At 39.6% G+C, this 63921-nt stretch overlaps 3 pseudogenes and 4 gene segments (V, D, J or C); all 7 read left to right on the forward strand.

Annotated features, from left to right (window-relative positions):
* Positions 1-74, forward strand: part of LOC133066936 (T cell receptor alpha variable 17-like) — a 916-nt gene extending 842 nt beyond the window's left edge. Inside the window, 1 exon segment of the V gene segment in view lies at positions 1-74. This exon segment is cut by the window's left edge and continues 381 nt beyond it. Coding sequence covers positions 1-74 — 74 coding nt within the window.
* Positions 75-13444: 13370 nt separating this feature from the next.
* On the forward strand, positions 13445-14237 carry LOC133066938 (T cell receptor alpha variable 18-like; annotated as a pseudogene).
* A 12317-nt stretch (positions 14238-26554) lies between these two features.
* On the forward strand, positions 26555-27118 carry LOC133066939 (T cell receptor alpha variable 20-like). The segment is given in 2 exon segments: positions 26555-26606; positions 26772-27118. Coding segments are annotated over 2 exon segments (399 nt in total).
* A 5383-nt stretch (positions 27119-32501) lies between these two features.
* On the forward strand, positions 32502-33273 carry LOC133067349 (T cell receptor alpha variable 21-like; annotated as a pseudogene).
* Positions 33274-37718: 4445 nt separating this feature from the next.
* LOC133066940 (T cell receptor alpha variable 8-3-like) lies at positions 37719-38338 on the forward strand (annotated as a pseudogene).
* A 2332-nt stretch (positions 38339-40670) lies between these two features.
* On the forward strand, positions 40671-41479 carry LOC133066941 (T cell receptor alpha variable 22-like). The segment is given in 3 exon segments: positions 40671-40770; positions 40960-41315; positions 41459-41479. Coding segments are annotated over 3 exon segments (429 nt in total).
* Positions 41480-55594: 14115 nt separating this feature from the next.
* Positions 55595-56387, forward strand: LOC133066942 (T cell receptor delta variable 1-like). The segment is given in 2 exon segments: positions 55595-55643; positions 55858-56387. Coding segments are annotated over 2 exon segments (579 nt in total).
* The last annotated feature ends 7534 nt before the right edge of the window (positions 56388-63921 follow it).

Consider the following 63921-nt stretch of genomic DNA (forward strand, 5'->3'; position numbering starts at 1 on the left):
TTCCCACAAAGGAGAGTCTGCAAACGGCTAGCAACAAGAAAAGGAGCTCCTTTCAAATTCGATATTTTCGGTAGCGTGTCAGACTGTTGCTAAGGGCATGAGGTTTAGAACGGGAAACTGAAATGCCAGATTCAGCTCTGCCCATCCTGGCTGTGTCTTTAGCCATATCATCGATGTAGCAGCCTTCAGTTTCCTCAGTTTAAACAAAGGATTTAGACTGGATGAGCCTAAAGACCCTTCAAGTTCTAATTTTACCAGGTCACCTCTGGAGGATGAAGAAGGACTTCTCACTATAGAAGGGCTCATCTGTTATATGTGCAGCCCCCTCAAGACCTAGGGAGGGCTTTAAGATGCCTGAGATGATTTTAGTATTTCTCTAATTCCTGTATGGAAACAGTAGATTCATCAGGCATTAGAAATAAAAAGGATTTAGGACTGTTTCAATGAAACTTTTCACTTTAAACCTGAGGAGTGAAAATGTTATGTAATAATAGACACAAAGATCTCAGTCTTTGGAGTAAAAGAGACAAAGATGTGCATCTGATTCTGCCATTTATGATTTGTATGATTTCTAAGCTTCAATTTCTCCATTAAAGAGATGGGAATTTATCCAAAAGTCAGAATTTTTCCTCTTACAAGTGACAGATGTATGTTTTCTGCTATCAGCCCCTAAAGTATTGTTTTTTGAAAGTGGATACTTCTGTTTATTATCACATATATAACAGTTTTCCATCCATTGTATTCTTGTTCCTGGTAAGAGTAGTTTTCTTGATACAGTTTTGATGCTACTGAAAATGTGTTTGTGGACAAAGGGCATTTGTATTTATGTGACACTTGGTGGAAAATGTAGGAGGGCAGGGGAAAGGTTGGTAGGACTGTGGTTCCCACATTCCAGACCTTAAACCACCACCATCACCTATATCAGAATCACCTAGAACACTTTTGAAGAGCTGGGTTATTAGGAGCTTACTCAATCAGACTGATGCAGTGATGTATTTTTAATGAACATCATTTATATCAGATGTTGGTTCAGCTTCACATCACAAAAAACTCAGGTAACATTTTTAACAAGCTGGAATTTACTTCCCTCTCATATAAAGAAGCTCTATCGCATGTACCATGTGCAGTCCAGGACTGGTATACTAGCTTCATAATTTTGTGAGGAATCAAGGGTCTTCTTCCTGGCTGTTTCTTGTCCTTAAATTGTCACTTTTGTTTATATACTTTGCCAAAACAGCAAGAAGTCTATCCATTTTTTCCACCTTCCAAGAAGAACGTCAAGAGGCAACTGAGCACATGCTGGCCACGTCAACCATTTTCAGAAGCTTCACCCCGCAGCTCCTACTTACATTTCATTCACGAGTGTTAGTCCGTGTCTCCACATTTCTTACATCTGCAAAGGAGCCCGGGGTATCAGGATTTTTTCAGTCTCTGCATGTTGTTGCTCACAACAAAATTGTTGTTCTCAGTTCAGTTCAGTTTAGTCGCTCAGTTGTGTCCGACTCTTTGCGATCCCATGGACTGCAGCATGCCAGGCTTCCTTGTCCATCACCAGTTCCCAAAATTTGCTCAAATTGATGTCCATTGAGTCTGTGATGCCATCTAACCATCTCATCCTCTGTCATCCCCCTCTCCTTCTGCCTTCAATCTTTCCCAGCATCAGGGTCTTTTCCAGTGAATGAGTTCTTCACATCAGGTGGCCAAAGTATTGGAGCTTCAATTTCAGCATCAACCTTCTAATGAATATTCAGGACTGATTTCCTTCAGGATTGACTGGTTTGATCTCCTTGCTGTCCAAGAGACTCTCAAGAGTCTTTTCCAACACCACAGTTCAAAAGCATCAATTCTTTGGTGCTCAGCTTTCTTCATGGTCCAACTCTCACATCATACCTGACTACTGGAAAAATCATAGGTTTGACTATATGGACCTTTGTTGGCAAGGTAATGTGTCTGCTTTTTAATATGCTGTCTAGGTTGAGATATCAGGATCTTTTCAATTTCAGCATGTTGTCACTCACAACAAAATTTTGCTTCTACCATAATTGAAAAAGACACGTATACCCCAGTTTATTGAAGCACTATTTACAATGGCTAGGACAAGAAGCAACCTAGACACCCATTGACAGGTGAATGGATAAGGAAGTTGTGGTACATATGTACAGTGGAGTATCACTCAGCTATAAAAAGGAACGCATTTGAGTCAGTTCTAATGAGGTGGATGAACTTAAAGCCTATTGCACAGGGTGAAGTAAGCCAGAAAGAGAAAAACAAATATTATGTATTAATGCATATATATGGAATCTAGAAAGATGGTGATGATGACCTATTTGCAGGGCAGCAAAGGAGACACAGACATGAAGAACAGATTTAATTAAGGCAGAAATAAATGCAAAAGAAACAAAAAAGACCATAGCAAAAATCAACAAAGCTGAAAGCTGGTTTTAAGAAAAGATAAACAAAATTGACAAACTGTTATCAAGACTCATTAAGAAACAAAGGGAGAAGAACCAAATCAACAAAATTAGAAATGAAAATGGAGAGATCACAACAGACAACACTGAAATACAAAGGATCATAAGAGATTACTACCAGCAGCTCTATGCCAATAAAATGGACAACTTGGAAGAAATGGACAAATTCCTAGAAAAGTATAACTTTCCAAAACTGAACCAGGAAGAAATAGAACATCTTAACAGACCCATCACAAGCATGGAAATTGAAACTGTAATCAGAAATCTTCCAGCAAATAAAAGCCCAGGACCAGATGGCTTCACAGCTGAATTCTACCAAAAATTTAGAGAAGAGGTAACACCTATCTTACTCAAACTCTTCCAGAAAATTGCAGAAGAAGGTAAACTTCCAAACTCACTCTATGAGGCCACCATCACCCTAATTCCAAAACCAGACAAAGATGCCACAAAAAAAGAAAACTACAGGCCAATATCACTGATGAACATAGATGCAAAAATCCTTAACAAAATTCTAGCAAACAGAATCCAACAACATATTAAAAAGATCATACATCATGACCAAGTGGGCTTTATCCCAGGAATGCAATATCAATCATTATGCAATATCCGCAAATCAATGAATGTAATACACCACATTAACAAATTGAAAGATAAAAACCATATGATTATCTCAATAGATGCAGAAAAATCCTTTGACAAAATTCAACATCGATTTATGATAAAAACTCTCCAGAAAGCAGGGATAGAAGGAACATACCTCAACAAAATAAAAGCTATATATGACAAACCCACAGCAAACATTATCCTCAATGGTGAAAAATTGAAAGCATTTCCCCTAAAATCAGGAACAAGATAAGGGTGCCCACTCTCACCACTACTATTCAACATGATTTTGGAAGTTCTGGCCACAGCAATCAGAGCAGAAAAAGAAATAAAAGGAATCCAGATAGGAAAAGAAGAAGTGAAACTCTCGCTATTTGCAGATGACATGACCCTCTACATAGAAAACCAATGCCTCAAGACTTCTCTCTCCATTGGATTTCCAGGTGAGAATACTGGAGTGGGTTGCCATTTCCTCCTCCAGGGGATCTTCCTGACCCAGGGATTGAATCCACATCTCCTACATAGGCAGGTGGATTCTTTACCACTGAGCCACCCGGGAAGTATCTTTGGTATTAGCATCATTCAATTTCCTTCTTCTTTTCTATCCATTAATGTGTTCTTTATTTTAAACCTCCTCAAAAAGCTGATAATATTTAGTGAAAAAAGTAATCTTTAGAGGTTTATGGATAAATTCTTGGAGTATAGTGGGGATTGGCAAAGGATAGCCAGAGGGCAAAGTAGCTTGATATTTATGTTTATAAATAAAGTTTTGTTGAAAGACAGCCATGCTCATTTATTTATGCATTGACCATGGATGCTTTGTGCTATACCAGCATGGTTGTAGCAGAGCCTGTACGACTTCAAAACCTAAACTATTTACTATTTGACCCTTTATGAACAAAAATGCCTGCCAACCTACAGGGTGTAGGAATTATATTAGAACTTTTCGATCTGGATTTTTTTGTTTGATGACAACAAATTAAATAATAAAGGCATATTTCTAATCATCTGTTGGGCCAATTTAGAATACTCCCCGTCTTTCTGAAGATTTTGTGTTATGTCATTTTTTAATCTAATTAAAGACAAATGGAATAATGACACTTTACAAATAAAAGCATCATAGGTCTTTAAATAGATAAAAGTTTTAAGAATATTTTTAAACATTTAAAAAGTTTGAATGTATCAACATGCAATTCAGTAGAAAAAAGAGTAGCAGTAAATGCATTCTATTTTTTCAGTGCTGATTTTTTGATGCTTTGTTCAATAATAGAGTTATATAATGCTGACTTAAATGGATATTTTTGAATAGAAGTAAAAATACTGGAAATCAGTAATCACAGGAATTCAGACAACAGTGTGGAGAAGGCAATGGCAACCCTCTCCAGTACTCTTGCCTGGACAATCCCATGGAAGGAGGAGCCTGGTAGGCTGCAGTCCATGGGGTCGCTAAGTGTCAGAAAGGACTGAGCGTCTTCACTTTCACTTTTCACTTTCATACATTAGAGAAGAAAATGGCAACCCACTCCAGTGTTCTTGCCTGGAGAATCCCAGGGACAGAGGAGCCTGGTGGGCTGCCGTCTATGGGGTCGCACAGAGTCAGACACGACTGAAGCGACATAGCAGCAGCAGCAGCAAATAGTGCATTAAGCTCCAAATCATCTCAATCAGGTGAATTGTTGAATGACACAATCTATAGCTTTCTTCTAATGAGATTTCACCACCTCTTTAGTTTCAGCAAAATATCACTCCTCACATTGATGTTTTAATATGAATTTTATTAACTTTGTATTTTGTATGCATGGGCTTCCTTGATAGCTCAGTTGGTAAAGAATCCGCCTGCAATGCAGGAGACCCTGGTTCGATTTCTACATCAGGAAGATCCGTTGGAGAAGGGATAGGTTACCTCTCCATATTCTAGAGCTTTGCTTGTGGCTCAACTGGCAAAGAATCCGTCTGCAATGCAGGATCTGGGTTTGATCCCTGGGTTGGGAAGATCCCTGGAGAAGAGAAAGGCTACCCACTCCAGTACTCTGGCCTGGAGAGCCCCATGTAGTTCACGGGGTCGCAAAGAGTTAGACTCGACTAAGCGACTTTCACTTTGGTGATTAAGAACTGTGAACCGAAGACATTTATATTTAACCTGAGTTTTGTATGTATAAAACTGCTATATCATGTTTTAAATAGTCAGTATGAGAGTGGTCTCTTACATGAAGAACTGTGCCTTAGTTTGAGAAGTGCCTAATGCCCCTGTGTTCAGACCCTAGACATGCCGCTGGAAGAAGCTTATCATACCGCGGGCCTGAGAACTATTTCTCGTAGAGACTATACTTCATAAACAGATCATTGTACACCTGGACATGTCCACTCATTCACTTATTCATTCATTTTTCAAATATTTTTAAACCATTTGCTCTGAACTAGTGTTTTGTGTATTTTGAGAAGTTGGCCACTGAGATTAATAAGATTAAGTTCCTGATCTCAGGTGCATCAAGCCTAGTTTGAAAAACAACACACAAATGTTACTGGATTGATAGCACTGCCCTGAAAACCCATATAAGGCAACCTCACACCTGACTGCAGCCACAAAGTCTTCATGCCTTAAAATGGTTTATGTTAGCAAAGAACAATGTTTTGACTTCTTACCATAATACAACCATACTTTCCATGAAATAAATCCTAGAAAAAAGAAGCAGCTGTGAAATGACTTTGTTATATCTTCTGCTGGGTTCACTTCACTTGCACAAATAATTGCACAGGAACCTAGACAAACAGGCTGATAGACACTGAGCAGACAGTTCTTCCCAGTGAGATCCCTGAATCTCTAATAAAATAAATACACAGGAGCCTGATAAACACCACACACATGCCTTTGAAATGAAGCAAGCCTGGTTAATATATTAAGCATCTGAACTCGATTTTCTAAAGACTCTACCAGAAAATTACTAGAGCTAATCAATGAATATAGTAAAGTTGCAGGACATAAAATTAACACAGAGAAATCCCTTGCATTCCTATACACTAACAATGAGAAAACAGAAAGAGAAATTAAGGAAACAATACCATTCACCACTGCAACAAAAAGAATGAAATACTTAGAAGTGTATCTACCTAAAGAAACAAAAGATCTATACATAAAAACTATAAAACACTGATGAAAGAAATCAAAGAGGACACAAATAGATGGGAGAAATATACCATGTTCATGGATTGGAAGAATCAATATTGTGAAAATGAGTACACTACCCAAAGCAATCTATAGATTCAACTCAATCCCTATCAAGCTACCAATGGTATTCTTCACAGAACCAGAACAAATAATTTCACAATTTGTATGGAAGTACAAAAAACCTTGAATAGCCAAAGCAATCTTGAGAAAGAAGAATGGAACTGGAGGAATCAACCTGCCTGACTTCAGGCTCTACTACAAAGCCACAGTCATCAAGACAGTATGGTACTGGCACAAAGACAGAAATATAGATCAATGGAACAAAATAGAAAGCCCAGAGATAAATCCACATACCTATGGACACCTTATCTTCAACAAAGGAGGCAAGAATATACAGTGGAAAAAAGACAACCTCTTTAACAAGTGGTGCTGGGAAAACTGGTCAACCACTTGTAAAAGAATGACTTTCTAAAAAAAAAAAAAAATACTTAGTTGAATTAAAACAAGAATGTGACAAGTGCTATCATCTAAGTATGGTCCAGGGGCCCCAAAGGAGGCCTTTTCAGGGAGGTTTACCAAACTCCCTGAGGTTTCTCTCTTTTATTGAAGATTATTATTCAGCCCAAGATTCACCTTGGATCTTTGCCCTCCGCATGCTACCCCCTTGCCCCTATCTCTCTCCCTTTCCCTCTTTTTGCCCACATCTCTCCTTTCTTGTCCAGTGGTCCACACATTTCTAGGTTCCATCTCAATCCCACAGTGAGACAGTTTTGGTAAACCCCGCCAGTACTGGTGCCTGGAAGCTGCTTCCATGAAGTAAGCTGGGCAGTGTTAGCACTCATCTCATCTGTCTTCCTTATCTCTGTGCTACCTGATGTCCAAGGTCCAAAATTTGTTTCATGTATTTTGTCCAGTTTTCTAGTTGTAAGGTCAACTCTACCTTTAACTCTGAAAAAGAAGTAAGGGTAATTTTTTTTTTTTTTTTGGTATTTTTACAAATGTGTCATTTGACGATGGTAGGGTATGTAATAATAACCTTATCATTCAACCATACATTATTTGAGACCTGCTGTAGATAAGGTTTCTTCCATGGCATGTTGACTGAGTCTTGGGGATGAACAGAGCTAATTCAGGTAAAGAACTTGAGGAGAGCAGGGAGCACTTTCCATTCAGGAGGAACCTTCTCTGATTCATGGGTATCTTGGAGACACATTGAAGGAAGAAATCTCTGACTATTCCATCTAGAAATTGTAACTGGGGTTTCTTGAGAAGCTAGAGATACCTGTGCCATGCAAAAAATTATGGAAATAATAATAGTTTGCCTAAGCACTGTTATGTTTAGGACTCTCTTCTTAGGGTCCTGTCCCATTCTCCTGTATGTACCCCACAAGCTATTGTCAGGAGAAACAGGTCAGAACGGGCTGTGGTGCAATTTTCACGATCACCACCAGAGGGCGGGGCTTCCTTCAGATGCCGTTCCTCTTGTGTTCAGGAGCCGGTTTGACTTGCCTACTCTGTAGCCACAAGACGGAATACTGCTATTGTGCAGAAAGGGGCTCTCCGTTTCTGAGTGAGGAGCTTCTGTAACATCCAGATGGAGACTAGATTCGTTAGACTGGTGTATTCCAGGGAACAAGGACCGTTTTCTTTTGCCAGCATGCATTCTGCCACTCACTCAGTTCTTCTGATCATCTTAATATTCAGTAAGTAACATTTTATTCCAAAGCTTAATGATTTTTCACTTTCCTATAACTGTAGGTAAGTTTTGTTTTTCTTCTCTGACTGAAAACTCCTCTCCTGTGCATTTCTATCATAACAAAGTGATTTTCTTGTAGGAGGGACCAATGGTGACTCAGTGAACCAGACAGAAGGCCCAGTGACTGTCTCAGAGGGGGCTCTCATGACCCTGAACTGCACTTACCAGACTGCTGGTTCGGCTCTCTATCTGTTCTGGTACGTTAAGCATCTCAACAAAGCTCCCCAACTCCTCCTGAAGGGCTCGATGACAAACCAGAGGCCCGAGCATGAAGGTTTTCAGGCCACTCTTGTTAAGAGGGACAGCTCCTTCCACCTGCAGAAACAGGCAGTGCAAACATGAGACTCAGCTGTGTACTACTGTGCTCTGAGTGGCACAGTGATGGAGGGCTGCAGGGGGAGCTGAGCACAAACCCAGATGCAGATGGGGCTCCGACTGTGGGCAGACCCGGAAGGGGGTGTTGTTTCTCTTTCAGAGGTACTGTCAAAGCACTCCCAGCTCTGATACTCTGAGCCAAGGACCTTGGAATTCTTGGATTGCCCGACAGAGGAATCTGGGCAGGACAGTGTAAGAGGAACCTAAGCGTTTTTCTCCAGAAATGCCTGTTTTCAGCCCATCCACATGCCCCCAGATGGCATAGAATCCCTTGAAGTGACATTATCTCTTCAACAGCAATTCAGATTATATATGCTGAAATATTTCACAATGTGTTAATGAAAATTCCAGGGCTCATTGTTGATGGACAACTGTGTGATCTGGAAGCTAGTCTCTGGTTTTGAAAATTCAGGCCAAGATTGTGTATCCTGATGAGTTTCACCTGCAGACACTCCATCTTCAGTGACTGGAGCTTTATTCTCTCTTTCCTTGACTTTTCCATCCCTTCTGGTGGCTCCAGAAATGCTGCTACCTAAGTAAATTCCAAGAGGATAGTTTCTGACAAGGTATTCCTTCTGTCAAGGGCCCTGTGGATCAGAGCAGCCCACTCTGTAAATATTACAGGTGTTGTGTGTATTGTTTGTATTCATACTGGGTACAGGATATTCTCTTTGCTAATAACCTCATCTCAGGGAAATGGATGCCAAAGAATGTTCAAATTACCATACAGTTGCACTCATTTCACATGTTAGCAAGATTATGCTAAAAATCCTTCAAGCTATGCTTCAGCAGTACATGAACCAAGAATTTCAGATGTACAAGCTGAGTTTAGAAAAGGCTGAGGTACCAGAGCAGATCCAATATCTGCTGGATCACAGCAAAAGCAAGGGAATTAAAAAAAAAAAATCTACTTCTGCTTCACTGACTACGCTAAAGCCTTTGACTGTGTGGATCAAAACAAACTGTGGAAAATTCTTAAAGAGATGGGGATACCCAAGAAAGCTGTATGCAGGACAAGAAGCAACAGTTAGTACTGCACAGGGAACAATGGACTGGTTCAAAATTGGGAAAGGAGTACATCAAGGTTATATATTGTCACCCTGCTTATTTAACTCATATGCAGAGTACATCAGGTGAAATGCAGGGCTGGATGACTCAAAAGCTGGAATCAAGCTTGCCAGGAGAAATATCAACAACCTCAGATATGCAGATGACACCACTCTGATGGCAGAAAGTGAAAAGAAACTAAAGAACATCTTGATGCAGGTGAAAGAGGAGAGTGAAAAAGCTGGATTAAAACTCAACATTAAAAAAAAAACTAAGATTATGGTATTCAGTCCCATCATTTTATAGCAAATAGATGGGGAAAATGTGGAAACAGTGACAGATTTAATTTTCTTGGGCTTCAAAATCACTGCAAATGGTGACTGCAGCCATGAAATTAAAAGATGCTTGCTCCTTGGAAGAAAAGCTATGACCAACCTAGACAGCATGTAAAAAAGCAGAGACATTACTTTACCAGCAAAGGTCCATATAGTAACAGCTATGGTTTTCCCAGTAATCATGAATGGACGTGAGAGTTGGACTCTAAAGAAAGCTGAGTGCGAAAGAATTGATGCTTTCTAGCTGTGGTGTTGGAGAAGACTCTCAAGAGTCCCTTGTCAGCAAGGAGATCAAACCAGTCCTTCCTAAAGGATATCAACCGTGAATATTCATTGGAAGGACTGATGTGAAGCTGAAGTTCCAATATTTTGGCCACCTGATGTGAAGAACCAATTCACTAGAGAAGACCCTGATGCTGGGAAAGATTGAGGGCAAGAGGATAAGGAGGTGACAGAGGATAAGATGGTTGGATGGCATCACTGACTCAATGGATGTGAGTTTAGCAAACTCTGGGAGATAGTGAAGGACAGGGAAGGACACATACCTGCAACATTTACAGACTGAGCTGCTCTGATCCACAGGGCCCTTCAGAAGGAATATCTTGTCCAGAAGCTCTCCTCTTGGAACTTACTTAGGCAGCAGCATTTCTGGAGCAACCAGAAGGGATGGAAAAGTCAAGGAAAGAAAGAATAAAGCTCCTGGCATGCTGCAGTTCATGGGGTGGTAAAGAGTCAGACATGACCTAGGGACTCAACGACAACAAAAACAGGGAAAATTAATTCATCAATCAGTCATATTTCAGACACATGGAAAGAGTGTTTATGCACTCTTACAATAAGCTATCTTGGCAGCAGAGTGAGCTTTTTCACCTGCTCAAGAAACTGGGAGAAAGTATCACCCACTCCCAAAGCAGGAACGTCTCCACACTCCTCTGCTCATGAGCGGGATGCGGAGCCACTGTGCTCCCTGCTCTGCGTCTCTGATACAATCAGGCCATCTGCAACTTTGAGGACCAGACTTTCTGGCAGGACAGTGGTGGGCACACAGGTGGGAAGAGATGGATGTTTTACTGCTGGGCAGTCTGTGCGATATGGCCAGAATACTGAATCATTGTCATTTCATAATTTACAGGCATGCGTTATTTGCTAAGTTTTGTCTGATTCTTTGCGACCCCGTGGACTGTAGCCCACCAGGCTCCTCTGTCCATGGAATTTTCCAGGCAAGAAACTGGAGTGGGTTGCTATTCCCTTCTACTGGGGACCTTTCTCACCCAGGGATCGAACCCTCATCTCCTCAATTGGCAGGCAGATTCTTTATCACTTAGCACCTGGGAAGCTCAATTTATAGACACAACTACTTAAATGCAGTTTAATAGTTACAGTAGTTTTATGGTCTTGGCAGATGTAGTCACCATCATCACTTAGGGTGGGTCTGGACACCCACCTGAAGGTGAGCACTGCCTTCCTCCCTAACATCCTAGAGTCCTGCACACTGGGTGCTGGCCACCTGTGCCCTGGGTGTTCAGCATCTTAATAAACAGGCCTAGAAATGGAAAGGGAGATGAAAGAGCAAAAATAAATCTTAACGGTGGGAAAATAAAAGTATTCTAGCTGGTTTTATTTCCCTGGTAGTAACTACTTCAGTTCTCTGCTTTCAGTCTGATCCCTCATTTCACGTACTGGGGGCCAGGCTGGTGGGAGTACAGACAGGGCATAGGATTTTTTTTTTTTTTTTTTTTGCCCACCTGCTCCTCAATCAACTGAACGCCATTTGTGGTAGGAAATGTTTTCCACATTGTAGACAACCCTGCAAATTTCCAGAATGAATGCTGGAGGGATTCCTGAAAATGCACAAGAGTTTAAGACAATCTAGGTGATCTGCTGAGCCAGAGAGGCCTGCCAGCATGATAACTTCAACTCAAGATTCTAATTTTAGGGAGAGTGTTGGTTCAGTGACTGGGGCTCTGCACTCACATTGCTGGAGGCCCAGGTTCAATCCCTGGTCAGGGAACTAGATCCCACAAGCCTAAACTAAGACCTGGTGCAGACAAAAGAACAAAACAAGCAAAAAGAACAGCTCAGCATCAGATGTGCATTAAAAATGATCCCAGTTTTGGTAAGAACTAACAAAGTTCATTTTAACTTGGGAGAAAATCTCAGTAGTGAAAAAAGGCACATTTGAAGAAGACTGTTCTTGAGTTCAGCTGACTTAGTCACAGCCGTTGTTACTGGACTGACAACACTGAGAGCCCTGTAAGGCACCCTCACAGCTGTCTGCAGCCACAATGTCCCCAAGCCTTAAAATGGTTTATGTCACCAAAGAACAATGTTCTGACTTCTTACCATATTATAGTTAGACTTTGCATAAAGTAAACCCTATCCTAGAGGAAATAACAAGCTATGAAATGACCCCATTAAATCTTCTGGTGGGTTCACTTCACTAGCACAAATAATTTCACAGGGAACTAGACAAACAGGCTGACAGACACTGAGCAAACAGTTCTTTCCACTGAGATTCCTGAATCCCTAATAAATAAACAGAAGACAGATAAATACCACACACATGCCTCTGGAATGAAGAGTGTCTGGCTAGTATATTCAGCATCTAAACTTGACATTCTAAAGAAAATACTTAGCTGAATTAAAGCAAGAATGTGACAAGAGGTAAAAAGATGTTTCAAGAACCAGATTACCTAAGTAAGGTCACCTGTGCCTCATGAGGCTAAAGGTGTAAGGTTGCTGTCACCCAGGATGGTCCAACTCCCCACCACTCTCCCCCCCAAACCCTGCCTTGCACTTATTTATCTTCTTCTTTCATATTTGTCAACATTCCTCCCCTTTGGTACAGAGGTCCACAAGTTTTAGGTATTTCAGGATCTCCGTTCTCCTATTCTGTCTCAATCCCACAGAGAGACAGCTGCACTATTTTTGGTAAATCCCTCATGCACTGGTGCCTAGAAACTGCCTCCATGAAGTAAGATGGGCAATGTTAGTACTCATCTCACCTGTTTTCCTTCTCTCTGTGCTACCTGATGTTCAAGGTCCAAAAATAGTTTTCTAGTTGGAAGATCAACTCTACCGTTATCAATGAAAAAGAAGTCACATATTTTATTTTTATTGTGTTTTACAAATCTGTCATTCCATGATAAATCAGGATAATAACCTTATCATTTAACTACACATTATTTGACACCTGCCTTAGATAAAATTTTCTTCACGGCATGTTGACAGAGTCAACATGAATATAACTACTTCAGAGAAATGACTTGGGGAGAGGAGGAAGCACTTTCCATACACAGGGATCCTTCTCTGACCCATGGGAATCAGAGATACACACGAGGAAGAAACCTCTGACTATTCCATCTAGAAATTGTAACTGGGGTTTCTTGTGAAGCTAGAGATACCTGTGCCATGCAAAAAATTATGGAAGTAATAATAGAATATTTCCCTAAGCACGGTTATATTTAGGACTCTCTTCCTAGGGTCCTGTCCCATTCTCCTGCATGTAATCCCACAAGCTGTTATCAGGAGGAATAGGTTAGACTCCACTGTGGTGCAATTCTCACGACCACCACCAGAGGGCGGGGCTTCCTTCAGATGCGGTTCCTCGTGTTCAGGAGCTGGTTTCACTTGCCTACTTTGCACCCACAAGACAGATGACTGCTGCTGTGCAGAAAGGGGCTCTCCTTTTCTGAGTGAGGAGCTTTTGTAACATCCAGATGGAGACTAGATTCGTTAGACTGGTGTATTCCAGGGAACAAGGACCGTTTTCTTTTGCATACATGCATTCAGTCACTCACTCAGTTCTTCTGATCATCTTACTATTCAGTAAGTAACATTTTATTCTAAAGCTTAATGATTTTTCACTTTCCTATAACTGTCGATAAGTTTTGTTTTTCTTCTCTGACTGAAAACGCCTCTGCTGTGCATTTCTATCATAACAAAGTGATTTTTCTTGTAGGAGGGACCAGTGGTGACTCAGTGAACCAGACAGAAGGCCCAGTGACTGTCTCAGAGGGGGCGCTCATGACCCTGAACTGCACATACCAGACTGCTGGTTCAGCTCCCTATCTTTTCTGGTATGTCCAGCATCTCAACAAAGCTCCCCAACTCTTCCTGAAGGGCTTAACAGCAGACAAGAAGGTAGAGCATGAAGGCTTTCAGGCCACTCTTGTTAAGAGGGACAGATCCTTCCACCTGCAGAAGCGGGCAGTGCAAACATCAGACTCGGCTGTGTACTACTGTGCTCTGAGTGACACAGTGATGGAGGGCTGCAGGGGGAGCTGAGCACAAACCCAGATGCAGATGGGGCTCCGGCTGTGGGCAGACCCAGAAGGGCGTGTTGCTTCTCTCTCCAGTGTGCTATGCTAGAGGTCTTGTCAAAGTTCTTCCAGGTCTGCTCCTCAGAGCCAATTGGACCTAGGAATTCTTGGGTTGCCCTACAGAGAGGAATCTGGGACAGGACAGTTCATAAAGGAACCTAACCATTTTTCTCCAGAAATGCCTGTTTTCAGCCCATCCACATGCACCCAGATGGCATAGAATCCCTTGAAGTGATATTAACTCTTCAACAGCAATTCAGATTATATATGCTGAAATATTTCACAATGTGTTAATGAAAGTTCCAAGGCACATTGTTAATGGATGACTGTGTGACCTGGAAGCTAGTCTCTGGTTTTTAAAATTCAGGCCAGGATTGTGTACCCTGCTGAGTTTCACCTGCAGACACTCCATCTTCAGTGACTGGAGCTTTATTCTCTCTTTCCTTGACTTTTCCATCCCTTCTGGTTGCTCCACCGATGCTGCTGCCTAAGTAAGTTCCAGGAGGAGAACTTCCTGAAAAGATATTCCTTCTGTCAAGGGCCCTGTGGATCAAAGCAGCCCACTCTGTAAATATTGCAGGTGTTGTGTGTATTGTTTGTATTCAAACTGGGTACAGGATATTCTCTTTGCTAATAACCTCATCTCAGGGAAATGAATGCCAAAGAATGTTCAAATTACCATACAACTGCACTCATTTCACATGTTAGCAAGATTATGCTCAAAATCCTTCAAGCTATGCTTCAGCAGTACGTGAACCAAGAATTTCAGATGTACAAGCTAAGTTTAGAAAAGGCAGAGGAACCAGCGATCAAATTACCAACAACCACTGGATCACAGGAAAAAGCAAGGGAATTAAAAAAAGTCTACTTCTGCTTCATTGACTATGCTAAATCCTTTGACTGTGTGGATCACAACAAGCTGTGGAAATTTCTAAAGAGATGGGAATACCGAAGAAACCTGTATTCAGGACAAGAAGCAACAGTTAGTACTGCACATGGAACAATGGACTGGTTCAAATTTGGAAAAAGAGTACTTTAAGGCTATATATTGTCACCCTGCTTATTTAACTTATATATGGAGTACATTAGGTGAAATGCAGGGCTGGATAACTTACAAGCTGGAATCAAGATTGCCAGGAGAAATATCAACAACCTCAGATATGGAGATGATACCACTCTAATGGCAGAAAGCAGAGAGAAGCTAAAGAGCCTCTTGATGAGGGTGAAAGAGGAGAGTGAAAAAACTGGAGTAAAACTCAACATTCAAAAATGTGAGATTATGGCATCTGGTCCCATCACTTCATGGCCAATAGATGGGGAAAAAGTGGAAACAATGACAGATTTTACTTTCTTGGGCTCCAAAGTCACTGCAGATGGTGACTGCATTCATAAAATTAAAAGACTCTTGATCCTTGGAAGAAAAGATATGACAAACCTAGACAGTGTATTAAAAAGCAGAGACATTACTTTGCTGACAAAGGTCCCTATAGTCAGAGCTATGGTTTACCCAGTAATCATGTATGAATGTGAATGTTGGACCATAAAGAAAGCTGAGCGCTGAAGAATTGATGCTTTTGAACTGTGGTTTTGGAGAAGATTCTTGAGAGTCTCTTGGACTGCAAGGTGATCAAAGCAGTCAATCCTAAAGGATATTGACCCTGAACTCATTGGAAGGATTGATGCTGAAGCTAAAGTTCCAATATTTTGGCCACCTGATGTGAAGAACCGACTCACTGGAGAAGACCTTGATGCTGGGAAAGTTTGAGGGCAAGAGGATAAGGAGGTGACAGAGGATAAGTTGGTTGGATGGCAACACCGACTCAATGGACATGGGTCTGAGCAAGCTCCAGGAGCTGGTGTTGGACAGCGAAGCCTGGCCTGCTGCTGTTCATGGGGTCGCAAAGAGTTGGACACGACTGAGCTACCGAACTGAACTGAGGTCAGATATGACTGTAATCTTTAAGATCACCACCAGAGGGCGGGGCTTCCTTCAAATGTGATTCCTTTTTGTATTCAGGAGCTGGTTTGACATGCCTCCTCTGTAGCCGCAAAACAGAAGACTGCTGCTGTGCAGAAAGGGGTCCCCATTTTCTGAGTGAGGAGCTTCTGTAACATCGAGCTGAAGACTAACTTTGTTAGATTTGATGTTTCTAGGGAACAAGAACTGTCGCCAGAATGTTTTCTGCCACTCACTCAGTTCTGGTCATCTTCTTAATACTTGGTAAGTAGCATTTTATCCTAAAATGATTTCTCATTTTCCTATGATAACAGATACGTTTTATTTTTCTTCTCTGGCTGAAAACTCTTCTCCTGTACATTTCTAGTATAACGAAGTGATTCTCTTGTAGGAGGGACCAGTGGTGACTCAGTGAACCAGACAGAAGGCCCAGTGACTGTCTTAGAGGGGGCTCTCATGACCCTGAACTGCACTTACCAGACCACGTATACAACTTCCTATCCTTTCTGGTATGTCCAGCATCTCAACAAAGCTCCTCAACTCCTCCTGAAGGGAGGCTTTCAGGCCATTCTTGTGAAGAGGGACAGCTCCTTCCACCTGCAGAAACGGGCTGTGCAAGCAACAGACTCGGCTGTGTACTACTGTGCTCTGAGTGACACAGTGATGGAGGGCTGCAGGGGGAGCTGAGTGCAAACCCAAGGGGAGAAGGAGGCTGAAGTCAGGAAGAGGTATATTCGCTCCTTGATCAGAGTTTAGTGTACATTTAGAGTTTTTCAGGAAAACCAATCAAACTCAGGTCAAATCCTAGAAACTCAGGGGGTTGGGAGTTGCTCTACAAGATAATAGGGTGGATGTCAGTCTTAAAGAAGACCCAAGCTCCAATCCCCAGAAGCACCCCTGTTCAGCCAGAAAGATTCCTCTTCTCTAGACTGACTTTCAAAAAAAATCTATTTTTCTCATAATGTAAGATAGATATTAGATGTCACAAAATTAGTAGTTCATTTAGAGAAAAGGAATAGATGATTAAAAGCACACCACCTGAATCATAATCATAAACCAACACAGAAGTACCAGGCAAATCACATAGCAGTCTGCATGTGGCTGAGACGTAACGCTATTGAGGTGCTGCTTGCAGTGAAAGCCTTTGAACCGGAACTGCTGCAGCCATGAGATGAAAAAGCGTTTGTGACTTTTGAGTGGCCATGTGTCTTTTATTACTTATTTGTTTGTTTTATTTTTGGTCCGGCTGGATCTTTGTTACTGACCTTGGGCTCTCTCCAGTTGCAGCGGGTGGAGGTTGCTCGTCATTGCGGTGCGCGGGCTTCTTACCTCGGCGGCTCCTCTTGGTGCGGAGTGCCGGCCCCCGCTGCACCGGCTTCAGCAGCGGCGGCGCGCAGCCTCTAGGGCTGCATTTCTGATGTAAGGAAATAAGGATGCTTGGTCTGGTGAGCTTGTACTCATTTTGGCTATAGGGTGGATATTTAAAAGCAAGATTATTTTAGCACACATTATTGATTCCTGTTAGACACATACAGCTGGACAAATTTTGTCCACCAGGAAGCTTGCTGTGATTGCATTAAACAGACAAGGAACTTTATCCAGTGTAAATTTCCACAGAAACCCATGCCTTGGAGTGTAGGAAGAAAAGTTACGACGATTGAGAGTAAACAGTTTTATCTTCCTGTATGAAAGAAAAACTTGCGAGCTTATTTCACTGTAGATTTGGGCTGCAGATCTCTCCTCCCCCAAAAAGAGCTATACAAAAATGGAGGACTATTTGTTCTCAGAGGTCACTATAATCATAATAAATTGTTTTTGTCACAAAACGTATGTCTATCCTAGATGCATTGACTGAATATGCATGCAGCCCTGATGTGATTGTTGTTAATTTAATTACAGCATGGCAACCTGCTCCAATATTCTTGCCTGGAGAATCCCATGGACAGAGGCGCCTGGTGGGCTACAGTCCATGGAGTCACAAAGAGTCAGATATGACCAAGTGACTTTCCAGTCTAAATAGGCAGCTTACAATCACCAACCACATCAACAAGCCATGACATGACGCAGGCAAACTGGTATTAGCCAGTTACATCTCCTGTTCTGATGCAGAAGCGTCTCACAGTTCAGTCACTGTGCGTGTGCCCTCAGGCACGGCTCAGGCATCTGCTCAGAGGAAGAACTTCCCACATGGGGCTCCCTGGCCTGCTCAGAGCTCTCATAGCCTCTGTCTGCCTTGGTAAGGCTGGTAAGGATGACCGCCCGCAGACTCAGCTCTGCTCAGCTCCCATGTGTAGAGGTAGGGCAGGTGATTATTGTCTGTTGGGGTTTAGGAGAGTTGGTTAACTGGCAGAGGAATTAGGACTCTTAATCCTCTGTTTGTTCCTTGAAGCCCTCTGAGTTCCACTGGGAGAATCAGCCTCTTCCTCTCTGTCTCCCTCTCTCTCCATATATATATATATATATATATATATATATGCACACATTTTTTTTTTTCTTCTCTCTAGGATCCATCATGGCCCAGAAAGTAACTCAAAACCAGTCAGAAATTCCTGTGCTGGAGAAGGAGGATGTAACCTTGAACTGTGCATATGAAGCTGTTAGTTATTCTTATTATTTATTCTGGTACAAGCAACCACCAAGTGGGGAAATGATTTTCCTTATTCATCAGGAGTCTTACAATGAACTGAATACAACAAAAGGTCAGTATGTTTTGAACTTCAAGAGAGCAACGAGTTCCATCAGCCTCACCATCACAGACTTACAGCTCGAGGACTCAGCGGTGTATTTCTGTGCTCTGAGAGACCACAGTGATGCCGGTGCCTGAGGGAGCCCCACAGAAACCTCAGATGTCAACATGTGGAGTCCCCCAGCTATGAACACCTTCGTGAGATTCTCAGTAAGGACAGGAACAGGTAGAGGGGTTAGAAGTGAAAACCTCACTGTAAGGAAAATGCTATCTCTTTGGCTCAGAGAACATATCTCAAAGTGTCATTCATCAAAAATACCTTCATCTTCAATTCTTTATCTTGCAGAAGATTGTGTGCCAAGTTAAAAAAAAAAAAAAAAAAAAACTTAAATGGTGATTTTATTGAAGCATGAAATTTGGCTTTAAAAAAATTCAATAGTATTTGAGTAAATCTGCTTCTGAGTTGTTAGAGTTGTAGGTTCACTCCACAAATATGTATGCATTACTAAGTCTGGCCATCATTGTGGATCTGAAATATCTCTGAAAGGACACTTCTTGGAGCCTCCCTGTGCCCTGCCTCACCTGTGCCGTGAATGACTTGGAAGTATGTGCATAGAGTAACTGCTACCACAAATCTTCACCCCAAGGGGAAATGAAACCCTGCAGTTTGCTCAGAACTAACCTCATCACCTGATCACATTCTCTATATGTGATTACAGAGTTATGTAAGTTTAAGGTAGAAAATAGAATATGCAAAGAAGGAATGCTAAAAACAAAATAACTCACCTATTTTACTAGTCAAAAAAAATCTATATTAGAGATTCATACCTTATAGGATATTTCTATTCTGAGTTTTTACCTGACAGTATATTGTGAAATAATTATTTCACAACAATATTTACAGGTCAACATCCCACATTCTAATGGTGATATTCCAATGTGTGATTTTATCATACTTTTGGACTAATTCCATTTTACTAGCTTTTTAGATTGTTTTACTGACTGTAGTAAACAATACTGGAATAAACACAAAGGTATTTGGTGATTTTCTTGATGACTCCTAGGAGTTTAATAGGAGTTTACCATTAAATCTTTCTGATGTGGCTCCCTGCTTGTTTCTGTGACCCTGGAGTATAGAGCATTTTCACTCTGCAATTACTAAACAGTCATATTTTCCTTGTTTCACAAAATTCTTTTATACGAAGGCTTTGCTTTATACTTTAGTCCCAATTAATTCCAGATGGCTTCAATTTTGGATGATTCCACACCACGTATGTGCAGAGTAGCTGTCATATAACATCTAAAAGAGTTAAGTCTCTGCACTATTCTTGGTGACATTAGGTGGGAATTAACCTAGTGAGTTTGCTTTCATCTGGAATTCCAAAAAGGAAGATACTACTCTTCCTTGTGTAAGGATGTTCTATCCCTATTGTACAAATAACAAGGATCCCAATAAAGAGCAGCTTTCCAGAAAAGAAAGTATAAGTGTGTGTGTGCTTGACACACAAGTGTGTGAAGGACAGAGATGAGAGAGACAATAGACTTACATAGCCAAGTCATCAAGTAATTAGTTAAAAGAGTTGAATTTTATAAAACATATTGGAAAGAAGGAAGTAAAGTCACCTAGAGAACAACTTTTAATGAAGAAAATAGATGTAAGCAGTTTTAATGAATAAATCAAACATGTGAAAGAAGAAAAATGTATCCTAGAATTGACTCTTTGCAATCCCATTTTTTTGCAGGCTCCTCTGTCCATGGGATTTCCCAGTAAGAATGCTGGAGTGGGTTGCCATTTCCTTCTCCAGGGAATCGTTCCGACCCAGGGATTGAACTCGCGTCTCCTGCATCAGCAGTCAGATTCTTTACCACAGTAAAGTGAGAGAAGTTGTCATTGCAACCTACTGTGAGCCTCAAAATCCTCCAGACTCCAGGGGAATATTTCAAACTCTCTGAGTCAGTCCTTTGACTCTCCTCTAACTTGAGAAAGATTGAAAAAAACACACACCACCACAGCTTCACTTTTTTCTCTTTTGTTTTTAATATTTTTTAAACTGATTTGGCTGTGCCAGCTCTTAGTTGCAGCACATGGGATCTAATTCTCTGTCTGGGGTCAAACCAAGTCCCTAGCATTGGGAGCTCAGCGTCTTAGCCACTGCACCACTTGTGAAGTCCCTATTTTTTCTAACTCTTTAGTGAATTATCAGCTTTCTCTTGTATCATTATTGTGCAGAATAGGCTAAGGAAAGCTAAAAAGTGGGCTTTATATATACGTTTTGCAAGTGTCTTCAAGCATGTATTGTGGTCTCTCTCTATGAGTTCTCATGTACTGCAGACTGTCTTCAAAGCCCAAGACAAAAGGGATGTTGCAATTAATATACTTTTATGTATCTACATCTATATCTATAATTATGTATTGTATTTTTCAGTAGCTCAGTCATGTCCCACTCTTTGTGACCCAATGGACTGCAGAACATCAGGCTTCCCTGTCTTTCGCCATCTCTCAGAGCTTGCTCAAACTCATGTCCATTGAGTCAGTGATGCCATCCAACTATCATCCTCTGTCATCCCCTTCTCCTCCTTCAATCTTTCCCAGCATCAGGGTCTTTTCCAATGAGTCGATTCCTTGCATCAGGTGGCCAAAGGATTGGAGCTTCAGTTTCAGCATCAATCCTTCCAATGAATATCCAGGACTGATTTCCTTCAGGATTGACTGGTTTCATCTCCTTGTAGTCCAAGGTACTCTCAAGAGTCTTCTCCAACACCACACTTCAAAAGCATCAGTCCTTCGGCACTCAGTCTTCTTTATGGTCCAACTCTCACATCCACACATGACTACTGGAAAAAATCATAGCTTTGACTATATGGACTGTTGTTGGCAAAGTAATGTCTCTGGTATGACTATAACTGTGAGCTCCGTAGGGTCAGGAAATGTGAATGCATTGTACATTACACAGTACACAGCACATAGTGGTTGTGTATTAAATATTGGTTGACTGAAGAATAATTAATTCATAAAATCAACAGATATAGAGCTTCTACCCTTTGGATGCTGTTAGGTAATTGTGGATCTATTTTTTCTTGTAGTTCATTTTTCATCACCATAAGAATACTTCTGTTTATATGTGTCATAAATTCCCTTTCTGTTTCAACAGATTTTATTCATATGGTACTATTTTCAGGCTTGCAATTAAATTAAATGGTCTCCCTCCTGTTGGCATAGACAGAGCCATCTTAATCCCCTGAGTGAGTCTATAGTGAGGTATATAGACTTGTTCTCTTGTAAACTTGGAAGTCCCTCTTATCAGTGATTCTTCCAGGTTTCAGCCAATGTTAACGTACCTCTGTATTCTTTCTTTCTTGCTTTCATTTCTAGACTTTTTAATCTTTGAATTTTAGCCTCAAATATTTACTTGCTGTGGCTAAAGATATGAATCCTATTAAGCTAAGGATGGTAGTGGGCAAGGAGGGAGCAGTGGTCCAGACTGAAAGCAAGTAACAGTTACCTTAGTTCTCTGTGAGTCCCAATACTCTTCCTTTCCATCCTAATTTCTAGGGTTCAAAGGAAGTGACCTTGTATAACAGGTAGTCTCCATACACTAGGTTTTGCCCATGAGTACAACTGATGGTGTCAAACTATCTGTTTCTATTTATCTTTACCATTGCCATGACTTGAGCTGCTTCTTTGTATGTTTTTTCTTTCAAATCTAAAGACCTAGTTTAGGGATAAATACTCCTACCATTGGGAGTCCTAGCCCAAGACAAGAAAAGCGCCTTGTCTGTATTTCTAGTTTCTGTTTTCAAGGGCTGACTTATTTTGATCAATAACAATTTTAAACTCCTGGATTCACAACCCTTAAGAAAATTTTTAGAAACTGTTATCCTCAATTATAATATTTGTATTTAAAAAATTGGTATTTAAAAGACTCTACTCCTGGGACAGTAGAAAGAAGAATGACTACATCCTTGGAGAAATGAGCTGTTTGACCTTGGAATGCTGACTGTGAAAAAAGGTCAATGGAAGCCTGTAATTTTAGCAAAAAGTAATAACAGAAAGAGGGAATTTTCATTCTTGGGACAATTTGTAAAGAATATTCTCTTCTTCAAGAAACACAAGCTCAATTATAAGAAAGAAATTACAGACAAGGAAGGAGATTCTGACTTTTAGCTCAGTTTGATGACTTAAAGATTGATAGGCATTTTTCTCAGAGAACTTTAAAGTTTAAAGAAATGTGAATGTTAGAAGAGATTACAGTTATCTTAAAACATAAGACAGATGTAACCATTTTCTGAATCTATACTAGAAAGCATTGCCCTGTAATACATGATAGATGATTTCAGAGGCAATGAATTGAGAAGGGCTTGGCTTTTTACTACAATTTTAACTTTACTCTTTAGGTAGAGAAATCACACTAAGTATAAAAAAGGAAAGTCACAGGCTCAAAGAACAAATTTTTTTTCACTCCCCTATGAGAAGTCTTCAATCCACACTTTGGTTATGTTGCTTTGAACTAGTTACTTGATAACAGCAAATAGGTAAAACCTGAAACAAAGATGATGACACGGCCTTTTCAAAAATATTAAAAATATATATACATTATAAAAGTTAGCTCAAAATGGATCATGGACTTAAACGTAAAACATAAAACTATGCAACTCTAAAAAAAACATAAGAGAAAAACTTCAGGCTTGCAGCTAAGTAAATCTTAGATTTGACACTGAAAGCATGATACACTCACACACACATGCACACACCAAACTGAATCAAAATTAAAAACCTTTCCTCTGTAAAAAACCCTGCTAAAATATGAAATGATAAGCTACAGAACTGGAGGTGAAAGTGAAAGTTTCTCAATTGTGTCCGACTCTGTGTGACCCCTTGGACTATATACAGTCCATGAATTCTCCAGGCCAGAATACTGGAATGGGTAGCCTTTCCCTTCTCCAGTGGATCTTCCCAACCCAGGGATCGAACCTAGGTCTCCTGCATTGCAGGTGGATTCTTTACCAACTGAGCTATGAGGGAAGAAAATGGGCAACGGATTCAAACAGGTGTTTCACCAAAGAGGGGATATACAGATTGCAAATTAGCACCTGAAAAGATGTTCAACAATATTAGCCATCAGAGAAGTGCAAATTAAAACCAAAATGAAATATCACTACACAAACTCAGTGGGGCTAAAATAAAAAATAGTGATAACACTAAATTCTGGCAAACATGTGGGAAAAACTCAATCACTCACAAATTGCTGATGAAGATCTAAAATGATACGGGCATTCTGGAAAATATCTTGGCACTTTCTCATGAAACTAAACATGCAATCACACATTTGGACACTTATTCTAAATAAATAAAAGATTTTATTCACATAAAAACTTGTACCTGAATATTCATAACAGCTTTATTCACAGCAGCTGAAATATGGAAACAACTGTGTCCCTCCATGGGTTACTGGTTAAGCAAACTGTGGAACATCTACACCATGGAATACTCTTCAGAAATAAAAAAGACCAACAAGTTGGATACATACAGTAACTTGGATAGATCTCATGATTTTACTATTTATGCTAGGTGAAAAAAATCTCATTGGTTACTTCTATATAATTCCATTCCTAGGACATTGTTGTTGTTTAGTTGATAAGTCAGTCCTGACTCTGCAATCCTATGGACTCCCACCAGGCTTCTCTCTCCATGAGATTTCCCAGACAAGAATACTGGAGTGGGTTGCCATTTCCTTCTCCAGAGGCTCTTCCTGACCCAAGGACTAAACCTGCATTTCCCGCAGGCAGATTATTTTACCATTGAGCCACCAGGGAAGCCCCTCTATGACATTCCTAAACAACAAAATTGTATGGATGAAGAACAGATGAGTGATTGTCTGGGGTTAATGATTAGGGAAGGGGGTCAGTGTGGCTACAAAGGTGTGTATGGCCTAGGGAAACCTTGTTATGATGAAACAGTTGTGAATCTTGATTGTGGTGATGAACCTATACATGTGATATACATGCATACATGAATCTGTACGTGTGTAAAATTGAATAGCTACACATACACACACACACACACATGTATCTGCATGCAAAACTGAGGAAATCTAAAAACTGAAACCTGTGGATTTTACTAATGTTAATTTGCTGGTTTAGATGCCATGGAGGAGACCGGGTAAAGAGTACACAGAGCCTCCTTGTACATTTTCGGAAACTTTCATGACTCTATAGTGATTTAAAATTAAAAATATTTTTAAAATGACATGCAATTTTCATAAAGTTCACAACTGTAAATCATCTCTTGAGCTTCATTACACATCACTCATCCAGCTCCCAGATTCATTTAGTGTCTGTTCTACAAAGAGCTCCTGCATTTATCTTGCAGTTATCTTTCCCATCTTCTTTCTGAGATAACACATTCAGAAACAAAGAACAGCTGCCTTCTAACTATGATTGTAAGAGAGCTTGCTAAGTCTGGGTAAAATGAATTATATGAAAGGATGCTAAAATTGATATGTTAGTTCAATGACTTTTAAATCACTGAGAAATTACCAAATATTCAAATAAAAAGTCCAAGAACAAGAAACTCCAAACACTGTTAGTGTAAGAACTTCTGTGCTGCTTATTCTTTCTTGTCACTGAGTGGGTAAATGATAAAGTGACATCAAAACAGTGCAGCTGAGAGCTGATGTTCTTTTTCCGCATTGAAGCTAATGGGGTTGGGGCAGAGTGTGCTGTTCAGACAAGTCTTAAGAGAGCTTCTATAAATGGTGGTCAACTCCACAACATAGACACACGTTCAATGACAAAATCCAATGGGGTGTCATAGAAGCGAGCAAATTAAGCAAGGCTAGTTTTGCTATAATTATCTTCTGCTACCCACTCTGCCCTGTGACTTTCTGACCTGTCTCATGTCTACATTGGAGAGCTCTTCTTTCGCTCTGCCATGATCGCCTGTTCTGCCCTCCCAAGAGCTATCAAGTTCTTGACCCTGAGTTTTAGTTATGCTTGGTCCCTGAAGCCAGGCATAAAATTATTTGAAGAAATGGATTTCTTAACTTATATTCCCAATTCTCTGTCAAAGAGGTTTCCAGACAGATGCACAACTATTCTATCCCTCTGCTTCTCTCAGCACTCTGGTCTTTTTAAGGTCTCCCCTGCTGAGACTCTTGTGTACCGTAGAGGGAAACACAGTTCATTACACCAATACCACAGCTACTAAGCCCCTTCATTCACATCCGACTCTGTGCGACCCCATGGACTGTAGCCTGCCAAGCTCCTCTGTCCAGGGGATTCTCCAGGCAAGAATACTGGAGTGAATGGCCATGTCCTCCTCCAGGGGCTCTTCCCCACCCAGGGATTGAACCCACGTCTCTTACATCTCTTGCACTGGGAGATGGGCTCTTTACCAGTAGTGCCACCTAAGAAGCCCCATTACACTGATGCTTGGGCTCAATTCCCATAACCCTTGGTAGCAGTTTAGCTTTAAAGTACATCCAAGGAACAAAGACATGATTAAAATCGCAGGCAGAGAAGGCTTTTCTGATTACTGCTTTAGACCTCCTGTGTACTGTGCCCACCAACATCAAGGATGTCCTTCCCTCAATATTTGTCTTTGTAGGTGGCATAGTTGTCCAGTGAGATGTTTGTGACCACCAGGGGGCAGTGATTCCATTCCTTTCATTTTCCCAGTGTCTTAAAAGCATGAAGCTACTAGAGGATTTGCTTGTGATTGGCTGAGCCCAGCAGAAAGGCTCTCCTGTGCATTAGAGAAGAACTAAGACTCAGAAGCAGCCCCTCAGGGGAGAAGATTTGGAATCATTAAAATTGCATCAAGAGTGAGGTGGCAGGATGGAGAACATGCTGGAATGTGCATTCATAGCCTTGTGGCTTCAGGTTGGATGTAAGTTGCCGGTTAAGAGGTGAGAACTTACGGGCACATTTTTCCAAAGACGGGGAGGAGAGAGAGAGGAGTCTAGACACTGCTTATCCCAGGCTTTGTGTTGGGATTTTAAGCACTGCTGAACTGAAAGCTTTGCGCTGTTTCTGACTTTGTTCTCCTGAACAGGGCTGCATGGAGAAGACCGAGTGGAGCAGAGTCCTCAGACCCTGAGAACCCAGGAGGGGGGCAGTCTCAGCCTCAACTGCAGCCACACCGTCAGCAGCTTCATAGGGCTACAGTGGTATAGACAAGACCCTGGGAAGGGCCCTGAACTCCTCTTCCTTCTTTACTTAGCTGGGGATGAAAAGCAGAAAGAAAGACTGAGAGCCACCTTGTTAAAGAAGGGAAGTTCTCTGCACATCGAAGCCCCCAAACCCGAAGACTCAGCCACTTACCTCTGCGCTGTGCAGACACAGTGCTCCCCAGGCACCTGCAGACTGTACCCAAGCCCTGAGGCTGCGGCTCTAGAATAAGGGCGTCTTTGCTGTTTTCCTGCCTCCTGAGCACCCAGGGCCTCTTCCCAAGTGGTCCTATGGAGAACGAACTCTTGTGACGCAGCCAGACAGCAGAGATTACTGGGCATTCTGTCCAGGATCCTAGACAGTCCCCGCCGTGTGTCCATGGATCAGGCTGCTCTTTTAAACAGTCCAGAGCTTCGCCCGTGTAGATTCGAAAGGGATAGTGGTGGTATGGAGTCTTGGTTTCCAGTCTTGGGCCCCTTGAAAAGACGCCACAGGAATGTACCTTCTTCCCTAAAATAAATTTTTTGGCATTCTCTTATAATAATCTGGCCACACATCTGTAAGAGAATCTTTCCCATTTTAATATACTCTCAAAGGTCATATCTCCACCAGCCCTATTACTACATTTCTCTTCTCCTTAATAATGAAATTAGTTGACTGTCTAGACTTACTGTCCCCTCCTTGAACCTGACTTCTGTGAGCATTACTCCGTGAGAAGCTCTCACTTAAACCAGTGGCTTTGGTGGTAATAAAGCCAATGATTATTTCTCAACCTCATCTCATCTGAGATTCTCACTTTTTCATCCTTTTTAAAAATAAAATTTTTTAATCAAAATAATGCTCTCATTTATTTACAAAATCAAATAGTACTCTCTTTTTCTTCTCACTCTTCCACATCGTCTATTTTTGCCTCCCCAGAGGAACCACTTTTTATTCTCAGGTGATGACACTGACATTTATCTCCATATTCAAAATGCTTCTTGGCTTTCTCTTCTCTCTCTCTCTGTAACTGAGGTACAACACATATAATAAAGTGTACAAAACGGAAGCTTAGAACTCAATGAAATTTCACACTTGTTAATATCTACATGCATAGTGTATATTATCTCTGGCTTTCTTCACTCAGAATAATATCTTTGCAATTCACTGGTGTCACTTTGTGTATGTCTTGTTGGTTCTTTTTTTAACTGATGTGTAGAGTTCCTCTATATGAATATCTAAGAATTTAATTATCCATCCTCCCAGAAGTAGATATTTGGGTTGTTTGGATTGATTACAGTTTTGTGCTATTGTGAAAAAAAGCTGTGTGTGAGGGGAAAAAAACAGATTTTTTCCCTTCTTGTGTAGGGAAAAACCCACTTCTGCCCTATTATGTCCTTCTTTCCTATGAGTCTCCTTTACTACTTGCACAAAACATTTCTGGTCAACAAATGTGTTTTTTCCCATACCAAGCAATTCTCTGCAATCCCACCTGAGTATCCTATCATTCTAGTCAGTTCTGACATTTTCTACCTGAAAAAGGCATGCCAGTCACAAGCCCAAGTGATCAACTGTGCTTCTGAACAAAAGACTGTAGATAGAAGATTCCCAAAACAAGATAAAACAAAACAAAATCCTGGGCTCAATTAATTCTCTAGAGTGACTCACAGAACTAGGAGAAATATTTCACTTACTTTTACCTGTTTATTATAAAAGGCTATGATAAAGGATGCAGATGAATATCCAGATGGAAGAGACGTGAAGGGTCAGGTCTGTGAGAGAAACTGTGGAGCTTCCCTGTCCTCTCCAGGGACCACTCGCCCAGCACCTCTGTGTGTTCTCACCGACGGAAAGCTCCTCAGTAGGTCTGGGGTCTGGGCAGTGGTCCTACGAGGTGACTCCCCAGCCCACTTGTCGTTCTGCATTTTCATTTTAACTGCACCCCACAAATGATGTAGCAACTCCTATTTAACTGGCTAAGATCACCTATAAAATGTTGAATAGAATTCTTCTTATTTATTCCCAAACTCAGAGGTAAAGAATTCAATATTTCACTGTGATTATTAATTATAGTGTTTTTGATAAATATTCTTTATTTAAATTGATTTTTAAATGTGTAACCAACTTTCATATCTAGAGTTAAGTGCCCTTAGGAATGTTGTTTTGTCCTTTTTACATAATGAAACATTGATTACTATTATGTTATTGAGCACTTTCCCCCCATTTTCCTGAATGATACTAGTATTCAACTTTTTCTTTTCCATGTTAATGTCAGATTTTGGTATCAAGATTGTAATGGTTCATTAGGTAACTTGCAATTTATGGCTTCTTTTCTACCTGTAGAAGAATTTGTGTAGGGTTTTTAATGATTTAGAAAAAATTTTCAGAAAGTTCACTATAGTGAGGCCATGTAAGCATAGCCTTATGGGAGAAACTTAATAATCCTGAAATTATGGATTCAGTTAGTTTAACAGATAAAGGGTTCTTTATATATTTAGTTTTCTCTTATGATGGTTGACAAATTGTGTTTTTTTCTGCTACCTTTTATTATTTGCTTTATTATTTGCTACCTTTACTTTCTTTTATTTTAACTTGCTACTTTTTCCAGTTCTTTGAGTTGCAACTTTGCCTATTAATTCTCAACATTTCTTTTTTCCTGACAAATATAATTTAAATTCATAAATTTGTCTCTAATTACAAATATTCCTTGACTTACAATGATATTATGTGCCAAAAAACTTATCATAAGCTGATAATACTTTTAGTCAAAAGTTCATTTAATATACCTAAACTCTGAACATCATAGCTCATCCTAGCCTACCTTAAACATGTTTAGAACACTTATATTAGCCAACAGTTGGGCAAAATTATCTAATACAAAGCCTATCTTATAATTTGATGCTGACTACCACATATAATTTATTTGGCACTGTACTGAAAATGAAAAACTGAGTGGTTGTCTAGGTTCAGAAGGGTTGTGTGTTGGTTGTTTACCTTTGCGATTGAGTAACTGACTGGGAGCTGCAACTTGTTGCTGATGTTCAGCATTAAAAGACAGCATCATACTAGCCCGTGAACAAAACTCAAAATTAGAAGTGCAGTTTCTACTGAATCCATATTATTTTTGTACCATCGTAAAGTTGGAAAACAATAAGTCAGGAACTTTCTGTACTGCTTTTGCTGCATCTTACATGTTTTGATATGTCATATATTCATTATTATTCAACTAAAATATTTCCATTTGAAGTGGGACCTAAGAGTGGCCAAATCCTGCCCTGCTCACCACAGGGAAGATTCCTGAAGATGCTATATATATTAGCTTAAGACAAACAGAAAGTGAAGAAGGACTTTTAGCTGACCCTGGACCTAATTGCCTCCAGGACCTAATATCACTGGTCCTCTGATTACCTCTAGGAAAGGTGAGCTTAAGGTTCATGCCTAAGTAGAGTTTCCTACTTCCTTCTGAATCCAGAATAGCAAGCTCAGAATTCCTACAAGGATGAGGTGGAAAGATAGGACACACCTCAAACTGGCCAAGAGTTGATTTACTTTTCAGGCATCTGGGCTGAAATAGAAAGAAGAGGCAGCCCATCCCAGGGCACTAAATTAGCCCTCTATAGAAATGCATTTATCACAGGTAGGCAAAGACTTCAAAATGCAGGAGCTAGAAGCAGAATAAGTGGACTCTGGAGCCCTGTGTTTAAGTTAGACTGAGAACTGATCTCCTGGGCTTCTCTGGGGGCTCAAATGGTAAAGAATCCACCTGCAGTGCAGGAGACACGGGCTCAACCCCTGGGCCAAGAAGATCCCCTGGAGAAGGGATTGGCTACTCACTCTAGTATGCTTGCTTGGAGAATTCCATGGACAGAGTAACCTGGCAGGATACCGTCCATGGGATCACAAAGAGTTGGACATGAATGTGCAACTAGCATTTTCGCTTTTTTTTTCAATTTCTTACTCATAAATGGACTCTGAATGACAGAATCAGCCCTCCTCACTCCTCCTTTGTGGGTAGAAGAAGAGGTGGGGGGGTTTACAAAGAAGAGAAGAAGTGGAAGTTTCCTGATTGAAGGAGAGAGACACAGGTATTATTATCCATACTTCCTGGTTTTGTTCAGTTTTGATCTTTTGGGTTTTTAGCTTTATAGTCTGCCCAATGTCTTCAGTGGAATAGATCCGAGAATTATCATGAGATTCTTGTTTCTACCTGCTGTCTTTTTGTCATTCTCATCTTCAACATCAGAGTCTTTATTTTCATTTATTGAACCACTACCATACGCCAGGTCCATTGCTCAGCACTTTAGATACTCCTGTAATCTAAAACCCACAAAGTAATATTAATCTATCCTCAGGTAAGGAAACTGAGCCTTAAACATGTTTAAAAATGAAGGGATATCTGAGATAAATGCTGCAGGCAACATAAAATGAGAATTAAAAAATAAAAACTCCAGTATTAAACAGTTCAAAATTTTTTCTGCTATACAGCAGAAAGTAACATAACATTGTAAATCAGCTATAGTCCAACAAGAATTAATCTAAAATGTAAATAACCAGTTTGAATAAGTCCAAAAAATCTTTGCAAGTCAGAAATAAGTCTACTTACTCTTTTGACAACTGTATAGTATTATACTGATCTATCATAACATATTGAGTATTTGTATTGAAGGATATTTAAATATCCTTGCTGCATACAATATGCAATTTTATAATGTATTTATAAGGTTATTTCTTAAAAAATCCTCAGACAAGTGGAATATCTGGCCAATGATATGAAAATAGCACCTATGAATCTTATTTAGCTTATACTTCAGGTATAGGATGTGAAAGTGCCCATTTCCTGATATATCACACACATTGAATGTGAATATTATGATTCTTAACTCTTTTTGCAACCTGATGGCTGAGAAATGATAGAAAGGGATTTTCAAGAAAGTGTGAATTAAAGAAAACAATTCTTAAGAATTGAAGTGGCAAGAGGAGGGGGCAGTTGCAGGAATGTGAAGAGGTTCAGCTGCAGCTGTGCAGTAAAACTTTTGATTTCTTCTTTTCTAACATGAGCATTTATGCTTACATTTCTCTCTAGGTACCTGTGTGTATGAGTTACTCAGTATTGTCTGAGTCTTTGCCACCCCATGGACTATTGCCCACCAGGCTCCTCTGTCCATGGAATTTTCCAGGCAAGGATACTGGAGTGGGTTGTCATTCCCATCTCCAGGGTATCTTCCCCATCCAGGGATCGAACTTGGGTCTCCCGCATTGCAGGCAGATTCTTTACTGTTTGAGCCATCAAAGAAGCCCCTCTAGGTACATACTTAGCCACATTCTGCAAATCTGATGTGTTATAAATTGTTTTCCTTAGGAGGAGGGGAAGAGATAAACATTTCTCTGGCAAGGCTGGGCTTAGCCCTGAGATGGTGGTGTTTCCATGGCAACCTCGCACTCCTGGCAGATGGGCTTCTAGCGCATCCTCCTCTGTGCCTCTGTGACTTGCTCTGATTGGCTGGGCTGACTCTGTGTTTCCTGTAGAAAGTTTTGAACACAAGAGGCAGTAAAGCAGGTCTTTTATCCTGCGAGTCCTTGAATATTTTACAGACACAAGAATTCAGTTCTCCAGTAAGTCTAAATGACAGAAGGAATGGACAAATTCCTGAGCCTGCTCATCCTTTGGTTACAACTAAACTGTGAGTTAGAGGGATTTGGAAATGGGCAAAGAATGGGCGACTCCCTGATATTCCTCCCTAGGGAAGACAGAAAGTCAGGGAGTTGTACCTGCATGGTTTCTGGGAGTTCCTGTGGAGAACGAAAAAGTAAACTTAACTTAGTTTCCAAGAATAATCGGCCGCTGACCAGCCTGTCTCTGTTTTCTTTCTGAACAGGGGTGAGCAGTAAGCAGGACGTGAGTCAAGAGTCCTGAAGCTCTGAGCGTGAGAGAGGGAGACAGCGTGGATCTCAACTGCAGTTACCCTGACAGCGCTCTGTACTTCCTGCAGTGGTTTAGGCAGGATCCCGGGAAAGGGCTCACATCCCTATTGTCAATTCAGGCGAATCAGAACGAGCAAACACGTGGAAGAATTACAGTCTCGTTGGATAAACCATCAGGACACAGTGCTTCACACATTGTGACTTCTCAGCACAGTGACTCGACCACCGACCTCTGAGCTGTGGGCCCCAGTGCGCAGAGGGAGCCTGTTCCCAGGACTCAGACTGCAGATGGGGCTCCAACCACGTCCTGGCTTGGCGCTGAGGAAACTTCTTCCAATAAGGGGTTTTCTGTATTGACTTTCCTTCCAGATAGAGGCAATTAGCAAGCGTAGGATGATTTGAGAGAATAGCATTGAAACTTGTACATTACCGCAGGTAAAATAGATGACCAGTGCAAGTTCCATGCATGAAGCAGGACACCCAAAGCCCACGCTCTGGGACAACCTGGAGGGATAGGGTGGCAGGGGAGGTGGGAGGGGTACTCAGGATGGTGGGGACACAGGTATACCTGTGGCCAGTTCATGTTGATGTAGGGTAAAAACCATCACAATATTGTAAAGTAATTATCCTCCAATTAAAATAAATAAATAAATTTTAAAAAATCTTTTAAAATGATCTAAAATTATATTGTGAATTCTTTGATTGTTAGATTTTCATCAACTTCAATTTAAATAATAGTTTTACAATCTAAATGGGAAAAGAATTTGAAAACGAGCAGATACATGTGTATGTATAACAGAATCACTTTGATGTACACCTGAAAATAACACAGCATTGTTAACCAGCTCTTCTCTAATATAAAATAAAAAGTAAAAAAATAGTAGTTTTGTTGAGATTAAGCAACATTTCACACAATTCTCTCTTTCAAATGAACACCTAAGTGTGCGTCTAGTATACTTACAACATGGCACCATCACTACCTCTATCTAGATTTGAAACCTTGTCATCACCCTGAAAGGAAACCACGGGCCCATGACACAATCATTTCCCGCGCTTCCCACGCACACATCCCTGGGAGCCACCCACTTGCTTTCTGACCACGGGTTTGCTTATTCTATGCATTTTATGCAAATGGAATCTTAAAATACATGGCATTTTGGCATTGTTTACTTTACTTAGCATAATACTTTGGAAGTTCATTCAACTCAGGACCAACTGCTAATGTTAGTTAGTTAGTGAAATGCTCTCAGTCGAGTCCAACTCTTTGCGACCCCTTGGACTATACAGTCCATGGAATTCTCCAGGCCAGAATACTGGAGTGGGTAGCCTTTCAATTCTCCAGGGGATCTTTCCAACCCAGGGATCAAACCCAGGTCTCCCACACTGCAGGTGGATTCTTTACCAGCCGAGCCACAAGGGAAGCCCAAGAATACTGGGGAGCATATTCCTTCTCCAGTAGATCTTCCCTACCCAGGAGTTGAACTGGGGTCTCCTGCATTGCAGGCAGATTCTTTACCAACTGAGCTATGACAGAAGCCTATGACCAACTGGAGAAAGGCAAATGTTCATCCTTAGCCAATCACATAGGATGCCATACTGCTAATTAGCCTGCTGACATTGTCCCTGTTCTTCCCACTCCCCTCCACCGGTCTGTTTTGCTAGAACTTTGTCAGTTTTGCTGATCCTCTTAAAGAACCAACTCTTTGTTTCATTGATTTTCTCTACTGTTTATCTCTTTTAAATTTCATTGATTTCTCCTTTTATCTTTATTATTTTCTTATGCTTGTATTGGATTAATTTATCTTTTCCTTGTCCAGGTTCTTCAGATAGAAGCTTAGATAATCTGAGATTTTATTCTTTTTTAATATTTGCATGTGGTGCTAAAATTTCACTCTCAATACTTCTTTGGCTGTGTCCCCCCAGTTTTGGTATGCTGTATTTTCATTTTTATTCAACTCATGGGAAATTCAATGATTTCCCTTGAGACATTCTCTATGACCCATAGATGATTAAGAAGTGTGTTGTTTGGTTGCCAAATGTTTGGGAATTTTCCTGTATCTTTCTGTTATTTATTTATACTATTATTTCATTGTGGTTGGAGAACATACTCTTTATATTTCAGTTCTTTTACATTAGATTTGTTGATTTTTTTTAGGTCCCAAGATTTGGATTTACCTGGTATATATTCCATGGACACTTGACAAGAAGTATATTCTCCTCTGGTTGGGTGGAGTGTTGTATAGCTGGTAATTAAATCCTACTGGTTAATGGTGTTATTATTGAGTTCTTCTATACATCTGCTGATTTTCTGGCAAGTTATTCTACCAGTTTTTGAAAGAGGAATATTGAAGTATTTAACTATATTTCTAGATTTGTCTCTTTTCTTTTTAGTTTTAATTTTTGTTCCACTTATTTTTCAGCTCTGTTAGTTGGTACATATACATTTAGGATCTCTATGTCTTCTCAGTAAATTATCCTCTTCATCAGTAGATAATATTTCTCTGTCTCTGATAATTTTCTTTGTTCAGGAGTCTGTCTACTTTATCTGATGTTAATATAGCCATTATACTTTCCTTTGATTAATGTTTGCATAATACATCTTTTCCCATCCTTTTACTTTCAAGATGACCATGTCTTATTTGAAATTAATTTCTCTCAGACAGTTATAGTTGGGTCATGTTTCTTAATCCACTTTTTGTCTGAACTGTTTTGTCACTGGTGTGTTCAGATCAACTTCTGTGTCTTAGTTTCTGTGTGTAGATCACTTGTTTTTAATGTCTTGATATTTTAGGGCTCAGACTTCCATTTTATTTGATTTTTTGTGTGCTTTTTTTTTGTCCCCTATGTTTTTCCTTCTAACCTCCTGTGAATTATTCAACATTTTCTAGGATTACACTTCAATTTATCTGCAGTGTTTAGTGTGTGTGTGTGTGTCTGTTAGTTGCTCAGTTGTGTCTGACTCTTTGCAACCTCATGGGCTGTAGCCTACCGGAATTCTCTAAACAAGAATACTGGAGTGCATAGCTATTCTCTTCTCCAGGGCATTGTGTCGACCCAGGGACTGAACCCGGGTCTCCCGCATTGTAGGAAGATTCTTTTAAGGTCTGAGTCACAAGAGAAGCTCCGATAGCATGTCAGTCAGTTCAGTTCATTTCAGTCGCTCAGTTGTAGCCGACTCTTTGTGACCCCATGAACCGCAGCACGCCAGGTCTCCCTGTCCATCACCAACTCCTGGAGTTTACTCAAACTCATGTCCATTGAGTCGGTGATGCCATCCAGCCATCTCATCCTCTGTCGTCCCCTTCTCCTCCTGCCCCGAATCCCTCCCAGTATCAGGGTCTTTTCCAATGAGTCAACTCTTAGCATCAGGTGGCCAAAGGATTGGAGTTTCAACTTCAACATCAGACCTTCCAATGAACACCCAGGACTGATCTCCTTTAGGATGGACTGGTTGGATCTCCTTGCAGTCCAAGGGACTCTCAAGAGTCTTCTCCAACACCACAGTTCAAAAGCATCAATTCTTTGGTGTTTAGCTTTCTTCACAGTCCAACTCTCACATCCATACATGACCACTGGAAAAACCATAGCCTTGACTAGATGGACCTTTGTTGGCAAAGTAATGTCTCTGCTTTTTAATATATCTAGGTTGGTCATAACTTTCCTTCCAAGGAGTAAGCATCTTTTAATTTCATGGCTGCCTATAGCATTTAGATGTGTCTTGTTGTATAGCTGTTTTTGTATGGTTGCTCCAGTTATTGCATTTACATAACACAGGCTATTGGTAATATTATTTTACCTATTTGAATGTAATGTATAAGTATTGCCTCCCTTTACACTTATTTATTCTCCCCATTCATAAAATAATTTTCTTTAGTATTTCCTCCATGTGTGTCTAGAGCCTCATTAGACATGTTATAATTTTTCCCAGCTATACAATTATATTATTATATATATGTTATTATATAACATTTAATATGCTATAAAATATTTCCACCAAATATAATTTAGGAAATTCAAGAAGAAAAGTCTATTATATTTATCCATATTTTTGCTTATTGTATTCTTTATTCCTTCTTGTTGTTTCAAGACTCCTTCCTTTATAATTTTATTTCTGTTTATAGAGCTTCCTTTAGACATAATTTTAGGATAGGTCTTCTGGTGACCACTTTTCTTAGTTTTCCTTCAACTGAGAATGTCTGAATTTCACCTTTATTAGTGAAGGCTTCTGGATTAATGGCTCTTCTCTTTCTGCAGTTGAAATATATTGGATTATATCCTTTTAGCTCAGTTAAATCTGGAAACTAAAAAAATTATAACATTGTGATTTTATGTTTCATTCTAAAAATTATTTTGTATCCAACACTTAAAAGTTGAAGGATAGCTGATTGACAATGTTATGCTAATTTCTTCTGTAGAGCAAAGTGACTCAGTTATACGTATATAGACTTTCTTTTTTATTTTCTTTTTTACCCCTGGATATTGAATATAGTTCCCTGTGCTATACAGTAACACAGGACATTTTTAACTCACAATTCTGTTTTTTTAAAAAGCCAAATAGTTCAAGGCTGACAACATATAAATCCTCTTCCGTACATAATCATAATGCTTTGAAATTCAACCATAGAAGGGCAGTAAAAAGGTGGGGCATGTTAATGAAAAGTGAACTTCTCCGTAGTTCTCTATTTGGCCTCTGGAGGGCACTGCTGCCTAAATTGGAAATTGCTTTTCTGTGAAGGATCAGAAGAACCTCACAAAACCCTCGGGTTTAAAGAGATGTTCTGATCATTTTTAACACAGTGAGATGTAAAACATCTCAGACACCAGAGATAGGCATTTTGTTAAGACAGCTTCTCTTCCTAACAACCTCCCTACAATCTCCATCAGAAGAAATATATATCCTTTGTCATTCTTAACTTCAGAGAAACCTGGGTTCAAGTTAGCCAGTCTTCAAACTTATTTGTGGGGAACCTGTTAGAAAGGAGCTCACTGCCTCTTCACTGCTCCACTATGACCTTGGTGTTCACCTTGATGCTTGAGATGCTCCTGTTTCTGAGTGAGTATTACTCCATTTTACTCCTTTGTCCACACATGGAATATTGCTCCATGTTGAATAGAGACTTTTTGTTTTAGCTGAGTTCACTGATTCAGCATTGATGTTTCAGCAGGAGCTGGAGCCCAGTCAGTGACCCAGCCTGATGACCACATCACTGTCTCTGAAGGAGCCCGTCTGGAGCTGAGGTGCAGCTACTCATCTTCTGTTTCACCATACCTCTTCTGGTCCGTGCAGTACCCGGACAAGGACCCCAGCTTCTCCTGAAGTACGTGTCTGGAGACAATCTTGTTTCAGCCATCAGAGGTTTTGAGGCTGAATTTAGGAAGAGTGAGAAGTCCTTCCACCTGAGGAAAACACCAGCTCATTGGAAAGACTCAGCCAAGTCCTTCTGTGCTCTGAGTGACACAGTGCCTGGGGCTGCAGGAGGAGCTGAACACAAACCTCCTGGACCCTGTAGCTCAGTCTTTGTTGTATTAGGAGGTTGGCATGTTCTGTGAAGGCAAACAGCACAGACAATACAGAATCCTGGAAGTGTTTGGTTCCCATGGGCATCTTAGATTTTTCTTTTCTTCATTTTTTCTTGTCTTTTCTATTCATTTTCCTTATCATTTTGCAAAGGAAAGAATCCTGTTTCTTGAAATTTGGCATTTTTGTCCTCTAGAATCAGAATTCTAGGGAAAATGAAGCCATAGAATTTTCAACAAGCTGGAGAAAGCTACTTACTGCCGGGTCATTTGGAATAGTGATGGGCTGAGATATAATAGCTTGAGATTGGCCATGTGAGTTGATATAACACAAGTCAGAGAATTTGCTTTACAATATTAATCTCATCTCTCAAGCAAACAAAAAACCCAGGACAATGCCTTATTTCTAACTGCATTATCTCCAGACTATTTTGCTAGTATCCTAAGAAGCTTCTTTCCTTAAAGGATTTCAACTCTTTGACTAAAGCGTTTGGGACTGGTGGAGCTAATTACTGTTGGCACTTAAGGATGTATATAGGTGACCTTTCCAAATACAATATAGTGTGAAGCAAAAAAAATTCTCCTTTATTCATCAGTCTCCATTAATAGGCTTCCCACGTGGTGCAGTGTTAAAGAATCAGCCTGCCAATGCAGGAGACACAAGGGCATCCTCCCTAATGAGGAGGAAGATGAGGAGTGCAGTGAAAAGGTGGTTAAGTCATCCATATGGGGCAGTTCTTCTGGGTCTGTGTTTATCTTTGGCCAGGTATCTCTCTCCTTTCCCAACATCAGACCTGTTTTAGGACACTCCTGAAAGATGCATGTGCATCTTTTTGCCAAGATGGATTCCAGCGCAGAGCTTTGTGGGATGCGTGGCATCATCTGTTATGAGGCCGTGCCACCTCCTTTTTGAGCTCCGAGGAGTCTTTTTGTGCCTGCACAGTTTTCCTTGACCTCTTGACCTCAGAAGTGGTCACTTTTTTACTCTAGGGGAGCTCAGCTCCTGCCATTAATTGTCTTGGTTACTGAGGCTAATTAGCATGACAGGTTAATGAATCTGAGAGAAGAGGTGTGTGGGCAAGGAGTTTATTTGGAAAGCTGGCTGACCAAGAAGATGGCAGACTAATGTCTCAAAATAATCATCTTGTCTGGGTCTGGATGGCAGGTTCTTTTATAGAACAGGGTGGGGGAAGGTGAGGAAACAAATTAAAAAGGCAAACTTAATCTTGTAAACATCTCCTAGAATGGCAAGCCTCAGGCAGGGGATGTATTGATTTTTTCTTTCCTACCATCCACAAGTGGATAGGTCGTGAACAAAAGCCTTTTAGCAGTCAGGCCGAGGGGCTGATTCTCTGAGGCAGCCCATTATGTATGATTATAATAACAAAAGCAGTGAAAAGCAAGTCAAAGGAACAGTTCCAACAAGGTAGAGTTGGTTCTTCCCTCAGTATTTGGAGTCTGTAGGGAAAACAAAGCTTGAATTTTACTCTGCTTAACAAATACCAGCTGTCTAGCCCAGGGGCCCACCTACCTCCTACCTCCGAAACTCATTGTGAGTTTTCATGTGCTCAGTCGCTCAGTCGCTCAGTCCGGTCGTACTCTTTGCCATCCGATGGACTATAGCACACCATGCTCCCCTGGCCATGGGATTTTCCAAGCAAGAATACTGGAGCTGGTTGCCATTTCCTTCTCCAGGGGACCTTCCCGACCCAGAGATCGAATCCCCATCTCTTTTGTCCCCTGAATTGGCAAGTATATTCTTTACCGCTCCATCCCCTGGAAAACTCTTTCAAATGGGGTTAGTAATAATAGAGGAGAATAATTTTGTGTGAAGAAAAGCTAAATCATTATCGGCATATAAGAAGCATGCTTTTTGATGAATATTCCTTTCAATTAATAGCTCTGCCTTATTCCCTGATTCAAGAACTAGACATTTATGACCATAATGCAAAATATCTATATTTACATTGATTGTTATTATCTTTATCTATGTTGTTATCTTTATCCATAGCTCTCAGGAATGTCCCCTGGACCAAACAGGGAGTCATAAACAAAAGGTAATATGGAAAATTTTGAAGTATAGATACCAGCTTTTTCTGATTTTTTTCCACTTTTATTGCCTAAGATTTCTTTATTAATATATATCAGGAGAAAATAGGAACTTCCATTTCACAAGTTCAAAATTATGTATAAAACATTGAATGTCATCTTTTCCCTCCACTCTCACCCCTCTTTAACCTCTTCAGTTGAGACCAGAGGGTGGGGCTGCCTGTCACAGAGTGTCAGCTGAGCAGGGTTTGTTGGTTGAGCTGATTGGTTGCAGGAGCTGAAACATCCAGACAAGTCATGACACTCACCACCCAGGGTTTGCTAAGTATCTTGTGAATGCTTTCCAGCAACAAGGCAAAGCATCATGAAAAGGCTAGTGGACACTGTACTGGGGCTTTTGTTTGCCCAGGTTTGCTGTGAGTTGGGGCTGCCCCACAGGGGAGTCTGAAGGAATGAGCAGCTTCTCTTTTGTTGAAGGAGGAAGAGGAGCTGACAAGTCCTGCAGACTTTCCATCCTTATCATTTATGGGGTTGGGGGTGTACTTTCCGGGTTTTGCCGGTGCTCTGTGACCCTCACCTATGACTGTTTCTCTCCTTTTCATCAGGTGTGAGAGGGATGGATGTGGTGCAGAGTCCCCCAGCCCTGAGTCTCCAGGAGGGAGCCAGCTCTACTCTGCGGTGTAATTTCTCCACCTTCCCAGACGATGTGCAGTGGTATCTTCAGAACCCCGGGGGCCGCCTCATCCACCTGTTTTCCGTTCCTTCAGGGACAAAGCAGGAAGGAAGATTAAAGGCCACGACAGTCCCCAAAGAACGCCGCAGCTCACTGCACATTTCCTCTTCGCGGACCACAGACTCGGGCACTTACTTCTGTGCTGCGCAGCACGGTGCTCCCCAGGCACCTGCAGCCTCTACAGGAACCCTCCCGGGGCTCAGCCCCTCCTCCAGCCTCAGTCACACCGTGAGGCCCCACAGGGCGTTTGCAGTGCTTCATGTTACTCACCTGCATCAGGACAGTTTTAACCACAGACACTGTTTGGCCCTACAGGTTACGGACTTCGGTCTCAATCTCCCCTTCTCAGTCTGTGTCTCCTTCTTCACTAGAAACTTCGAACTGGGAACTAGCAGAGTAGTTGATACAAGGACAGAATTAAAATCAGTATTTAACCACAGCTTCCCAGGTGGCTCAGTGGTAAAGAATCTGCTTACCAATGCAGGAGACGCAGGAGACATGGATTCGATCCCTGGGTGGGGCAGATCCTCTGGAGGAGGAAATGGTAACTCATTCCAGTATTCTTGGGAAATACTGGGAAATCTCATGGACAGAGGAGGCTGGCAGGCTAACAGTCCATGGGGTCTCAAAGAGTTGGACAAGACTGAGTGACAGAGCATGCAAGCTGAACTAAAAAATGTTAAAAAGTGAAAGGAATTAAATGAAATCACTCCAATAAAGATATTATCCAGCTTAGTCGCCTTCTCCAGAATGTTCAAGTCTGCCTCACCACAAAGTGTTCCAACAGACAACTGCAAATATTGACATGCCATCCTACTACTGTGGAAAGCAAACAAAAAATGTTTGCTCAATGTTTAATATGAACGTGATAAGTTAAAACAAATGAATTCTCTTATAGTTCTGGGTTGCAGAAGTATGAAATCAATTTTGCTTGGCTGGCTGGTAGGTCTCCTCTAGAGGCTTTAAAGAAAAATCCATTTCCTTGCATTTTTCTAGCTTCTAGAGGTCACTTGGAATCCTTGGGTCATAGCCCTTCCTTGAATCACTGCAACCTCTTCTACCACCTCAGCTCCTTTCTCTTTTGGAGTCAAATACTCTTCTGCTTCTAAGGTGTAGGAAATTAGTAAATAAACAGAAACTCATTTAAATAGAGTTAGGAGACAGGGAGAGCTCTCATACCCTGTGAAGATAACAGGATTAAAGGGCAGAAGAAAGATGCCACCTCTTTTCCAGGCAAACACTGGGCCAGTGAAAAACCATGGACTCTGTTTATTTTGTGTGTGTGTGTTTGTGTGTGAGTGTGTGTGTGTGTGTGTTTGTGTGTGTGTGTGTGTGTGTGTGTTTGTGTGAGTGTGTGTTTGTGTGTGTGTGTGTTTGTGTGTGTGTGTGTGTGTGTGCAGGGGCTTCTCTTGTTGTGGAGCACTGTCTCTAGAGTGTGTGGGCTCCGTGGTTGCAGCACATGGGCTCTCTAGTTATGGCACGTGGGCTTAGTTGCCTGGTGGCATGTGGGATCTTAGGTCCCTACCAGGGATTGAACCACATCCCCTGCATTGGAAGGCAGATTCTTAAGCACTGGACCACCAGGGACATCCCAATGTAAACAAATGTAAATGTCTGTTTACAGTAGCACTCCCAACTTCCTTTTCTTCTCTATAAAATCTTTCTTCTCTTGTCCTGTGGGGACTTGCATGAGGCTTGCCATGGTTGCAGACCCCAAACTGCAATCCTTTGCTGATCCCAGCTAAACTCTTCTTTCTAGAAAAATATCTGATAGTCTTTTTTTTTTTTTTTCCCGTGTCAGCAAAGGATGCGTGGTTATGTATAGGACCTACCCAGATAATCCAGAATAATTTGTATTGAGAGAGTCAATTCCTAGGCAGCTTGATAAGACGTCCAGGGGTCCCCAAGGAGAGAGGTGTCTGGAATTCTCAAGGAGGAAGAAAGGACAAACTTTTTTCTCCTCTACATTCCTTAGGATTGTATAACAATAATGTATCCTGCTTGAGGACAGTCTCTGGAAAAAACCTTCTGGCTAATCCTATCATCTTAAAATGTAAATTATGAGAGTAGGTCTAGTGAGGTCTTTACATCCTCCGGACATTCTTTTGGTTCACTGTAATAACTAACTAGAGAGTATACAACTCCATGGCTAACACTAGCAAGGGGGTACTCTTTCTGCCCCTTCTGATGCCTATGTCAGAAGCTTTCTCTATCTCCTTTATACTTTAATAAAACTTTATTACACAAAAGCTCTGAGCAATCAAGCCTCATCTCTGGCCCTAGATTGAATACTTCTCCTCCAGAGGCCAAGAATCCTGGTGTCTTTGCGTGGTTCAGCAATCACATTGCAGTATCAAGATCCTTCAACTAATCCTACACCCAAAGTCTACTTTGCCACATTTTTATCTAATTAAAACTTTTAAAATTGAAACATGGTTGACTTACAATACTATATTAGTTTCAGATGTACAGGATAGTCATTTGATATTTTTGATAAATTACATACCATACAAAATTATTATAAAATATTGGACATATTTCCTTTGGTGTACATTACAAACTTATGATTTATTTATTTTATAACTGAGAGTGTGTACCGCTTAATTCCTTTCACCTATTTCACTCCTACACTCACTTCTCTCCCATCCAGTGACCACTAGGTGTTTCTTTATATCTGTCAGTCTGTTTCTGTTTTGTTATATTTGTTTTTCAGATTCCACATATATGTATTAAAACATACAGTTTATTTGTCTCACTCTGACTTATTTCAATAAGTATAATACCCTTTGGGTCTATCCATGTTGTCCCAAATGGCAAGATTTTATTTTTTTATGGTAATATTTCACTATTTATATCTATATTGATCTATCTATCTATCATCTAGATCTTCTTTATCCATTCATCTATGATAGGAATGAACACTGAGATATCTTCAATATCTTGACTATTGTAAATAATGTTTCTGTGAACACTGGGGTGCCTATATATTTTTGAACTAGCTCTTTTGTTTTCTTTGGATAAATACCCAGGAGTGGAAGTTCTGTATCATGTAGTAGTTCTATTTTTAATTTTAAAAAAAAATTGTCAGTCAATTTGCTGTTATCTTTCCCACCACAACCACTAAAACCAGATAGGATCCTATTCACTATCTCTTTCCCCACAAAGGTGCTATCTCCTTTCTAAGCAATTGAGGAAGGATAAGACTTCAGGTTGCAGACACCATTCCATTTTTAATCTGGGGAGGGTAGAGTGGGGAGAACCTCCATACTGTTCCACAGAGGCTGCACCAATTTATATTAGTACCAACAGTGCACAAAGATTCCCTGTTCTCCACATCTTCACCAACCCTTGTTATTTCTTGCCTTTTTGATGACAGCCCTAGTAAGGTGATTTGCTCATTTGTTGTTCTCATTTGCATTTTATTGATGACTAAAGATATTGAGCATCTTTTAATGTGCCTGTTTGTTGGGGTCCTTTAATGGATCAGAACCTGGTGGTACAGAGTCAACAATAAGAAAGTAAAAGATAGAAAGAGAGAGAGACACACACAAAAAAAGACCCGGGGACCTAAGCTCTGATGGAGCAAAGGTGCTTTAATGATTTTTCTATGAGTATACATAGGCTGTGGTACAAGAAACTTCTTTCGGGAATGATAGAGATCAGAAAACCAAACTTACAGCAACTGTTACCAAGGGAACAAGGGGTAATGTTAGTCACAAGGTCAGGAGACAATCCATATCTCAAGAAAGGGGAATGAGACTAAGCAGTTTTGTCCTAAAGAGAATGTTTACTAAAGGAGACCCAAGCCTGCCTCACACAATGACCTCAGTCCCTGGGAGCAGCGTGCTGTTCCGCTTGAAGAGGGACAAAGGACTCATGAGAGACAGCATGTAAGAATTCTCCCGTCAAACATTCTGTATGCCTTTTTTGGTAAAATGCCTATACAGGTCCTCTGCCTAATTTAAAATAAGATCATGTTTTTGATATTAAATGTATAAGTTCTTTATATATTTTATATATTAAATCCTTGTTGACATGTTGTTTGCAAATATCTTCTCCTTTTCAGATTTCCTTTTCTTTGTGTTAATGGTTTTCTTCTCTTTGCAAGAGTTTAGTTTGATTAGAAAAAAAATATTATAAAGATGAATGTCACAGAGCACACTGTCTATATTTTCTTTTAGGAGTTTTATGATATCAGCTCTTACATTTTAGTCTTTAAAGTATTTTGAGTTATTTTTATTCATACTGTGAGAAAAATTTCTAGTTTCATTCTTTTACATGTAGCTGTTCAGTTTGCTCAAAACCTACTTATTGAAGAATCTGTCTCCCCCCCCCCCCCCCCGTGTATTCTTGCCTCTTTTGTCATAGATTGATTGATCATAGGTGCATGGGTTTATTTTGGTTCTATTTTGTCCCATTTATCTATGTCTGTTTTTGTGCCAGTACCATACAATTTTGGATTACTACAACTGTGTAGCATATTTTCATATCAGAGAGTGCAGTATTTTCAACTTTGCTCTTTTTTCTCAAAATTGCTTCAGCTGTTGAGGTCTTCTGTGGTTCCATACAAATTTTAGGATTATGTTTTCTAGTTCTGTGAAAAATGCCATGGGTAATTTGATGAGGATTGCATTGAATCTGTAGATTGCTTTGGGTATATGGATATTTTAACAATATTAACTCTTCCAGTTCATGAACATGAGATATCTTTCTATTTATTTGTATTATCTTAAATCATTTTCATCAATTCTTATAGTTCTCAAAATACAGGTCTTTCAATTCCTTTGTTGAAATTACTGCTAATTATTTTATTCTCTTAGATTCAATTGTAAATTGGATATTTTCTTAAATTCTTTTTCTTATAATTCATTATTAGTGTATAGAAATGCAAAAGATTTCTATATATTAATTTTGTACCCTGCAACTTTACTGAGCATTACTTTCATTTATTTACCCTAATAGCTTTTTGATGGTACTTTACAATTTTCTATACACAACATCATGTCATTTGCAAATAGTGGCAGTTTCTTTCTTCAAATTTGGATGCCTTCTCTTTCTTTTTCATATCTGATTGCTATGGCTAGGACTTCCAGTACTATGTTAAATAAAAGTGGTGAGATTTGCAGACTTGTCTTGTTTAAGGTCTTAGAGAAAAAGTTTTCATTTTTTAAAACAACTGATTGTGACGTTAGCTGTTGGTTTGTCATAAATAACCTTCATTATTTTGAGGTACATTTTCACCATATCAAGTTTACTGAGAGCTTTTATCATGAGTGGATATTGAATTTGTCAAATGCTTTTTGTGCATCTACTGAAGTAATTATGTGTTTTTTATCTTTCATTCTGTTGTTGCGGTGTATCACATTGATTGATCTTAGGATACTGAATCATCCTTGCATACCTGGAGTAAATCCTAGATGATCATGATGTATGATTATAAAGGGTCTTTTTAGAATAGTTCTAGTTCACTTGCTTATTGTTTCATTCTGTTGGGGTCTTAAATATTTCTGTACAGTTACTGTCTCAATGATAGATACAATAAATAATGCAAAAACAAAAACAAGCTAAAGTCATGTCATCAGTGTGCAAACAAAAAAATAAAAAGACAGCAGTATTAAGTGTGGGCAGAATATATAACACAATTTTCTGATTTAGAATCTATTTAAAGACATGGTCTCTTCAGTATAAAGGGCTATTCTTGATTTGCTCTTGACATTATGGGAAGAAAGACAGCTCCTTACACTGACTCAGTCTGAGGGTCAATATTTCAACAAGGTAATGTCTCCTTCTGTCTCAAGAAATCACTGATTCAAGATGAAGACTTGGTTACATATTTCAGTGCTCTGATTGATGTTCATAGGTGGTGAACATGAATATTTAAGAAGCTATATACATTTTTTTCAGCGTAATTTCTCTCTATGGCCACAAAAGGGGCAATGCTGCTTCAGAGATTACTGTAATGCTAGTCCCACATACACATATTCTTAAAGTAGCCAGAAAGGATCCCTTAAAAATCTACTAAAGTTTTATCTCCTATTTTTTTTTTGTGTGTGTGTGTTTTATTTTATTTTTTATTTATTTATTTATTTATTTTTTAAATTTTTAGATTTACACGTATTCCCCATCCCGATCCCCCCTCCCACCTCCCTTTCCACCTGATTCCTCTGGGTCTTCCCAGTGCACCAGGTCCGAGCACTTGTCTCATGCATCCCACCTGGGCTGGTGATCTGTTTCACCATAGATAATATACATGCTGTTCTTCTGAAATATCCCACCCTCACATTCTCCCACAGAGTTCAAAAGTCTGTTCTGTATTTCTGTGCCTCTTTTTCTGTTTTGCATATAGGGTTACTGTTACCATCTTTCTAAATTCCATATATATGTGTTAGTATGCTGTAATGTTCTTTATCTTTCTGGCTTACTTCACTCTGTATAAGGGGCTCCAGTTTCATCCATCTCATTAGGACTGGTTCAAATGAATTCTTTTTAACGGCTGAGTAATATTCCATGGTGTATATGTACCACAGCTTCCTTATCCATTCATCTGCTGATGGGCATCTAGGTTGCTTCCATGTCCTGGCTATTATAAACAGTGCTGCGATGAACATTGGGGTGCACGTGACTCTTTCAGATCTGGTTTCCTCAGTGTGTATGCCCAGAAGTGGGATTGCTGGGTCATATGGCAGTTCTATTTCCAGTTTTTTAAGAAATCTCCACACTGTTTTCCATAGCGGCTGTACTAGTTTGCATTCCCACAAACAGTGTAAGAGGGTTCCCTTTTCTCCACACCCTCTCCAGCATTTATTGCTTGTAGACTTTTGGATAGCAGTCATCCTGACTGGCATGTAATGTTACCTCATTGTGGTTTTGATTTGCATTTCTCTAATAATGAGTGATGTTGAGCATCTTTTCATGTGTTTGTTAGCCATCTGTATGTCTTCTTTGGAGAAATGTCTGTTTAGTTCTTTGGCCCATTTTTTGATTGGGTCATTTATTTTTCTGGAATTGAGCTTCAGGAGTTGCTTGTATATTTTTGAGATTAATCCTTTGTCTGTTTCTTCATTTGCTATTATTTTCTCCCAATCTGAAGGCTGTCTTTTCACCTTACTTATAGTTTCCTTTGTAGTGCAAAAGCTTTTAAGTTTCATTAGGTCCCATTTGTTTATTTTTGCTTTTATTTCCAGTATTCTGGGAGGTGGGTCATAGAGGATCTTGCTGTGATTTATGTCGGAGAGTGTTTTGCCTATGTTCTCCTCTAGGAGTTTTATAGTTTCTGGTCTTACATTTAGATCTTTAATCCATTTTGAGTTTATTTTTGTGTATGGTGTTAGAAAGTGTTCTAGTTTCATTCTTTTACAAGTGGTTGACCAGTTATCCCAGCACCACTTGTTAAAGAGGTTGTCTTTTTTCCATTGTATATCCTTGCCTCCTTTGTCAAAGATAAGGTGTCCATAGGTGTGTGGATTTATCTCTGGGCTTTCTATTCTGTTCCATGGATCTATATTTCTGTCTTTGTGCCAGTACCTTACTGTCTTGATGACTGTGGCTTTGTAGTAGAGTCTGAAGTCAGGCAGGTTGATTCCTCCAGTTCCATTCTTCTTTCTCAAGATTACTTTAGCTATTCGAGGTTTTTTGTATTTCCATATAAATTGTGAAATTCTTTGGTCTAGTTCTGTGAAAAATACCGTTGGTAACTTGATAGGGATTGCATTGAATCTATAGATGGCTTTGGGTAGAATAGCCATTTTGACAATATTGATTCTTCCAATCCATGAACACGGTATGTTTCTCCATCTGTTTGTGTCCTCTTTGATTTCTTTCATCAGTGTTTTATAGTTTTCTATGTATAGGTCTTTTGTTTCTTTAGGTAGATATACTCCTAAGTATTTTATTCTTTTTGTTGCAATGGGGAATGGTATTGTTTCTTTAATTTCTCTTTCTCATGCATGATTGTTAGATGTAAACGGAACCATAATAGGAGATAAAACTTAACTCCTATTATGGTTCTGTTTACATCTAACAATCATGCATGAATGTATGGTATGTTTCTGTCTATCCATCTATCTACCTAGGTAGTATGGATGTATATTGTAGTCTAATAGTTTGAAAATATGGCTTTGAAAATCAACACTTCTCTGAATAATACATGTTGTCCTCAAGGATATGGCCACATTTAGCTTCTCTAATATAAATGTATACCACACTTAGTTAATCTGTGCCTAGAGTTCATGTCCTCCATCTTTATGGGAAATGTAGTAGTGGTCTAAGTTCCAGTTCAAGTATCGCCTCCATTAAAACTGTTACCTGGTTGAATTGAGAAGCAGAGTTTATTACTTTTTTCTTTGTAACATCTTAGAGATACACATTTCTCCTTAGTAGCTTTTATCTGATTGTACTTGAGTACTGGGCCTCAGTTGACTGAAGATGGGAACTGTCTCTTTCCTTCTTGAGATCCAAGTATTGAATATTAAGTAGTCACTTAGCAGCACTCATTAAATATATATTGAGATGTATTAGTGAATGAATAAATGAAAAATAAAATATAACAGAAGTCTAACAAACAATCAATGTTCCCCTTAGAACGATGGGGTAGATGGGATTTGACTGAGGAATGAGAACTTTTATTATTTCTCCTGTTTGACTGTAACGATGTTTTCTTTGAATTTGAGATGACATCAAAGTTTGCTCAGAGACAAAACGCTGGGCTTCAAAAACATATGCTCCTTATTTATTTTACCTTTCAAATAGAAGGGGCAAATAGATGGGGAAACAGTGGAAATAGTGGCAAACTTTATTTTTGGGGGCTCCAAAATCACTGCACATGGTGACTGCAGCCATGAAATTAAAAGATGCTTGCTCCTTGGAAGAAAAGTTATGACCAACTTAGACAGCATTTTAAAAGGCAGAGACATTGCTTTGCCAACTAAGGTCCATCTAGTCAAGGCTATGGTTTTTTCAGTAGTCATGTATGGATGTGAGAATTGGACTGTAAAGAAAGCTGAGTGCTGAAGAATTGATTCTTTTGAACTGTGGTTTTGGAGAAGACTCTTGAGAGTCCCTTGGACTGCAATGAGATCCAACTAGTCCATTCTAAAGGAAATCAGTCCTGAATATTCATTGGAAGGACTGATGTTGAAGCTGAAACTCCAAAACTTCTGCCACCTGATGTGAAGAACTGACTCAATGGAAAAGACTGATGCCAAGAAAGATTGAAGGCAGGAGAAGAAGGGGACGACAGAGGATGAGATGGTTGGATGGCATCACCAACTCAATGGACATGAGTTTGAGTGAACTCTGGAAGTTGGTAATACACAGGGAGGCCTGGTGTGCTGCAGTCCGTGGGTTCGCAAAGAGTCGTACATGACTGAGTGACTAACATGAACTGATATCTTCAATAGGCTTTAATTTGTAATTAAAAAAAGAGAAATGCTCATCTTGTGATTTCATGGGAATCCCTCTCTTCTCCGTTGTAAAATAATGTAATCCCTGTTAAGATATCTAGTTGTCCTGATACATGATTTTTAACCTTCTTGGATACATGAAGAAAAAGAAGATGAGGAATAGGAGTGAGAAATTCTAAACTAAGCATATTCTATATGTAAGGAGGGGATTTCTGCTTTTCATTGAAAGTAATTTTGAGCAAGTCTAACATAGAGAAAATCAAGAAGTGCTTGCTTTGAAAAAAAATAGCTTTCGTTGAAAGTACTTGTGAGAAGGTGGGGCCTCTTGAAAGAATTAAAGCTGGTGTGAACCTTAAGTCAGAGTTCTAGCTGGCTGAGGAGACCAGAGGAAGAACCTGAGCTGTCATTGAACTTTGGTGCCAGGAACAATGGACAAGATGCTGGAAGCATCATTCTTAATTCTGTGTCTTCAAGTAGACTGTGAGTTATGATGGAGAAACCCTAGGATATCTCATTAATTTGGGGGAGTGAGAAAATTGGAGTATGGGCAAATTCATCAGATAGAAACTTTAAGAAGGAAATACCAGTTTGTGGACCTAATGACTTTTTATCTTTTTAAGCAGGGGTGAGTGGACAACAGAAGGAAAAAAGTGACCAAGAGCAGGTGAAACAGAGCCCTCAGTCTTTGACAGTTCAGGAAGGAGAGATTTCCATTCTGAACTGTAATTATGAGAAGAGTGCATTTGACTACTTCCTGTGGTACCAGCAATACCCTGGTAAAGGGCCTGCATTCTTGATAGCCATACGTTCAGCTGTGAATAAAATGGAAGAGGGAAGACTCACAGTTTCCCTCAATGAGAGTGCCAAACCACTCACATTGCACATTGCAACTTCCCAGCCTGGAGACTCAGCCACATACTTCTGTGCAGCAAGTGCACGGTGCTCCCCAGGCACCTGCAGCCTGTGCCCAGACCTGCAGCCGAGGCCCCAGACACACCCTGAAGTGCAGATGAAATACACACATATACATGCTTGTGCATCAGAAGTCTTAATATAAGAAAACTGAAATTATACAGAATTAATTCTTTCACCAAAATGGAATGGATATAGGAAATCAATTGTGAAAAAATGTCTCTAAAAACACCCAAACATTTGGAATTTAGGCCCTAAATTTAAAACAACTCATATGTATGTTTAAGAAGCAATTACAATGACTATTAAAACCTTTCAACAAAAGCAGATAGAAAAAGAACAAATAAAACCCAATATAATCTAAAAGAAGGATAAACTTAAAAATTCAGATTGGTGAACTCTAAAACAAACAATAGAAATAACCATTAAATATAGTCAATTTTCTTAAAATGATTAATAACATTGATCTATTCCTAGCTAGAATTATCAAGGGAATTATCAATATAATAAACAAAAACATGACTTATACACATGAGAAAATCATATACAGATTCTGCAGTGTGAAAATGGTAATAAAACAATATTGTCAATAAATGTATGCCTCTGGGTAACACTATAGAAGTAGACTCACACAGGGAGAAAGCTGTTTAATAAAATTGATCTATTCCGAGGTAGAAGTATCAAGGGAAAATGAGAAAAACATGAATTATGAATACAAGGAATGAATAAGTAAACCATACTACAGATGCTAAAAGGATAATTAAAAAATCATTGGCAAGTATATGTCACCGAGTAAGAGTATAGAAGTCAACTCACACAAGTGGGGAAAATTGATTTGTTGACAAAGGTGCAAAGACAATTGAACAGAGGACAGTTTTATCAACAAATGATACTGGGACAATTGGATATTTATACACAAATAATTGAAACTTGGCCTAAATCTCACATCTTATACAAAACTTTGAATTCAGTCTCAAAATGGATCATACATTCAAATGTAAGACTATAAATATTTTAGAAGAAACCAGAAGAGAAAATCTTTATAACATAGTGTTAGGCAAACAGATTTTTGACATGACACCAAAAGCACAACCCATAAAAAAACTTAGATTTCATTAAAATTAAAAATAATTGCTCTGTGAAAGTTATTATTAAAAGAATGAAAAAGACAAACCACTGAATGGCAGGAAATGTTTGCAGACTATATTTCCATCGAAAGAGTGGTATTCAGAATACAATGGACTCCTAAACTCAATAGGAAGAAAACAAACAGTCCAGTTGAAAAATGAACAAAATACTAACACAGGCACTTTACCAAAGAGGATATGTAGTAGGGATAAAAGCATATAAATAAGTATATGAACAAAGGTTCACATCAATAGTAGTTAGGAAATGTAAATTAGAGACACAATGAGATAGCACTCCACATCTGTCATAAAGGCTAAAACTAAAAGTACTGACAATACCAAGTTCTGGCAACGATGCAGAGAAACTGGATCACTCATGCATTGCTGGTGGGTGAATGGTACAGTCATTCTAGAAGATGGTACATCAGTTTCACATAAACTTTATCCACTTTCTTTCTTTTTCTTTTTTTAATCCACTTTCTTTACAACTCAGCAATCACACTTGTGGTATTAATGCTTGAGAAATAAAAAACTTACGTTCATACAAAAATCTGTAGATGAATATTCATGGTAGCTCTCTTTGTGATGGCCCCAAACTGAAAACTGCCCAAACATCTTCATTGGGTAAACTGATGAATAAATAGACATATTATTTATAGATCTTCCTCAACTTATGGTGGAGTTACCTTCTAATAAACCATTGTAAGTAGAAAATATTGTATTAAGGAGAAGAAAGCATTTACTACATCTAACCTCCAAACATCTTAGTTTAGCCTAGCTTAGCTTAAACATGCTCAATAGTTATATTAACTTACCGTTGGGAAAAATCATCTAATACAAAGTTTATTTTACTGTAAAGTATAGCAAAACCTCATGTAATTTATTGACTGCTGAACTGAGAGTGAAAAACAGAAAGGTTGTATGGGAACAGAAAGGTTGTCTATGTTCCTGATTCTGGAGCTGACTAGATGCTCAGCTCACTCCCAGCATCACCTGAGAATATCATGCTGCCTGGTGCTAGCCCAGGAAAAGATCAAAATTCAAAGTATGCTCTCAACTGAATGCATATGGCTTTCTCACCACCATAAAGTCAATAAGCGTAAGTCAAACCATCCTTAGCTGGGAAAAGTCTGTAGTGATTAAAAGGAACAGACTACTGCAATAAGCTAGATTGATCTCAAGAGTGTTATGCTGAGTGGAAAAAGGTCTATCTCAGAAGGCTATTTGATGTATAACACTTATTGGATAGTATGATTATGATCCACAATGATTCCATACATAAGGTATGATTCTACTTACATGACATTCTTAAAAGGAAAAATATAGAAATGAAAAGGAGAGCAGTAGCTGCCAGGGGTGATCAGGGATTGCAGGGGTGAGAACGTCTGCAAAGGGACATTTTTTTAGAGTGATGGGACAGTTCTGTATTGTGATTTCTGTGACAGTTACAAGAACCCACACATGTGATAAAATTTCATAGAGTTATGCATCAAAAAAGTGCCTGTAAAAACTGGTGAATCAGAGTAAGTTCTGTGTTTTGATAAAAATTTATCAATATAAATTTCCTTATATTTATATCTGTAATCATTCTGTATATATATATATATATATATATATATATATATATATATATAAAATTTTATCATGCTGCTGCCTAGGTTGCGGTGGGCATCCATGGTCTCTACTTAGTTATAAATAATTGCAAACCAGGGCATAAGCTGCCTGTCAGCCCTCTGAGGTGAAATGAGGCAGAGGAGTAGACATCTCAACCAAAAACACACTTTTATTCCTGCATCACTAGTTATCTTGTCCTAAAATTAAAGGACTGGCACTGTTTTAGAGTCTGTACTTTCCTTTCTACTTGTCTATTTGCCTTTGACTATTTTATGTTAATTCTTCCATTAAAACAATGAAACCAGATGGAAGATTGACAGTTACAGTCTACATGATCTTCTACCAGTGTGCAGATCACCAGCTACAGTCACCAGCTTCTGTGGTATTGATGGGTACTAAGTGTCTGCAGCCTGTAGAAGCCAAGTTTGGCAGGAGTGCATTGTAGCATTGTGTCACAGAAAGATCTGGCATGCTTCTATTGACTTTATTTTACAAAGAGAAAAATAATGAGCCACTAACAAGTGAGACTGAACTCTTTGGGCCAATGACATAGAAAACGTGACATGAGGACAACTCTAGGCCACATGATCTAATAAGTATGATTCCACTTTGGGAGGCAGCAGGTCTGAATGACCTGATCCTTCTCAAAGTCTAATAAGTAAGACTAAATGTCAGCCTTACAGCTGGAAGACTCCACAAAGTACTTTTGTGCAGTCTGGGAACTCACAGTGCTTGAAGTAATGGGAAAAGCTGTACAAAAAGTGTTTTATTCCTATTATAATTTCATAAAAACATAGATAATGGAATAGATTCTGAAAGTCAGAAGGACTGATTTGTTATTGTTTGATCTTGAAGTAACTTATGTACAGGAAAACCTAACTAGAACCTTAGAGTCCAGTAAACAAGAGATATATAAACTATTTGGATAGGATTGCCTTTCACTAAGAAAGCTGAAGGTCTTTGAGCTTCTAAAAAGGGTCATTAGACTCTGGATGGAAGAGAGTAGGCATAGGCTAAATGATGACCAGTAAATAGATTATAAGAAGGGTTCATGGCATATACTAAATTATGTTTAAAATGGACTGGTAAAGTTATTCTGCTGAATAATTACCAATGTATGTCAACTTGTTTATTCCTCTGTTCTGCTCAACTCAAACCTTTCATGAGAATTGTTTTTTTCAGGCCCCTTTCAGATACTCCATAGGTCATTAGTGACCAAGTAATTCCTGACAAGAGCAAGAAAAGTAGGCAAAATAAAGGTCTGTGGTGAGTCAGACTTTTTCTCATCTGTGCACAGACCACGTGGTCTATGAACATGACAACTCCCACTTCCGGTTGGGGGGAGTCACACAGGTACCAGGTAGTATGTATATGTGCTGCCAGGCACTCAAAGACACTGAACTCTCAGCTTGAGGCAGAACTCAGCACATTTGTGCAGGGGAATCCATGCCTCATGCCGCTCTTCAGTTTGCTCTGGGTGTTCCTGGCCTTCACCTTCTCTGGTAGGGATGCTCTCAAACATGGGTGTGACTCTTTTGGGTGAAAGGACTGCACACAGGCACATGGTGCTTCACAGGGACTTGGGGAGGAAAGGAGGGTTGGAGAAAAGCATATTTATTATGATTTCAATTTGGGTTTTCTTTGGGTCTCAAATTAGTCTAATTCCTACTTTATTTTGTTCACTACTTCAGCTCGGTTTTCTGATTTTTTCCACAGGATCTGGTGTGGCCCAGAAAGTTACTCAAGACCAGCCATACATAACCAGTCAAATAGGGCAATCTGTCATTCTGAACTGTCGGTATGAACTAGGGAGCAGTGGGTACACGCACTACCTTTTTTGGTACAAGCAGCTTCCCAGTGGAGAGATGACTTTCCTTATTTGTCAGGAATCTTCTGGCCGGAATGCAAGGAATGGCCGCTACTCTGTAAACTTCCAGAGAGCACAGAACTCCATCAGCCTCACCATTTCAGCCTTACAGCTGGAAGACTCCGCAAAGTACTTTTGTGCAGTCTGGGAACTCACAGTGCTTGAAGTAATGGGAAAAGCTGTACAAAACCCCCAGAGCTTAATAAGTGAGAGCCCCTCTGCTGCAAGACCCCAGCTGAAATGCACACCTGCAGACCTCAGACAAGAAATGGTAGTCCTGCAGTTGTTTCATCTGTGGTCTGGATCAGAGGATTTAATTTTAAACAAAAACTCCTTCCATGTCATCTGGAAACAGGTGTCCAGAGTAACTTTCTACTAATACATTCTTGGTCTTGAATTTTTGACTTTAAAACAATCATACAGAACATGCATTGTCTAAAGTTGAATACTTGCCCCATAATACATCAAAGTGGCAGCTTCACCTAAAGACCCTCACATGACAAACATGGGTCTAGTTATAGTTATCTGGACTCATCATGAAAATCGTTTCCTTAGTCCTCTCCTCTTAGACTCTGTGTCACTGAAGTTACAATCAGTAGATCAGAACCACTAGTGGTGTCGAATAAGAGATCAGTTATTGAGATTTGAACTCAGGCAATTGATGGAGCTGGAGGAGTCCATACAAAGCTGTTATATTTGTATCTGGTGTTGAGACCAAATTTACTGTTAGCCAGCTACAGTAATATTTGTGAGAGAAAGTGGGTGCAGACAAAAGCATGGATAAACTGTGACTCATAAGGACATACTAGAACCATGAGGATAATGGAACCTGCATAACACACTAAAACTTGTCTCACCTCCGTTAGTGTCTCACAAGAATGACTGACCTTGAGGAGAAGAGTGTCACTTGATGTTATGCTACATGCATACTTGGCCTAAGATGAACAGAAGATTTGGAGATCTGGTGGGAGGTGGAAGAGTTGTGTGTCATCAATAAGATGATGTAGTTGATTAGCAGCAACCTGTGTGAGTTGCCACAGTGCCTGGAGCTCTGCACCAGCCAGCAGAATATAAAAATATGGCTACTTCATGACAAGTACCTTCCAAATAGATTTCTAGATAGTTAGGTTGGGGCAGTACAAAGTTACTGCAATAGCTTAACTATTTAATTGATTTGTTAACTAGGCATCCATCAGTACCTCTTTTAACAACACAACTTTGTCATGAAGTCAACAGGAAAACTATTCTTTCTGCTGCAATAATTCCTCATTCAACCAGTATAAGTTAACTCCCTTCTGCAAAATTATACCAAGTTCATTTATCCATTTTTTGGGTGATGTCCTTTCCTCTTCTAGCTGAATCAAACTCTTGCATTGAAACCTGTATCTTAATAACTGAGATAGAATGAGTTGTAAGATTAACTTATATTAGCACATTTTATGTTACTACAGGCAAGCAAATGAGACAGGGGATTTAAAAATAATTAATGTATGTGTGAATATATTCATATCAAAATGAAAAACATTAATAACATTTCATGTTTTTGTTACTGAAAATGACCAGATAATTGTCGCTGGAATTTATACCTACTTCCGTTACCCATTCCATAACCTATTTGCTTATAGGAGGCACCTCCACTCACTGCTGTATTGACTTCCTCTACAACAAGGTCCTTATTCAGGAGCAATGTTATGTGAAATGCCATAAAGATGAATAAGGAATTCTGCAAATGGGACATCGTGGTTTTGGCAGAAGTTTGCAAGGCATTGAAGAAGAATCCCAAGGTCTATTTAAGTGGAAATAATCTTGTCAATACCCAGGGAAAAGTGATATATTGTATTCTGGGAACCATCATTTGAATGATACCTGATTTCTTATCAGAAGCAATAGCAGTCACCAAAAGAAAGCAGTTCTACAGTTCTTAAAGAAAACAAACAAAACTTTCAAGCTAGCTTCTTATGAACATGAAAGTGTATTTTTAAATAGCCTTTATTAAAAAAAATAATAACTGCCAAGAGGGTAGAAAGTCAATTCCAGACTGGTAGACCATATCTGCAATGCATATTTCTAAAAAAGAACTCAAGTGCAGGATATATGAAAAGTTCATAAATCAAAAAGAAAAGAAGATAGTTAAACAATGGAAAAAATCTTGGCGATCCAATTAGAAATATTATATCCATATCCATAGCCAGTAAACATACAAAAAATGACCTTGATTTTATTATTCACTAGGGAATCAAAATAATACCTACCTCCTCTGGGTGTTCCTTTCATGTCTTTTCTGCACCCTGAGAGTATCAATGCATCAGTGTAGCTAGTATATATAATCCTAAAAGTATAGAGAAGAGTAATGAGTCTCCAGGAAAATAAGTGATTAAGTATCTGTCTAGAAACTCCCATCACTGACCTGATATAGAGGGAGAAAAAAAGCAGTAGAAGGTTACAGACCTGGACATTGAAGGAAAGGTAGGTTTTATTAGAAAAAAGAAAATTGATATTTATTGTGCTTATCATATTTCAGGCAATGTAGGATGCATTTCAGATTCATTATCTAATTTAAATATCAAAACTATGATTTTATTGTTCCCAAGTTGTTAATCTGTGAGAAATGAGACGTAACTTCTCTAACTGTGATAAGCATCTCTATTTTTTATCGCCAGGCAGTGTGTAACATCTTAAAGGGCTCCTAAAGAGAAAGACTTGGACTATGGAGAAGCACTTGACTCCAGGGTGGCTGGATGTCTCAATGGCGGTGACATTACTGGTTAAAACCTGAAGTTAAAGGGAACCAGGAAAGAAGATGCCAAACCATAGATACAATTGCCCCAGGATCAGAATATGAGGAAATCATCCACTAACCAGGTAACAGTGCTGAATGCTTTGTTGTTGCTCTGTTGCTCAGTCGTGCCTGACTCTGCGACCCCATGGACTGCAGAATGCCAGGCTTCAGGGTCTTTCACTATTTCCCGGAGTTTGCTCAAACTCATGTCCATAGAGTCGGCGATGTCATCCAACCATCTCATCCTCTGTTGTCCTCTTCTCTTCCTGCCTTCACTCTTTCCCAGCATCAGAGTCTTTTTCAATGAGGGCTCTTTGCATCAGGTGGCCAAAGTACTGGAGCTTTGGCTTCAGAATCAGTCCTTCCAATGAATATTCAGCTGAATGCTTTAGCAAGTTTCTTATGCAGTAGTGTCCTAGGAAGAATAAGTGGTTAGAGAGAAAGAAGAGATATTATTACTTAAACACTCTAAACATGTTTCTATATCAAGACCTGTGTCCCTTGCCTTTGCCATCTCTACTGTGACGCTATTACCCAAAACACCCACATGGTGTATCTCTGAACTTCCTTCACATCTTTACTTGAATGTCACCCCTTGCTGAATGCTTTATCTCAGTTTTTCTATTTTCCACCCTAGAGAATCAGGTTCCAGCACAGTGCATGCAGCAAGAATGAAAGCTGAAGCATTGCTGCCTGGTGTCCTACTCAAAGATTTTGTGGGGCCTACACTAGCCTCCTTGCTCCCCTCAGTGATCGTGGGTTAAGTTGTGCAGAAGCCTAATCACCATAGGACCTGCCATTGCTGTAGCAATGCGTAAACTTCTCAATGCAGAAACCATGAGTGAGAGGATTCAGGAGAACTGGCTGCTTTTCAATCTTTTGCCTGCCAGATGTGAACTTGATTGACTTCAAATGATTAATTGAACCTGGAGAGTAGTAAGCTAACTTGGACAGAAAGTTTGGAATTGTTGCACGAGGTGGGAGTTTTTTCCTCTGGTAAGTGAATTTTGTCTACTGCTCTGTCTTTCTTGTAGTATAGAAATCTGACAAGAAGTGGGAGCAGGACTCAATAATGGGAAAAAACCAAACAATCATAGCAAACATGACTTTGTATACTTATTTAATATTATAATATTAGTAATACACCCAATCTCTGAACATAGCACTCTAATGAACAAATTTTCCATTATCAGTAAGAACATGATAAATTAGATACTTATCTGCTGTGTTAGCAGAACACAACAACTTAGTTTATATTTCCAAATCTGCCACTCATTAGTTGAGTGATCTAGGGAAAGTGACTTAATAATTTTTATGCTTCAGAATTCTATTTTATTAGCTGCAGGAATGCCACGGCTTTTGGAAATATACCTAGTTTGTTCTACATATAGATCCTCAAATGGATCTGAAGTTGAAACAGTCTGTTTAATTTTGATTATTAATAGAGATACAGTCATGCCCTTTTAAATAGCCCTGTTAGAATAAACACACCATCTACGGCAGATGGGCACCAGCGTGTAATGAAGCACACACACCCTCCATAAACATCGAGGTCACGTCAGTGTATCTCTTCTGTAGCACCCACGTCCATCTCCTCCTTTCCAAACTCTTCGCTACTCTTCTAATTCAGCCATTTGGTGCATATTTCTTGTTTAACTGCAGGGACCTCTTAAGGCTTCTTCCTGGCTTTACTCTCAACTCCTTGAATCTAACTTCTACATGATCATAGAGTTATTATAAAATGTATATATAATCGTATCAGTTCCTGGTCATCGTTGGGTAATAAGGAACCATTAGAAGATATAAAGATCAAATTCTATATTAAGAAATACAAGACAATGTACAGTTTTCGCCTCAATTGCTTCTAGTTTTGTCATTCCCCCTTTTCTACCACATACTCCTTAATGTACATCAACCACTTTAAAATTCTAACCATTTATAGACATATTAAACTCTTTCCTAAATCAGAGCCTTTGCAGATGCTGTCCTCTTTGGCCAGAATGAATTTTCCATGTAATTGTGAAAATGAACATGTGTGTTCAGTATTCATGGTCAGTTCAAGCAGTATTATTTGTTTCTTATCTAAAATCTCATAGGATAATAATTGTAACAGTTTATTATAAATATTCTTCTATCTGGTCCTCTTTTAAAATCGCTTTGACAAGAATATTAGTGAATAAGGGCTATCTTATACATGTATTCTGTGGAGTCATTTCCTACTAAGCATGTTGAGCTTCCTTTTTGTCCATAAACCAAAGCAAAGCCAGGTCTTTTTCTCTTCATTTAGCAAATTTCTACTTTTCACCCCAAGATCTAGAGATAACATACAGTAAATACGATGGTGTGAGTGGGAAAGGGCAGCCTTCTCCAGGGGGTGACTATTCTGTCCCAGTTTACATCCTTCTGTGTAAACTGCAGCAGGGCTCCTGATCTGCATGAAGATCAGGGAACTTTAAAAGCAACCCCAAGTGCTCTCCAGACTCCTTGCTCTTTTAGGATGGGGCAGAAGCCTTCACTAACATAGCATTGCTACATTTGTCTTCATTTTGGTGTCCAAATCCAACATGCCTGAGAAGAAAAAGTTGTCCCAAGAGAGTGCGTTTCAAAACACTTTGTTAACTCATGGTATCTTCATTTTCCAGTGCATCCTAAACTTGCTTCTCTCTCTTTCCATATTATGCAGTAATTCAGATTCAGATTCACTTTTGACTCTGAAAGAAATGTTGAGATTTCTATCCTTCATATATTTTCATGACAATTCTTCAAAGACATTAAAGACCTTATAGTGGGATGGAGAGAGGGCTCCCAAATGATATGCCCACATCCTAATCACAGAAAGTGTGAATGTGACTTATTTGGACAAAGAGACTTTGTAAAAGTAAATAAAGTTAAGGATAGAAAGATAAGGTCAATACAGTACACTAACGCATATATATGGAATTTAGAAAGATGGTAACGATAACCCTATATGCAAACCAGAAAAAGAGACACAGATGTACAGAACAAAATTTTGGACTCTGTGGGAGAATGCGAGGGTAGGATGTTTTGAGAGAACAGCATCGAAACATGTGTATTATCTAGGGTGAAACAGATCACCAGCCCAGGCTGGATGCATGAGACAAGTGCTCGGGGCTGGTGCACTGGGGAGACCCAGAGGAATTGGGTGGAGAGGGAGGTGGGAGGGGGGGATCGGGATGGGGAATACATGTAAATCTATGGCTGATTCATGTCAATGTATGACAAAAACCACTACAATATTGTAAAGTAATTAGCCTCCAACTAATAAAAATAAATGGGGGAAAAAATGAAAGATAAGGTCATCCTGGACTATTCAGGTAGGGCCTAAATCCAGTGACAATTTTTCTTTTAAGAAACACACAGGTGAGAAAGCCTTGTGAGGCCTTCTCAATGGAGGAGGAGGTTGGGGGTATACAGTCACAAGTGAAGGAACACTTCGAGTCACCTAAAGCTAGAAGAGGCACTGAAGAATTCCCTTCCAGAACATTCAGAAGGAGTATGTTTCTGTTGACACCTTGTCTCAGACTTCTGGCCTCCAAATTGATTTAGTCGCTAAGACTCTTGCAGCCCCATGGACTGAAGCCCACCAGGCTCCTCTGTCCATGGGATTTTCCAGGTGAGAATACTGAGTGGGTTGCTGTTTCCTTATCCAGGGGATCCTCCCAACCCAGAGATCAAACCCAGGCCTCCTGCACTGCAGGCAGATTCTTCATCAACTGAGCTACCAAGGAAGCCCTTCCAGATTGTAAGGGAACCATTTTTTTTCTTTAAGAGCCATCAAATCTGTGATAAATTGTTATGACAGACTGGAGTTTTAACACAATCTTCCAAAAGCAACATTTCTAAATAGCTACAAGTAACTCCTGATTACAGTCATGGAAGGGTGTTTTTAAACTGATCTCTGGAATATTTTGAGTTCAAACTCTCACACATGCAGACACATCCATTTATTTATTATACTACAAATGCTTGAGTATCTACTATTTATCAGGTATTCAAGTAGTTTCTGGGAACATGGTGATGTTAATATACAAACACTTATTAAGTGCATACCTCATATCTAGGCCTTTAATTGTGACACCAAACAGGCAAAGTTCCTTGTTCTTATAGACCCTACATTGCAGAGAATCACCACTCAGTGGGACTTTATGAGATGGTGGAAACACCCTATATCTGCACTATTCAATAGCCTCTGGTCAGGTGTGGGTACTTAGCCCTTGTTATATGGCCAGTATGATTGAGGAACTAAAATTTTAATATTATTTAAGTTCAATTAATGTAAATTTAAGTAGCCTCATGTGGCTAGTAGCTGCTATATAGAACAGCTCAGTTCTTGAAGGTGATACAATACACACTCTCTAGATCTTGAGGCCAGTCCCTTCATTTAACAGATCATACTATGGGCTGGTAAGTGCTGTGATAAGTGACAAATTCTGTGGAGCCATACAATTGTATTCTATCTGAGAGTTTTGCTTAAGGAAGTCTTAGAGAAAGTCATATCTGATAGATAAGGCTTCCTGTCAAATTATACTGATTTTAAAAAATCACTGGTATGTGGTAAAATAACACAGTGGGACAATAAATAAGAGCTCCAAATTGTATAATTCACAACCAGGGTAATCTGTAAGACAACAGAAAAATAGGTACTTATTATCTTCCATTTCAAGATCTTAGGTCATCTAACAATAAATTTTGAGTCTTTGCAATACCTCTTCAACTGTCTCTGATCTAATACATTCCATTAGTACATGCAGAGACACACATGTATGATTCTGATGAAACTGGAAATGCAAAATGAAACGTTTATTTTCTCCTGATGTCCTCAGTTCAGTTCAGTTCAGTTCAGTTGCTCAGTCATGTCTGACTCTTTGTGACCCCATGGACTGCAGCACGCTGGTCTTCCCTGTCCATCACCAACACCTGGAGCTTACTCAAACTCAAGTCCATTGAGTTGGTGATGCCATCCAACCATCTCATCCTCTGTCATCCCCTTCTCTTCCCACCTTCAATCTTTCCCAGCATCAGGGTCTTTTCCAGTGAGTCAGTTCTTCGAATCAGGTAGCCAAAGTATTGGAGTTTCAGCTGCAGTATCAGTCCTTCCTATGAACATTCAAGA

The sequence above is a fragment of the Dama dama genome, chromosome 12 (assembly GCF_033118175.1).
Source record: "Dama dama isolate Ldn47 chromosome 12, ASM3311817v1, whole genome shotgun sequence".
Taxonomy (NCBI): domain Eukaryota; kingdom Metazoa; phylum Chordata; class Mammalia; order Artiodactyla; family Cervidae; genus Dama; species Dama dama.